The 72,089-nt window shown below is 36.5% G+C and overlaps 3 protein-coding genes across 3 annotated transcripts in view; 2 read left to right on the forward strand and 1 right to left on the reverse strand.

The window, feature by feature from the left end:
- The first annotated feature begins 13,296 nt into the window (after positions 1-13,296).
- Positions 13,297-35,531, forward strand: DHX15 (Pre-mRNA-splicing factor ATP-dependent RNA helicase dhx15). Its single transcript, XM_051215702.1, has 6 exons — positions 13,297-13,429; positions 15,268-15,389; positions 17,373-17,715; positions 17,748-17,949; positions 18,085-32,073; positions 32,464-35,531. The coding sequence occupies exons 1-5, from the start codon at positions 13,377-13,379 to the stop codon at positions 18,622-18,624; spliced, it is 1,260 nt and encodes a 419-aa protein (XP_051066235.1). The 5' UTR covers positions 13,297-13,376; the 3' UTR covers positions 18,625-32,073; positions 32,464-35,531.
- Positions 35,532-41,154: 5,623 nt separating this feature from the next.
- Positions 41,155-55,559, forward strand: NUP54 (Nuclear pore complex protein Nup54). Its single transcript, XM_051215705.1, has 8 exons — positions 41,155-41,746; positions 42,975-43,398; positions 44,353-44,838; positions 46,466-46,650; positions 47,727-47,849; positions 48,723-48,830; positions 50,712-50,999; positions 52,702-55,559. The coding sequence occupies exons 2-8, from the start codon at positions 42,975-42,977 to the stop codon at positions 52,897-52,899; spliced, it is 1,812 nt and encodes a 603-aa protein (XP_051066236.1). The 5' UTR covers positions 41,155-41,746; the 3' UTR covers positions 52,900-55,559.
- Positions 55,560-65,924: 10,365 nt separating this feature from the next.
- The window catches only part of CSRP1_1 (Cysteine and glycine-rich protein 1), a 14,122-nt gene continuing 7,957 nt past the window's right edge, over positions 65,925-72,089 (reverse strand). The window contains exons 3-5 of the mRNA XM_051215706.1: positions 70,466-70,583; positions 68,191-68,293; positions 65,925-66,607 (exon numbers count right to left, since the gene is read on the reverse strand). Of these exons, the coding sequence (XP_051066237.1) occupies positions 66,534-66,607; positions 68,191-68,293; positions 70,466-70,583 (295 nt within the window). The 3' untranslated portion in view covers positions 65,925-66,533. The remainder of the gene's footprint in view (positions 66,608-68,190; positions 68,294-70,465; positions 70,584-72,089) is intronic.

Raw genomic sequence — 72,089 nt, forward strand, 5'->3', positions numbered from 1 at the left:
CTCCTTAATTGTGGAGAATGCTTTTCGTGCGGTGTCGTCCAAATTGATGGATTCCGCATTTCCACGAAGTTGGTCGGTTAGCGGTTTCATAAGTAATGCGCATTTCGGTATGAAACGTCTATAGAAACTTACTAGGCCGTTGAACGTGCGTAATTGCTTGACGGTGGTCGGTTCTGGGTAATCCAGAATGGCCGCCACTTTGGTCCTAAGAGGTCAAATGCCTTGAGCGTCTATAGTGTGTCCTAGGAAGTTTAATGAGTCGGTTCGGAATTGGCATTTCTGAACGTTTACAGTAATGCCATGTTTTGTAGTTGTTCGAAAACAAGATCCAGATGCTTGAGATGTGTTCCTCTGTCCGGACTTGCGATTAGACAGTCGTCAACATACGCGTGTACGAATTTGAGACCTCGAAAAACGTCGTCTATGAATCTTTGGAATGCTTGAGCAGCATTTCTTAGACCGAAAGGCATTCGCAAAAATTCATAGAGTCCGAAAGGAGTTATGATAGCTGTTTTCGGTATGTCGTCAGTAGCCATAGGGATTTGGTTATACGCTTTAACCAAGTTGATTTTCGAAAAGACAGTTGTATCTTTCAAGGTAGCTGTCAAATCGTGAATGTGAGGCAACGAGTAACGATCGGGAATGGTTTTTGCATTCAATCGCCGATAGTCACCAGTTGGACGCCAATCGTTGCTGTCCTTTTTAGAGACCATGTGCAACGGAGATGCATATGCGCTGCTTGACGGTCGTATGATCCCTAAGTCTATCATGTGATCGAATTCGTTTTTCGCTAACCTTAGCTTTTCGGGAGCTAGTCGTCGTGCTTTAGAAAATACAGGTGGTCCTGTAGTCGTGATGTGATGTGTAACATTGCTGGTTACACACGGTAGTTTCGGTTGAGTTTGTTGTATCCCAGGGTACTTATCGAGTAGTGGTTGATAGAGTGGGTCTATCATATGTTTAACTGTGACTGGGGATACTCTACAACCAGTAAAAGAAGTTACGCAAACGGACAAATTAGTGTTTCCGTCTACTAGCCTCCGTTTGCGCGTATCGATGATCAGATTGTGGTGTTGTAGAAGGTCCATACCAATGATTGGTATAGAAACATCTGCAACAACGAAAATCCAGTGTATGGGTTTGCGTAAACCCACGTTAAGGTAAACGTACGTTTTGCCATACGTGGCGATCGGTTTTCCGTTTGCCGCCTGTAAGTTTAGGGTCGATTCGTGAAGTCGGTCGTTAGGATTTGCTGGGAGAACGCTAACTTCTGCGCCAGTGTCGACGAGGTAGCGAACTCTCGTTGTCACATCTGTGACGAATAACAGACGGCTTTGTTCGCCGGCTACGGTTGCCGTTAACGCGTGCCGGCTTGGTAGTTACCCGAGTTGTTTTTCGAATCAGTCGGTTTCGTGTTGGGAAAATTGCAGGGTTTTCTGCAGTTTCTGGAAAACTTTCCATACTGGTTATGATACCAGCACCAGTCGGGGTTATCTGTCTCTCGTGGTCTAGAGACAGATCGCTTACGAGAAATGCTTCTACGTGGTGTGCGTGATCTCTTACGGTCGGTACGAAGACTAAGATAACGCGTGAGTGTGTGACATAAGTCGGTTATATCATTCTGAGTCGTGTGAGGCTTTTCTTTGACTGAAAATACCTCGGTAGTAGGTTTCGTAATTTCTAGAATACGGTCGGCAGATGCAGCTAGCTCGTCTAAGCCGTTGTTCTGGAACGAGACCAGAACTGCTTGCACCTGTTGGGGAAGTTTTGACAAGAAGAGTTGTTTGAATAGATCTTCGTCGAAAGTTCTTAGGCCTATAACCTCTCTCATCCGTTGCAACATGTCTGTCGCAGAACCGTGTTGCAGGTCGATGTTATTGAAGAGTTGATCTAACCTTTGTCGATCGGTTAGATCTCCTCGTTTAAGAATCGAGAGTTTTAAGATTTCATAAGGATCGGAAACATCACTAGTAAACATACTAGGTGTTACGTACCTGTTGAATTCGCGCGGTAGTGCCTTGACTACTGCGAGGAATTGTGCACGTGTGTCGATCACGCCGTGCTCGGAGAAGTCGGCTTCTGCGCAGCAAAACCAGGCTTCGATGTTGTCGGGCCAGAAAGGCATCAGTTGAAACGAAGGTGGGGACAAAGTCTTAAGCTTGAGTACTTTAGGTGTCTGTTCAGTCATGATGAAGTATGAAGTACGATAATGAACGAGGGGAAAATATATATATATCCAAGAAAAAACACGAAAAAAAAATCACAATGTTTAAAAAAAAAATAAAAAATAAGGCAATGATATATAAAAATCCCAAAAAGGAACAGACTCACAGTTGCAATTAGGTGTACCAGATCACGTCGGGTTCACCAATGATGATGTCACAGGTATTCAGTGTTTGACAACGCTTCTACCAGTAACACCTAATATATTTCGTTCCCACCAAGAGAAATCAAAAGACAGAGTCGAGGAGACCGGAAGAGTATATTTGGCGATGACCAATATATCGGAATTCTCTGATCTAATCTGGCTAGCGATTGCGGTTGATGTTGAGCACGGCGTTACCACACGTGATCTGGTGCGGATGCCTGACCGAGCGCCTTCAGCTAGGTGAGTCCACTAAAACATATGGTCAGCATCCAATGTCGAAAACTTAGTGCTATTTATTTTGGGGATTTATTTACCGCTACAAGATCTTGTGCTCATTTAACTAAAAAATTGTTCTCGTACTGTTTCACCTATTTTCCTTAATTAACAAAAACATTGCCAAAAAGTAGCAATCTGAAATATTATGCTACCCACACCTCGGATCTTTTGCTTTCGATGAATGAGCGTTATACTTCTTTTATTTAAATACTGAATACATAATCTAGTCATCTGTGACCAACCGTTGAGTAATATAAATCGAAAACTTTAAAAGAAGTAAGTCACAAAAGAACGAAGAATCTTCTACTAAGGTGAGTGATGTGGGCATGTTCTGACGACAAATTCACAAGATAATCCAGGCGAGTTTCACCTTTTTCCCGTTAATTTGCTATGATTTTAGTATTTCTTAACCCATATATATTTTCACCCTAGATTGGCTGTACGTATTTCATACGAACTACTCCCTAAACGGTTTTTAGTATGAGATATATTTAATAGTTTTATACGACCAATACTAATATTAACAAGTGGTTTTCAGACTAAGCATTATAGATGGTTAAATAATGCTTAATAATGGTTAAATAATTGTTAGTGGTTCTCATTGTCATAATTTTTTTACACTTCTTACAAAGGTTATGCACTAAGTTAACGAATACACCTGCAGAATTATTTTTAATGAAATCATATAACTCAGTTTCATTGGCACCATTCGATTTTTTCTACTGCTTCTTTACTTTCTGGCATTTCCGAATCAAGAACTATGAACGTGTTCTGAACCATCAAAAACCTTGAGCGTGTAAAACAGCACGACCTATTTTATTTCCCATAGCGAATTCCCATATCAAGGCTGTTCATAAATGGTTTCTCGACAGCGCCATGAAGCTTTCTTACGATTTGATAAGCACGTAATATGGTCGGCTTCAGCGATGAAACTAAGAGATAAAGCAGTCAATAACCTGACTAATGACTATTTACACAAATGGTGCTGTTTTCCCACAGTTACCTTTACACAAATACTGACCAAAAGTTCATATCATTTTCATCTCACACCCGCGAGGGTTACGACGATTTTATCCGAGATACCCTCACCCATTTCAACTTAGTAGGCCACTTGCTTAATATATGTCTTATCAACGCTCGATCGATCTGCAACAAAAGACGGATTTAGCCCTGTTTGTATCCATATATCAACCATCACTTATTATGATATCTGAAGCACGGACTAACAGTAATATTTCCGACCAAAGCATATCTCTTGATAACTATTTTCTATATAGAAGCGACAGATTGAATGGACGAGGCGGAGGATGCCTTACTTACGCTCACTCTAGCCTAAACTCACTGCTATGTGATATGCCTGAACTAAACAAACTGAAGGATTCGGTGTGGATTGTATTAAAGCCGTCGAATTCCGTTACCTTACTGCTCGGCTGTGTTTATCGTCAACCTAATGCATCAACAGATGAAATAGCAGTATTATCGGAGGTATTCACACTAGCATCATCCCTCTCATTCACAGGCAAGCTCATTTGTGGTGACTTCAATATGCCCGAAATTTCTTGGCTGCCAGTCAAAGCGCCGAGACGTTATGAATCATTTATTGAATGTCTAGAGCTTGGACAATGGACTCAGTATGTCGATAGCCCTACCAAACATCAAAACATCTTAGACTTAGTCTTTACCAGTGGCCTCATCCCCAATACTTTGCATATTGGAAAAAAGTTCCCAGGTAGTGATCATAACATTGTCATATGCAGCCTTAATGTAAAAACCACAACCGATAGAAGTAAAACCGTAACACTTCGTAGAAACTATCGCAAGGTTGATTGGAATAACTTCCACAATTATCTAAGAAGCACTGATTAGAGAACTTTCTTTACCTCAAACAATACCGACACATTAACCAATATATTTTATCACAACATCAAAAGTATCATCAACAACATCGCACCTTTAGAATACTGTAAACCTACGTTCTCCAAAGATCTCTATATACCGGTCAGTACAAGAAGACGTCTTCAAAGACATTGTACTCGATTCCACAACTTAAATGACTTTTCCTCTTTAGTAACGATGACAGAAATACTTGTCTGAACAGAGGCAATAACTAAACAAAAAGCAGTAGCACAGGAAAAACGTGCAGTCGAACTTAATAATAACTCCTCTGCACTCACCATACTACTCCAACATAAACTTAAACGCTTTAAATCGAGAGGGAGTATATTCATTAAAGGCAAACAAGTATACGAAGATCCCAAACTTATCACAGAATTATTTAGTGAACATTTTTGTTTCTCACTAACGAAAAACCATTTAATGATTCAGAACCAATCCCAGTAACTCCGTGAAATTACTAATGTAGAATTCAGTGTACAAAATATCTCCAAAGCAATCAGTACATTGAAACACTCCTACACTGATGGACCAGATGGTATTCCGTCTTGCATGCTAAAACGTGGAGGTGATGATATGTGTGTTTTGCTTCTCAAACTATTCGCGATATCACTCTCTTCAGCGTGTTACCCTACTGCCTGGAAAACTACACATATCATTCCCAAAATTAAAACAGGACCTGAAGCAAACGTTGAAAATTACCGGCCTATAAACATAACTTCAGTGGTATCCAGAGTGATGGAAAAAGTAGTTAAGGCGGCTGTAGTCCAACATCTACTAACTAATAATCTCATCTCGACCTCCCAGCATGGATTTCTTAGGTCCAGATCATGCGATACATGCCTAGTAGACTACCCGAATGATATAACTCTGAAACGCGACAGCGGACTCCTTGTATCAGTCCTATTCCTAGACTTTAAGAAAGCCTTTGATAAGGTCCCACACAAAGGCTACTCGTAAAACTAAAGTTCTTCGGAATACACAACCCACTGTACTCATGGTTTGCTTCGTTCTTAACAGAACGTAAACAGATGGTAAAGTACAATGACTGTCTCTCGTCCCCTAGACCAATCACCAGTGGAGTCATCCAGGGAAGCGTATTAGGCCCACTTTTGTTTCTTATGTATATAAACGATATATGTAACACCATAGAATTCGGGAAACCATACTTATATGCTGATGATCTCAAAATAGTATACAGCTATAAGCCTGAGACACTAAGCGAAAGTATATCCCAGATCCAAAAGGACCTCAATAACCTAACTATATGGAGTGAAAAATGGCAATTACCATTTAACCTCAACAAGTGCGGGATCATGCACTTTGGAAAGCATCCCTATAAACCGCGACTTCAATTAAATGAAAGTAGAGTCCAAACACTTGAACCAGTACACGATTTAGGAAGTAATTACACAGGAAGCCTGAACTTTAAAGAACATGCCTCCTCTATTATTTCTAAATCTAGACGGCAAATTGGTTTTATAATGAAAAACTTTTTCACAACAGAGGGTAAACTTACTCTCTACAAAATATGTGTACGACCCTCCCTTGAATACTGCTCTTTTGTCTTCTCTAATATGAATATCATAGACAAGATAAGAGTAGATGTTCAAAGACGTTTCACACGTCAACTACTAGGATGTAACCCGAGTCTCGATTACACAGACAGATGTAAGCATCTATCTTTACAACCTTTATGGCACCGTAGGCTAAAAAACAATTTGATATTTCTCTACAAAGCGATATATGGGCTCTCCTTTCTAACCTCCTGCCCGACTATCACCCACAACCCAGCCTGTAGACTTAGAAACAACGCATATACACTACTTACCGTAAAACACCAAAAACAAATGCGTTGTAAGTTTTTACAGTACGGTATAGCTTATTGTGGAACAGGCTGCCAATGCCTATCCGCAACTGTGATACGTTTACCAGATTCAAAAAGCTAATAACTCTATTTCTAGACTCCAAAGAGCTTCAACATTTCCTTGAACTCCCGCCCACCAATGAGGCACTTTATTACGGACCGCCCAGTATCTAGAAAGAACAAGATTATAACAAGTTCGACTGTTACTAATACGAATATAGCCAAACCACTGAATATACGGCTTATCCTTTCCTATTATTCATTGTTTATTAATCATAACCTGATGTTCCTAACCCTAGCTTTCAGTTCCCAAATCTCTACAGGTTAAATGTACATTATTCTTCCTAAAAGTCATGCTTTTTTTTCTACTGCAAGTAGACAGATAGCTCAATCTTATGGATGCTGATCTACTAAGGCCGATCATACAAAGCTCAAAATTTGGCCACAAAGTCTTGTGAGTTTCTCAATGTTTTATTTGTCTTACCCTGAAATCTTTTTCTTTTCTTTTTTCTTTCTACAGTTTTATACCCTCTCATATCTTTTGATTTGTTATTAGTCCTTACTTCTTGAAACCATTAGTTATTTTCATAGCAGTGTGATATACTATATGGACATCTAACCCAAAAAAAAACTTTCCAACTATCTGATTTGCTTGTAACATGGACCTAGTAGAGACAGTGTATTCCAACTATGGGCTTTGATTAAAGCAGTATTCATACTTACCATAAACGTAAGAGAGCCTAACATCACAAAAAGAGGGAGGGTGGCGTTACTGACCAGCAAACATGATGGTGGGGAGAAAAATTCAATCCACCCATGTCTGTAGGGCAGAACATTTTGTTTAATTACGGCTCCTTATGGTTTAGTGGGATGTCACGAACTTGTGGTATTGAAGCTGATTCATCACGCAAAATGCCTCTTTAAATCGTGTTACGAACGTTGAATTGGTTTCACTTCCTACCCGGAAATCCTATTACAAGCAAACTAGACAATTCGCTAATATACGAAGCCTACTCAAGACCCTATTATACCTGAAAAAAAGTAATAATACAAACAAAAAGAAAAGGGCTCCAACTGCTTCGATAAAAAAGATAGCCAACTGTATATCACAATACTGTTTCTAACACCATATTTTATTTTATAACCACACATAATCCCATACTCTCAGCTCCTTTCCGAATCGCCTCCATTTGTCCGTTGTATGTCCACTCACACCTTGTTAACACTTATTTTCTTTAACCTATTAAAATGCTCTTTCTTGACAAATACCTTAATAAAAGAAAATTAGAATGATTAATCATACCTTAAACATTCCTTCATGAATATTGGCTACTCTGCCCCTCGTGTTTTCTTTTACTTGCTCCCTCTTTCAGCCCCCTTGTGATATGGAACGAAAGATTTTATCCTGCACCATCCTCAAAGCCTTAGACATTCCAAAGGGACCTAAGGTTGCGACATTTAGAAGCTCCCACTTCAATGGACCTATCCTTGACCATCAGTTGCACATTCGCAACACAACTTTCGTGAAGCGCGCCAACTGTGATACTGATTAAAACCATCTACATTTATATCTTATAAATTATCAACCCAGCTGTGTAATTTACTACAGTGGATATTGTATCATTTGTATCAATTTGATCTTGCCTGTAAACTGGCATGCCTCATGTAACAAACTGTTATTTGAGAATAAATTATTATTATTATTATTATTATTATTATTATTATTTCCGTTGATATCTCACGTCACACGACAGACAAAAGTGAATGATACTTAGTGAGGAAAGTCCTAGGATAAAGAGGGCTTTCTTTAACATAAATAATATGTGAGTGCCAAGTTATAGTAGTCAGAAATTCGGCCAATGTTGGTTTTGTGATAGTATTTCATATCACTCAGTTCACATGCTTTTGTTATACCTGTGAACCACCAACCTTGGTGATCTGTGCCGATAATCGAGGTTTGCCCAGACTGTAGCCTCCAAGCGTACGCTACGCGGCCAATACTTTATACGAGTTACTCTCCCATAGTAACCGAAATATGTAGCGACTTTGGTGAACATACTAAACAAACATTGTGTTATTGAAATGAAGTATTCATTAGAATAGGTTGAAGAAACACATTGCGAACAATGCCGCATGAGCCAGTTCATGGCATGCAGTTGGCCAATATGATCTGGTTGTCTTTACATTGAATAGGCTCAGTCAACTGTTCGATTCCAGTAACCTGCCTTTTGGATGATTCGGCTATTGCTCAGTTGCCCTTCATTGGCCCTATATATCTATAGGGTGAGAAGTTGATGATCAAGTACTTGTGCTGAAAATAGAATGATTTGTTTATTACCAAGTGATAGCGCCTGCATGACCGAGTCTTATATTCCAAATTAAGTGTTCCCGCATTCACCTTATATGATTTTCGCCAAGTTTTCAACGGCTAACGTAAGTTCAAATTCAAGAATCATGTTGTCAGAGAACAGTGTGATTCTTCTTACGTTATAAATCAGCGCATCTCCAAAGACTTTTTACGGCAGTGATTATGTTAGAACTAGCTTATATTCTTTGAATGCTTATTTAATAGTTAATTGAGAGATAGATTGTATTGGTTTTGTACAAACTCCTTGGCTGTCTGTGTCTGAACAATCGATTTATTCGATCAGGTTGGTTAGTTAAGGGTCAACCTCAAAAAAACCAAGAATATGTCAAACCAGTAGAACTCAAGTATTTATTCACTTCCTTATTTCTTATGGGCATTACGTTTCCTATTATCATATATTGAATGTCGAAAAGCTTTGTGTGTTTGAACAGGTAACACCCTGCTCCACTGTGACTGTCACACGAGCTAACTAAAGACTTATTTACTACTAGTCCGGTTTCTTTTATCAATAGAACGAGGGTTACCTACCTGCATGAAAGATGAACGTCCTGGAAACGCATATCTCCTTTGACAAGCGACCATTTTTGTGTTCATTATCAGTTCGTATACTTCATAAATTCTAGGTTTGATTGCAAAAACCTTGTTGAATAACTCAATGGCTGCATAATCTGGTCAATTAATTGTTCTGCATATTTTTTATAACCACTTGGTATTGTGTCGTTTATAGTTCCAAAATAATGTTTTGGCTCAAGTTTGAAGAACAACGAGCCATTATATGTCATAGTAGGCGTTAAGAACGTCCTGCTGCAACTGTTTAGACGTAGTGGTTGCCATAAGCGGTTAGGGAAAATGATCGATCATTATCTGACTCCACTGATCCTTGAAAGCTCAATGTCTTCAGTGAAACATGGATTGTCAGGTGTAATTCTAATTCTAATACCGCTTCCTTAAACAAACAGATACAATGTAGTATGGTTTTTCTTTGCATTTTAATTAAAGAGTATATTATCAGACAGTACTCGTTCTCAAATCAACGTGACGCACATGATACAGAAGTTAATAACCAAATGGTCAGCAACTTGTGTATAACTGCATTTCTGAAGAAATGCAGAATTGTTTCTTCACAACATGCATGTACCAATAAACCGTTTATGAATAATAAAAATACTAGACATTCTTCTCACAGACTATCTTTATTTACTGTCACCATAGTTACCGTTGTTATAACTGACATTATCATCGTTAGTAAGCATTGGATTATAGTTACTGTACAATTTTTGTACATACATATTCTCTTATATATGTAAAAACTCCAAGAACAACACATTCTTCCAGCAAATCACGTTTCTTGTTCATTGTCAATATATATATGGCATATAAAACATTTATTTTGCGATACCATTTATTTATTTATCGTTCTCTTCGTCATGTGTTGTGTGACTTTTTCCTCTCAAGCACTTGAAGTTTACGTAGGGCATACCTGTGCTGGATTATGCCCTAAGGAGTATCTACATAGTGAAACGTATATGCAATAAATAAAGGCCACATCTTTTCTTTGTGTGTGACACTATGTGTAGCCAAATTGAGACTATATCTGTTGTTTATCTGTGTTCATCTCAAATTAACCAGCTGATTAATATGCACACTACCTTTGGTATTCGAATAACTAATATCTCCGTCATTCATATTTTTGCTTTATTAGCCACGGCCTGTAATTAAAAATTATAATAGTGTTAAAACAGCCTATTAGACCACTTTACATTGCGCCGGATATTTGGACTGTATTCATACTCAATAACGCTATCGGACTTATATTTTGATCCACGCCATTGGTTCCAAACATAAAACGGTACATTTTTCATTCAACTTAACTGTGATTGTGTTTGTTATCCCGAGAGGGATTTACAAGCAACGTTCATTCCATAACAGGTTTTACCGTCTTTGTTGTTTAATAAACCATTCTGTTATAAACGCTATTTTTTACCTTTTTTTATCCACAGACAACTACTTTGGTCTAAAGTATTAACATTTTTTCGTGTATTATTAATGACTTTGCGTATTGTTAAATGTTGAATAAGTTCTTGTACTGGAGGATACTACAACTTTATCTAGGCCATTTAAAATACATATAATCTCACCTGATGCCTATGGCACTTGGTAAAATCAAAAGATGATAATAATGTAGGATTATGGTCTAGGTCAATATTTTTCTCCCCTGTTTTTCTTCTACATCATCTGTAATTCTTAACCATCCAAAGTTTATAATTAAGGACATACTATCACGTATCATGCATACATAAACTGACTTTTTGGAATCATTTTGTCTTTTTCACTCATATATGACCCGCGCAAGTTGATATTTGATGATTATTGTTCACATCTAAGATTTTATATCGCACGATGTTGAACTATCGTTGCATAAACTCTTATTCTACCATCAGAATCTTACTACATTGACGATTTTTCTACTGATTCATTTCGTAATAAATATATTGTGACGGAAAGAGAACGATGAAAATCCCTCCACTGCATTAAGTTGGACATTACTGTCATTTACTTGTTTATTCTCCCTGTTGTGTATTTTAATCTTTGTTCAGATCTCTTTTGATCACACTTTGTGTTTTTCGGTCTTCCTCGTCTAAGCTTTTATTATGTGATTTTGATCAAAGACTTACCTTTTGCTACCTAATTTTCTATTGCATGTTGCCGGACTATTGACAGTAAGGTCGTGTTTGACTAAACGCAAGTTCACAGTGTGGTTCAGTGTCTGACTGTTAAAATAGTGATTTTAAAAGATACTACAAATTTATAAATTCCAGTACAAGGAATATTACTTCCACCTTAAGTATATCGGATAAGTGTAGGTTGGAAAATAAGAACAAGCATTATTAAACAATAAGTCTTACACAGACTTTATAAAGAATGATTTTAGACTCATTCTGAAGAAAATCATGAAGAATGAAGCCAAGCAATTTTCTCATTTTAGATGCTTCAGTTGAGACATGCTCACAGAAGTTGAGACTGTGTGAGTAATGTACGCCTAGGTCAGTTACTTATGTCAATTTGAGCAATGTGTTCTTGCTAAGTGCTAGTTTTATTTTAAGAGACGTGTCTCCTATACATAACCAACCGAATTTTTATGTGTTCAGCCCTAATCCCTAGTGTTCGCGCCAGTTGTCTACCATGTTGAGTTCATGTTGGATCGTTTGCATAGTACTACGTTTATCTTACTAGGTTTATCTTGCACAATAACTCCCCTGCAACAAGAGAGAAATGAATAGAAGTTCTAGATAATGGAAAATCAGTGGATGTTGTCTACACAGACATTTGATAAGGTGCCAAAACGTAGACTGCTCTTGAAGCTAGAAATTCCAGGCATTGCCAGACATCTCCTGAAATCGCTTAATGATTTGCTGGTAGGTCCTAGACAGAAAGTAAGAATAAATTCGATGTGGTCCACCCGGAAACCAGTACTTAGTGGAGTACAGAGAGGTTCTGTCCTAGATCCACTACGTACTGTATGTAAATAAACTACCAATTATAGTGCAGTCTCCAATATTAATATACCCTGGTGACGTAAAACACTGGCAAGCGACAGCAGAAGACACAGATGCTTGTGCACTTTGAGCAGACCTAAATATTCTGATTAGCTGGTCTAAATAAAGTGGCTGGTACCTATCAGCGCGAACAATGTGCCAACATGCACATTGAGGATACGACATTAAATAAGTACAGCATAGGGGAAATGCCAGTACTCGTAATTCGGTCCCACAATGATCTTAGCGTGACAGTGAGTCATGATCTTAAAGCCACGGCTCCCTGCTGAGAGATTGCAGCCAAGAGGTTTATAACCCCATCGGCTTTAAGACGGACATTCACCGAGTTTGATACTACTATATTCACTACAGTTTACTCAACCTTGGTGAGAAACAATCTTGAAAATTGCGTTCAGGCTGCAAGCCCCTGTTTGAAAGATGACTGGGATATCCTGGAGAACGTACAGAGGGCAGCTACCCCTGGATTTCCGGAACTCCCGAGTTTACCATATAAAGAGATGCTGGAAAAGCTAGACCTCTTTACCTTGTCCTGGAGCGAAATTAAGATATGGTCTGATTTCTACGTATTGAATACTAAGAAGTGATTTTGGACCCAATATCCTCTTTTTCTTCCCACTAGATCGGGACATTTCAGAGGACATAACAGGCGAGTAGGAGAGTCAAGAACGGACAAAATTCCTGTGGTATACAGGTTTTCACACAAGTCATCAGTTCATGGAACATGTTACCCGAATCGGAGTTGTCCGCACCTTCAGCTGACTCATTCAACCGAAGAACAAACACTCACGAAACTACCACAAATTGAATAACATAGGCCGTAGTCCTTCCGTCCTTACTACACAAATCTGAACATGAAACAAAACATCGAGAGGAAACTTTAACCTGTTCCAGAACTAGCTGACAAGAAAACTGTTTGTTTGAATATAAGCTCTTTGTTCCTTCTGAAGACGTGATTTCCAGATTATGGGTTTTCTTTTTCAAAAAGAAAATTGATGTTGTTTTATTAAACAGGCTGGGTTTCCCGCGCTTTCGTACTTCCCTAGTGTGATGTCGTCAAGGCATAGGATTGATATCGGTGAATCTAAGCCCAGACGGTCAAGGTAGTTACTAAAAACGTTCAGTATTTTATATCTAATTGAGTTATGCTTTATTCGTTTCATACTACTCTTATGAATTGACCCTCAGATCAGTAGTCATCCACCAGATTTGTCGTAACGTGTGACTACAAATAGATGTAGCCCCATATTTTTCATGCACTTCGTCCCATGTTTCTCGTCCAATCTTATGCACGGTTAATCCTGCGAAGCTGCTAGTCAGGGTCGTTTGGAGTAATTTGGGCCAGTTATTTTGAAGCGATTATTCTGGCTGCGTACACTCACTGGACAGGTTAAACGAGTTATAGGGATATAAGTACGGTGAATGAGTACTTATTAAGTACTTTGTAGCTGTGGTAAGACTTCACTGTCTATTAACATAGTTTCAAAAGTACGGCTGCGAAAGAAAACAGAAAATCCTATGTAAAATAATAGAGTATGATAACTTAGTATCTTGTAGAAAATAGAGGTGACGGCACTGACCAGTTTTTAAGTTCTGTTCCATAACATTTCAAGTTGTAGGCATCAACAGAAATTTAGGTCTCACATTAGTATTTTTCTTTGAGACTTCTGACGACCCAACGCTTGGTAACCCTATTGCAATGATAAACGGACATGAAATCCATCGCCACCATACAGGGATCAGAGTCCTGAAGGTTGGCACTTAATTATCCTCGTCTGGTGTTAAACGTAAAATCACTATTGTCATATGAGAGGGTCACTTTATCTTGGGGTAGGTACACGAGATCCTCCAACTTAACACCATCGAACCCTGTGTTTAGTATTTCTGTATATGATTTTCAACCCTCTGGAAATATAAAATTCTTATTAGGTAATCATGCAAAAATATTTAATTTGTTGGTGGTGGTCGTTCAACGGTTAAAGCATCATGTTCCTAATTAGTAGCTTTTGGGTTCAAATTCGTCCTATCTATTCTGGCTTGTGCAACTGAATGGTATCATTAAGATAAAGATGTATCTCAAAGCTGAGCACATGACGTACGTAGTAAATGATTGATTGATAGTTTAATACTATGGACCATGTCTGGTATCTGCCATCATGTTTGAGGATCAATAAAAAAATTTATAACGCTGCCACGTGTTAGAAACCTAAAGTTTTGCTCATTGTCTGGACTCTAGATGGGCGATAAGTCTGAGGTGTTGAAAATGTAATATGATATGCAATATTAAGTTCTTGTCGTTCATGAGGCTGATTTCGAAAATAAGTTTCATGAACAATGAGTAGATTTAAAACATTTTTTATCAAGCTTTTTTTGTTTAGGGTTACATTTTGCTTGTTTTTTATGTACTTAAACTACACAGCACCATCTACGCTTCAAGCAGTCTGGTAAATCTTTGTCCTTTGCAGCAAGCAAAGCCTTTATTCAAGTGCACTTTTTATTAGATCAGAAAGTAAACTAGTTTCCCCTGTCGTACTTAGTTAAGTAATTTTATAACCCAGTTCATAATTGTATCTTGGTGTCAAATATTCATATTTGGTAGCTTTTTGTAAAGAATGTGATTTAGTTTCTCCGTTTTTAATGCGCTCCACTACATCAATAAGATCTTATTTGTGGTTGGGGTTTTCGTTCATAATGTTAGTAATCATCGTTTACAATGACTACTTAGCCCTTTTGTAGTTTTTCAGCAAATGTATTCACTATAAATTTCTCGCATCCTTGTATTGAAGACGAATAGGCTTCTGTATCTTTTTTGAATTCAGTAAACAGTTTGCACAAGCAATGTAGCGGAGGTATCAAGTTTACGTGTTTCGCTTTTTGTTAGTACCTGTCTCGTCGACATATTCTCATCTTATTTCGCATTATTACTGTATTATTGTCACAGGTTTTCTGATGGACCGGATAATCATGCACGTGATCGCTCACGCTCCCCAGATAATCACGTCAAACTTAAACAGAATGCTTCAAATAAGTCTCCATTCACAGCACAAACAAATCCTTACAACGGTCAGTTTCGTCTTTTTTTGAAATATGTTAATACGATAGTTGACAGCGTTGATCTGATATTGTGATTAGTGGTCATTTTTGTTAATTCAATAGTACTTGTACTTTGTGGAAATCTGGTGATGACACCAAGCTTGGGAATGTAGTTCATGAAGACCACTCACTTCCTGGTTATATTAGGTTGACTCTTTAACTTGATCAGTTCCCCTTTTATTAAATTTTACTGAAATGCCTTCAATTATATATGACGATTATCGTGCAAGTCTCATATAAGAAGTCTTCAATCTTCGAAATATGTCCGACTGAAAGTCGGTGACTTTGCTTTACTGGCCCTAGCTTTTCAAGCCTGGTTCTATCCTAGCCTTCACTGTGCCCCCAAATACCCTGGTACGGCCGAGAGTGAGGAGAGCCAGCTCTCCCTCTCGAAATGCTCTCATATGGCCACGTGCATACAACCACTGCCAGGGAAGTCCTACTCACTGTCTTCTCGTGGAGGGGGTGCTGTTTACGAAATCGAGAGGACGAAAAGCGAATGTCCATTGGTACAAGGAGGCACCGAATACATATGCGCCACACAAATCTCATTTGATATGTGTGAGGGCTGTGATACTGCCCAGGTGTCCAAACCGAAGCAGGTGGTTTTTTTAAGGAGGCACCAAGGGGCTACACTCGAAGCCTTCGACCTGAAGGTCTGATCCACAAGGCAGTGGAGCAACGCCAGGAAATGCAGTCCCATGGTAGTCGGTGACCAACGATTGGTTCATACGCCATTTGTTCCTGCAGGATACTGGGGCCCATGTGCACCATTGGTTTGGAATCAGGGTTTTCCAACTCCCCTAGGTGGAATCTTCATGTCCACCAACCCAGTTAAAGCGCCGGACATTCGCTTTTCGTCCTCTCGATTTCGTAAACAGCACCCCCTCCACGAGAAGACAGTGAGTAGGACTTCCCTGGCAGTGGTTGTATGCACGTGGCCATATGAGAGCATTTCGAGAGGGAGAGCTGGCTCTCCTTACTCTCGGTTGTCCCGGGGCAATCGTTAAACTAGATAAAAAACTGTTCAATGGTTGGTTGGCGATAATACGATGTGGCAGGTCGATTACAAGTCGCGAGACTAAATCGTCGACGTAGATCGTCAAATTAATTGTTATCAAAATACAGTACAACTCAAGTTTTCGAGTAAAATAACATGCTTACAAACAAAATATTTGAGGTATATAATCGATAAGCGATTTGTGTTGTGGGCTTTATAGCATACTCTTTTTGGAATAAAATTTGAACCTGACTCAGGATTTCTTGTGGTTTCTTATAAATTGGGACGATAAGCGATCAAAATCAGTCAAATGGAATTGCGTTTATCTCAGTCTGTTTGTTGATCTTAAACTGTCGTCTTATGTTAATTAGCCAGATTGTAAATCCCTTCTAATAATAGATAAAGGGGCACTAATAGTTCGTTTTTCTAACTTGTTCCTACTTATAACCAGGCACTTCCATTATAAATTACATTTGATCTGCATTTATAAGACTGGCTTTTGTAGGTTATCTTTCTCTTATTGGGACTTAGTGTTTCGAATATGATGGCTACATTGAAAATGTTAGAAATAATTTTAAGTCTGTTTCTTTAGCGGATAAGAATTTAGAAAAATACTTTATGCTTGCAAGTTATGCCAATTGTGCATTTCGAGTTCACAGCGTTTAGAAATACATGTTTCCACAAGATCACTAATGTTACGCCCCTAAAGGCAAATTTGTACTTAGAAGCTAAGGTCCTAATTATCATTTACTCCTGACATCGTTACGGGTACTCAGGGAAAAATGGATTAACGGAAATGTTTATATTGATTTGAATTATATCTTATTTTTTCATGTTGTCTTTGATGTTATGATTCAGTTTATGTATACAGTTGACCAGTATGAATTGTGTACTAATGGCGAAAAATACTAAATACTGTCCATCGAATTGTTCTAATCTGTACCTTGTTTCAGGCAAATCATTTAGTGCCAAATACTTCGAACTTCTGAGGAAGCGTATCAAATTACCTGTTTGGGAATACAAAGAGAATTTTTTTCAGACATTATCGGAGAACCAAGTCACTGTTTTAGTTGGTGAAACAGGTTCTGGAAAAACGACCCAAATTCCTCAGTGGTGCCTGGAATGGGTAACTGGACGGTATCCTACCAAAAAGGCAGTGGCCTGCACTCAACCTAGAAGGGTAGCAGCTATGTCTGTTGCTCAGCGTGTTTCCGAGGAAATGGATGTTGAACTTGGTCAAGAAGTAGGATACAGTATTCGATTCGAGGATTGCACGTCCTCAAGGACTGTGATGAAGTAACTTTTAGACTTTTCCATAATTGCTTTAGATACATGACTGATGGTATGCTTTTACGTGAAGGCATGTCTGATCCTTTGCTCGAGGCATACGGTGTTATTCTCTTGGATGAAGCCCATGAAAGAACTTTGGCTACTGATATTTTAATGGGTCTACTTAAAGAAATCACAAAGCAAAGATTAGATTTAAAAATAGTTGTCATGAGTGCGACTTTGGACGCTGGAAAATTCCAAGTTAGTACATAGTTCTTATCCGTTTGATGAATAGATCTTAAAAGTATTTGTTTAGTTAAATGTATCCTAGTTGTATCACATTTTATTTGGAGTTGGATGAAGCCATCTACTTCTTCCCTTTTCGAAATGACCCAGGATTACTTTCACAAAGCACCTCTTATGACCGTGCCCGGTAGAACTCATCCAGTGGAGATATTTTATACTCCAGAACCAGAACGTGATTATCTCGAAGCGGCTATCCGTACTGTAATCCAGATTCATATGTGCGAAGAGATCGAGGGTGACATATTACTGTTTCTGACGGGACAAGAGGAGATTGAGGAAGCATGCAAACGTATCCAGAGAGAAGTAGATGGGTTGGGCCCGGACGTTGGTGAACTCCGTTGCATTCCTCTCTACTCTACCCTTCCACCAAATCTTCAACAAAGAATTTTTGAATCTCCTCCTCCAAAACGTGCAAATGGGGCTGTTGGTCGAAAGGTTAGAACTGTTTTCGAAATACAATTCGGTTTTGTTTTGTTTCATTATATGGTTTGGTCTATCGAGATTGCACACCTGAATAATCTTTGTTTAACCGTTACCTTGAATGGCATTTTCTTGAGTATCTATCTCGTAAGCCACGCATGCAGTTCATTGTTTCCTGCATTCTTTTCACAAATTAGGTCAGAAAAATAATTAACTTTCAAATTTTTGTACTCCCGTCGTTATTGTCTTCGTATTTTTGACTGCTAAATTCCGTACTAAAATGACTCTGTCCTGTCAAAGATTACCGAGTTTCTGTTCTCTTAACATGAGCTTTGTCATACATCCCAAATTAACACATAGTACTCAAAAAAATTTAAAAATTGTAAGGATAGCAAACGTAAATTGATCAGGTGGAAAGGTAGCAGAAAATAACAACACTTCTAAAAGTATTTTATTTGTTTAAGAATGTTGCTTGAAGTGTAAAGTAAGTACTCTAAACTTTTTTTGAAATAGAAATAACTGATACTTGTTACGTAAATTATAACAGTTTTGAGGCGGCTAATAATGTTATCCGACTACCCAACCAAAAATTCATCCAACAAGTTTCAAGTCACAGATCTGCTTATCGAAAGCCAAATGTTTTAACTAAACCTTGCTTAGATTTTATGAGTTTATCTGATTCGAAACCCCAAATATGCGTTTGCATTGATGGTTGATCCTAATTCGTACTAATTACCCTTCCACGGTGTGGGCAGTCGGGAAGTTATATCACCCCTCATACCCTTAACAGCACACGAGGCCAAGTCGGTCACACTCAAATCCCTCTTACACCTCTAAATAAATCTCTTATCTCCACGACTAACTCTTCTCACGTTCCTTTATCACCTCGCACCGCTAGGGTAAACTATTCGAGTACGCGGAACGTTATTCCTGATCTCCTGAAACCACGCTCTAAACTACACGTAGGAGCTTTCAACGTCCGAACACTGCCAAATAGGACAACAGGCTTCCTCAGCTAGGACTTTAGAATCTCGCGCCATTGGTGTGTGCTGCGTCTCCGAAACGCGCATACAGGAGCCGAGTAGTGTCATTCATTTGACCTCACCATGTCAAAGTAACGAACCAACTCGACTTACGCTTCGTGTATCTGGATGTCCTGATGCTGCTTCCCGTGGCCTAGCTGGTGTAGGTACTAATATCAAGCGACTAGCGATTCAAGTGAAGCTTATCCAAGTGTTTATCAGCCATCGTGACACTTAATCACAATTGGATGGTGAAAAAGACTATTAGAAGACGTCATTATTAGAATTCAAAAATAGTACTCCAAACGAATCAAACTAGGTAAACTTCAGTATTGATTACAGGCTAACTCTGTTTTTCTTTTATTCCTTCTATTTTGAAAAAAAGTAATGTAACTCGCGAACTAAATACAGACCTGTGTACTCTGGTTTAAGATTTTTCCTAACCAGATCCTGTCGGAACCGTTAACCCAAAGTTGGGTGTTAGAAACGAAGTTTAGTGACGACTTGGATCAAGTTAAATGTAATAAGTGCTGTAATGAGGTGGTAGTTCACTACTCTGCAGATAGGATTTTAATATATTTCTTTTATTTTTAGATGATTCCACTTACAGTAGCCATCCTGTTAGAACAATTTTTGGTGGAGTGCATTTTGCATTTTAACCTTATTATTGTGATTTGTGTACCTAAGAATAACTTATTCTCAGTTACGTGACTAACATATTAGGTATATTTTATCTTTTGCCTTCAGCATACACCCCATAAAAAGTGCAACTTTGATTGCTATGAACAATCTGAATGGTATTCCATAAAATACAATCTACGATAAATTTTGCCGTATGAAGTTTGACTTCACCTAGTTACTACAGTTAATAGATAGTTACAAAAAACAATAAATTATTTTGAAAGTGAACCGAAATTGTTGTAGGTAAAGTAAAGCTTTATGCCATTCCATCACATATATCCAATTAGCTTATTTGGACGACTGACATATCCTAATATTATCACCATAATTATTGTTACGATGTGCCATTTCACAGTATTGGATTCCTTAGAAATATGTGTTTCTGCACTCATAGGTGGTATAAAGATACAACATACCTAATATACTACGGAGAAAATGTATTTATTGATGATGTTTACTGTTGTCTTAAATTTGTTTTGATTTTTCACTTAACAGAACCAGATATTTTACACTTCAAACAAAATCCCCTCTTATAATATCTATTGCTTATAAAAAAAGGTTTCTGAGTCGGTATCTATACACTGAACTTAAGGTTTTATATTTTGAGGATTCGACACTGGGTGTTGTAAGAACATGTGTTATATGGGTGGTTTATTTTTAATAATCAGTGTAATACAATCGTTCCTTGGGCTTATCAATTATATTGTTCTGCAGTGTAAATGATTTAAAATTCTGAATCGATGTAAGAGACGACTGTAGACAGTTTTTCATCCAAAAAATAGGTTTATCATAGTTAACCTATCTGATATAACATGGATATACTAGTACTACTTTCCAGTGTTTCTAATATATTCACCTTGTTGATCTTCCTCATAGGTTGTAGTGTCCACAAATATTGCAGAGACATCCCTCACAATTGATGGAGTGGTTTTTGTTATTGACCCAGGTTTCGCAAAGCAGAAAGTCTACAATCCTCGTATTCGTGTTGAATCTCTCTTAGTCACTGCTATCAGCAAAGCTTCTGCACAACAACGTGCCGGGAGGGCCGGGCGTACAAGACCTGGAAAATGTTTTAGATTGTATACAGAAAAGGCATATACAAATGAGATGCAAGAGAACACATATCCAGAAATTCTCCGGTCAAACCTGGGTACTGTTGTCCTCCAGTTGAAAAAACTGGGAATTGATGATTTGGTGCATTTTGACTTTATGGATCCTCCCGGTGGGTATTAAGTGTGAATTCATGTTTTGGAACTGCTGATGCTTTTGAATTTATCTAACTTGTTTCTATTTGCCTAATATTTGTGCCGTTTCTTGTAGAAACAATTCTTTGATTGTGTGGGCTCAATTTACCCATCTTTATGCCATTTTTATATTAATACCGTCCCAACATTCGATACTAAAAAGATAAAACTTTTCATGTTATACACTAAACTAATTATTTTTCTTTAGTACTACGTGCCTACAATTCCCATGCTTAGTTAATCTTTTCTAAGTCCATACCAAACTTTTAAAGTAATTGTTTCCAAGTCATGTTGATGAATTATCCAACAGTCTGATGACGGTCTATATTTTGCGCTTAGGTTAGCTAATATTTTAGCAACAATCTGGGAGTTGGATGTAATCACGTCCGCCTGATTGCAATCACTGACCGTCCCAATATATAAGAAAGGATCAAAATCATCCTGTGATAACTATAGAGGGATTAATTTGACTAATATAGTATTTAAAATACTGGCCTCAATAATTGTCGGACTCTTAATAAGGGCTCTTGAACTTCAAACACGAGAAAATCAGGTTGGTTTCAGACATGGTCGTGGCTGCATCGACTACATATTCATCATTCGTCAGGTTCTGGAACACAGAAGTGTTTATCGCCACCCGACTATGATAGTTTTTATTGACCTAAAAGCAGTATTGTACTCTGTAGACCGAGAGGTTCTGTGGCAGTGTCTGTCATTGAAAGGCGTATCTGAGAAGTACCTAAATCTTGTGAAGGCTCTTTACTCGAACACTACCAGTAGAGTTAGAGCTTATGGCGAACTGTCAACTGCTTTTGCAACGTCAAGTGGTGTCCGTCAAGGCTGTCCACTTTCTCCATTTCTGTTTAATTTCATTATAAACCTACTGTTGGAAATAAAATTCTCTTCGACTGAATTTTAAAGAATTGATCTCCTTCCAGGAGGTCTACCTGTCAACTTAGAATACGCAGATAACATAATCCTGTTTGGTGAAGATGCTGATAAAATGCAATGTTTCGGTAGCACCGAGCAACAATGCCAGGATGCTTGGAATGCGCTTCTCTCCCTCTAAATGCAAGTTGTTGCTTCAGGACTGGTCTGCGTCAACACCTGAACTAAGTATAGGGAGTGAAGTGGTCGAACGCATATAGGATACTCGTAAGTTACTAGTATTTGATCAAAGATATCTTATAAATATTTCTCGCATCTGCTGGGATCACCGGGTAAGTAATAATGGAGTTTGACGCATGGTATTAGGGAATGATGGTAAATCAGTTCATGAGGTTGTAAATCTTCATCGACTGAGATGGTTGTGTCACGTGTTACGTATGACTAAAAACCGATTACCATAATGCTGACTCGTGTTGGCGACGGTTGGAAGAAAGTTAGCGTTACAACTTGTGACCGCCGATTAGAGAGCAGTGACTTATCGATCGGAACAATGACGCGTACGAGCAGCCTAGAGTTCTGATTGGTCCTGCTTTCCGCCTAGCCCAGCCAGTTAAGTCCAGAACATAAGTCTCAGCCTCTGCGATATGAATCATTTATTTCAAACATACCCGGTTTATATTTCAACCAGAGAGACCACAACGTACCATTAAATAGAAAATAACATTTGTACAATATTTGGCCAGCAGGAAAATGACACGTGAAATAAATATTGATCAGTAAGGAAACGACACGTGAAATAAAAATTGACCAATAGGAAAATGATGTAATTTCAAGTCCAAGGATAGCATTGGAATTAACAGGATAATTTTTGGGATATTTTTCTGAATATCCCAACAGTTAGGGGCGACCAAACCAAAACGTGGCATCAGTGCTTTAAGTTACCAACTTCTACTCTTAACCATGTTTTAGATGCAGACTACCTGGTTGGGGTCCGCACGACTCTTGTAACCAATGGTTGGAGACTCTGGGTGACATAGCTCAGAATCGATCACACTGGTGTAGGTGTATTCACACTTTGTCTTCCCTTAAACTATGAGAATAAAATTGCTCTTTACCTTTATTTCTACGAACTAATTCTTTCTTCGTCTATTATATGCTTATACGCAATCTTTTATATATTACTACCATTGAAGTAACTACTTCAATGAATTTGATGTTCATCTTGTGCTAATGAGGTATGGCAACTTGGACTGATGCATATATGTACTTGGTCAGTCAGTCGGTAACAACGTAGAACTTCGTACGTACGTACATCAGTTCGAGTTGCCGCACCACATTAGCACAGAGATGCAGTGGTCGATTCAAATCCCGTAGTGTTACAGGTAGTAAGAGTATAAGCAGTAATCGGAAACATTAGTGTTTGGAGATGTTATTTAGAGAGTATAAAACAGTGAAATAAATCTGGAAAGAAAATAAAGGACATGACGAATTCAGAAGATTAAAATTTGGGAGAACACAAAGAGTGGATGCACCTGCACCATTGCAAACGATTTTGAGCCATGTCATTCAGAGTCTCTAACCATCGGTTGCCATCATCTCGCGGTCCCCAACAAGGTAGTCTACACCTATCAATATGACTCAGTTTACTTGTCAGTGACTTTATGGATTTGTGCCATGTTTTGGTCTGGCCGCCCCTAACTTTCTTCCAACCTACTCCCACATCATAAAACATCGCACGTCGAGGCAGCCGGTGGTTGGGCATACGTAACACGTGTCACAGCCATCTCAAATGATCAAGTTTCACCACGTCATCAATCGATTTGCCATCCTTACCTAGTACCCGTTTCCTAACAACTCCGTTACTTACTCAATCGTCCCACGATATACGAGCAATGTTTCGAAGACACCTATGATCGAATGCTAGTAACCTACGAATATCCTCTACTCTTACCGGCCACGTTTCACTGCCATAAAGTAGGACGGAACGAACTGCTGCGCAGTAAACACATCCTTTGGTTGATAGACGGATATCTCGCCTACGCCATAAATGACGCAAGTTGGCAAAAGCTAGTCGAGCCTTCTGTATCCGTGCTGAGATTTCGTCACACCAGACCACAAAGGCTGATCAGACTTCCAAGATAAGTGAAGCGGTCGACACGCTCAACTACTTCACTCCCTATCATTAGTTCGGGTGTCGATGCAACGCAATCCTGAAGCAACATTTTGCATTCCCAGGGGGAGAATCGCATCCCGAACATACTTGCATTGTTGCTTTAAGTGGTCAGAAGACTCTGCATTTTGTCAGCGTCTTCACCAAATAAAACTACGTCATCGGCATATTCTAGATCAAAAAGTAAATCTCCTGGTAGAAGTTCAACCCCTGGAAATTCAGATGAGGAAATTGTCATCTCTAAAAGCACGTCAATGACAAAGTTGAACAAGAATGGGGAGAGTGGACAGCCCTGACAAACACCACTTGAGGTAATCGATTCTGATGACAGTTCGCCATAAGCTCTCACTCAACCAGTTGTGTTCGAGTAGAGAGCCTTTAGAAGGTTAATGTACTTCTTTGGTACTCCTATCAGTGACAAACACTGCCATAGAACCTTATGATCAACAGAGTTAAATGCTGCCTTAAGGTCGAGAAATACTACGATTGTGGGGCGTCTGAATTTGTGTCTGTTCTAGAACCTGACGTAGTGTGAATATCTGATCTATACAACCACGTCCAGGTCGAAAACCAGCCTGATTTTCTCTAGTCTGTTCTTCACGAGCTTTAGTTAGGCGTCGAAGTATTATTGAAGCTAATATTTTAGACACTATATTAGTCAAACTGACTCCTCTGTGATTGTCACAAGAGGACTTTTGTCCTTTCTTATAGACTGGCACAATCAGTGATTGAGACCAGTCAGATGGGATTACGTCCAGTTCCCAAATTCTACCTAAGACCTCAGTTAATCTCACTGCTAATACTGGGCCACCATCCTTAAAAATCTCAGGAGTAAACATGTCAGGACCTGCTGCTCTCCCTCGCTTCAGATTTTTTATGGCTTTTTCAACTTCGTAAAGAGACGGAGGACCTACATTAACTTGACTGGAGATCGTGGGGAATTGAAGTGTGGATGAAGGCCAGTTGAGCTGACCCCTAAAGTGTTCTGCCCATCGATCCAATCTCCTGGATTGAGAATGAATAATATGTTCATCTTTCTCTGAGATTGTTTCGCTAACAGTCGGGTTACTAATACCGGTTTCCTTAACGAGTCTGAACAATTGTCTGCTATTACCTATTGCCGCTGCCTTTTCCATCTCTCTTGCTTTCGCTACCCACCACTGTTCACGATCATTGCGTAGGCTTCTTGTCAGCTTGGGCTTAAGCTGACTCCGCTCTTCGTCATGCTCAGATCCAGACGGAATGAGTTTCCGAGCATCTATCAGTGCGATAGATGCTGCTGAGATCCAGTGTTGCTCCCTAACCTTGTGGTTTACCTTACTAGCAGATATCACTGCTGTTTCGACAGTTTTTTGGATATCATTTCATGCTGCCTCGGGGTGGGTATCACCTATATGGTTGCCTAACTTTTTCTAGTTTTTCCTCAAACATACTCTTAGTTTGACTATCACTAAACAGGACCCTAAGAAGTTTCCTTGCAGCGTCTTACGTCCAGTAAGACCCAGGCAAATACGCGCTCGTACTAGAGCATGATCTGAATCTAAGCATGTGCTCTAGAATGAGCGACAGTCTTCTATCGAGCCCCTCCAGCGTTGGGACGAATTAGGGGGTCGCCATGTTAAAAGATGTTTTTCCTTATGCTTAAAGTAAGTATTTGCAAGGAACAGACGGTTACCTGAGCATAGTTGTAACAGACGGTCGCCATTATCTGTTCTTTGAGCCACGACACCATAAGATCCACCTACGTGTCTTTCCCTTTCGCTTAGTTTACCTACTTGAGCATTAAAGTCACCAGCCACTATTACTACATCAGAGCGCCTAGCTTTTCTGAGAAGGCCGGAAGGCTTTCTGTAAAACTCATCATTTACATCATCTGAGCTGCAGTCAGTGGGAAAATAGGCAGAGGCGACGACGAGTGTCCCTATCTTTTCGAGTCCTTATTGTTCCGTTTAGTCGGACAGCGTACAAACGACTGTCTACTGGGATCCAGTCTAAGATAGCTAGTTCTGCCCTAGGACTCAATGCTATACCTACACCAGCTAGGCCACGGGAAGCAGCATCAGGACATCCAGATACACGAAGCGTAAGTCGAGTTGGTTCGTTACTTTGACATGGTGAGGTCAAATGAATGACACTACTCGGCTCCTGTATGCGCGTTTCGGAGACGCAGCACACACCAATGGCGCGAGATTCTAAAGTCCTAGCTGAGGAAGCCTGTTGTCCTATTTGGCAGTGTTCGGACGTTGAAAGCTCCTACGTGTAGTTTAGAGCGTGGTTTCAGGAGATCAGGAATAACGTTCCGCGTACTCGAATAGTTTACCCTAGCGGTGCGAGGTGATAAAGGAACGTGAGAAGAGTTAGTCGTGGAGATAAGAGATTTATTTAGAGGTGTAAGAGGGATTTGAGTGTGACCGACTTGGCCTCGTGTGCTGTTAAGGGTATGAGGGGTGATATCACTTCCCGACTGCCCACACCGTGGAAGGGTATTTCTTGAGCAACCTGAAAAGGAATTTGGATTATTGTTGGTCTTAACGAGCTTAGAGCGTGACTGCAGACCTCGAGGGACAACTGATTGAGGCTGGTCATGCACGGTCTTTTCGTGGGAGCTTTTTAGTGTGTTAGCTCCGTTCTTCAAAGGGCCTTACCGCCGGAGACGGAAATCCGTGAGGTAAGGTGAGGTGTGGCATTTTTAGGGTCAACCTTTTCTAACCCCTTCCTCACTTGTGAGAAGGCAGCATCGCTGCAGATTCTGGTTGTCCGGGGGAAACACCTTACTACTGTCACACCCCTCTACAGTCAGCAGTACGACTTCGCCCTCAGACCTTGAGTTGCTGCTTTTAGTCTTACCGTTCTACAATCGACCTGCCTGGCATAGTAGAGCCTACAAGAACATATGTTCTAGCCAATATAGCTCGGTTGGGTCATCACGATATGCAACCCCGACCACCGCGTCAAGGTAGCAGCTATGGTCGGGATGTACTCGGTCATACGTTGTAGATGATTGGCTGACCGAGTCTGACACATACCCGATGTCAATGTAATGGAATGATGTGCCATTTTTCATTTCTATCTTTCAAAACCATGTTATGAATAACTAATATTTTGTTTGGGTCCATATTAGTGGAAATTAGCATGCACTGCTGTTTTTTATGTATAAGCTGCTCAGGACATTCATTCATATTGGCGTTTGAACTACACCTTAATGAATCCGTATGAATTTCATTTTTGAAGTTTCTTAAGTCAAATAGAAATATAGTCGGTAAATATTTTTGGTAAATGTTTTGTCTCAAAATTTCGGTAAAATGAATCAATTTTAGTAATTAGTGAAGGATTGCGAGTGTAATTAAAGTGGGGATAAAAGTTGTGACTTGTACATCATTCGACCATTTAAAATGTCACTTATTAACACTACCCTAAATGAACCTTCGGACTCTGATTTCTGCAAATATTCGTTTCATTAATCTATTTTTAGTAACACTTCTCAGTCTAGTATTGTAATATACGTAGTCTTAAATTCTGCATATTTTACGATACCTAAAAGGTAGATTTTGCAGTACTAAGGTTTACCATTTCAAAATCTTCGGTTTTATCCGCGTTATAGGAGTTCGCTAATGAAATTGCTCTTTTCACTTAGTATTTAGAAGCTTCAGTATGAATAACAGTTGTGAAACAGAAAGACTCAGCTTTTTTCTCTCACTAATTTGATCATCATTTCACCAAAATTTTACGATACCAGTTTTCTTATCATGAGTTTTTGTTGAATGTAATAGCTCCGGAAACTCTGATGCGTGCTCTAGAGTTATTGAATTATTTGGCAGCCCTTGATGATGATGGTAACCTAACCGATCTAGGAAGTATGATGGCTGAGTTCCCACTTGATCCCCAATTAGCCAAAATGGTTATCGCCTCTTGCGATTACAACTGCTCAAATGAAATCCTGAGTATCACTTCAATGTTATCAGGCAAGTTCAATTGTTTCTTTGTTTCATTATTTCTAGCTAATATATGATAGATCTTTTCATTAATTTGACCGATTCCTCGTCTGATAATGTCTATAATATATGGAACTGTTCCTATTTATTTCAGTACCCCAATGCTTCGTACGCCCTGCCGACTCCAAGAAAACTGCAGACGAAGCCAAAATGCGTTTTGCTCACATTGATGGTGACCATTTGACTATGTTAAATGTATATCATGCCTTCAAACAGAGTAAGCCAAAAGACCATTTCTTGAAACTGATTTTCCATTTCATCCAGAAAAACAATTTCCATTTGCCCAAACCCGATTTCCGAGAATTAATATCCCAATTTATATTTGAAAATGTGGCGAGACTATAATTTATGGGCGAACCAATCACGTATAAGATAACAGGTCTCGGATTTCGGCTCGGAATTCATTTGGCTAAATAGAGTTTAGGCATAGCTGATGTTAGTTCGTGATGAAAATCCTAAATCTAGTTCCTAACCTTAATCATCAACTGTATATCATAATTCTAATTCCTCATACATTTTTATAACTCTCATTTGGTATTGGTTATTAGGTGGACACTCACGGTCAGTCTAGCGTCTCTCAAAGGTCGTCCATAAATTATAGTCTCACCAAAAATGTAACTGCAATGTTATTTTATGACCCTTGCTAAGTTGGTGGGCTTCATCGAAGATATTAGGTAATGAGAAAAATAAATTCCGAGCTTATCTGATGTGTAATGACATTATTTCTTATGCATATATATTACCTATGTTTATTTTGATTGATAGTTTCACATCTCCAGTTGATTTACAAACTTATCCAAGTTAACATTATGTATTAGTCATTTTGACACTAATAATTTCATATTACTAATAATCAGTAGATTATATGCTATAAGATATCGATCTCCTCAAACAAACACGCCAAAAGAGGTGCAGACTATCAGACCAAACCAGTCAACAAAAATGGGGACACTGGCCAATATGCTTCCCCGAATCCAACAGTCCTTGTCATGGAATCATTGGCATTCTATGTCTTGCGGGCTAGGAATGAGACAATTTAAGTCCTGGCGAGAGGTCTCATCCTACATTGTGCTGTGATTCCCATCACACAGCGTTCTTACGATCGATCGTCTTAGCGGACGTTTATGGGCCTATGTCGTGACAGTACCAGTACCAAACTAAACATACCGTCTGTCGAATCACTTACTTTCATGAGTCTAACGGTCGAAGTCCCTACTACGTGTTAAGGTCTTGAAACTTCAATAAGTATCTAGTGAAGACACTAGTTCGATCATAGGTGTCTTCTAAGCATGGTTCGTGTATTTTGGGATTACCGAGTAAGCAATGCCGGGATTAGGGATAAAGTACTAGGTAAAGATGGTAAATCTTTGATAATTTAACAAATCTTCATTGACTGAGGTGGTTGGGAACATGTGTTATGTATCCCCAACCACTGTCTTTCTCGACGAGCGATGTTATCTGGTGTTGATTGGAAAATATTGGGGCGGCCAAACGAAAACATGGGATCAGTTATTATGGTCAAAGACTAGGTGACCTGCCTCAAATGGTTTGCTCAACTGCATCCACTCTTTGTCTTCTTTTAGATCCTAATTTTCTAAATTCCTCATAAATTATTTTCAATTACTCCAATTTATATTTTCTCAAATTGCGTCTTGGTTACTTAATCTTTTGTATTACCACATAATCTTACTACCTTTGTTACTCTGGGAATCGCCCTGTTCGGCGTTGCGTATGGCTGATTGACTGTGTAACTAACTACATAGAGGACCTGGGGCGCCGTCCTTAATCGACCACGTCAAGTCTACATAGACTGAAATGTGGAGAAATTTAGAGTGATTATCTGTAGATGTACAGGAATCCACCATCGTCTCTATATACTGCTAAGAAATAGGAATTTGGTTTAACATACAGAAGAGTTGGAAGCAATTAACACTCCCACTATTCCGTTGATGGATGTCCAATACATTAACCGACCAATTTCTGCTCACCAACAGTATGATTATGATAAAGCTAGGGGCCTGGTGCAACCTCTCAATGTGAACGCACCTTCCCGAATTGACTGTCACTACTGTTAACGTTTCGGTAGATTTGCAAAGTCTCGTGGTTATAGTTCAAGTAAATCAGTTTTCCCACGCTTGTCTATTACTTGACTTGATATTCTCCAGCATCAGAAGTCCCCTCAAATAAAGGAAATATTGGGATCACCAAATATGCCAGTGGATACGAGGTCTGTATGGTCCATGGCTCACGTTTCTTGTCTTAATGATAACAAAATCAACAGGCAATCACAAATTTACCTAAACGCTATGATAGTAACAATGTTCCCGTTTCTGCTAACCGGTGTAGTTTAGCGATAGTTGTGACCTATGCATTGCCCGCTGAGCATTTTTTAAACTTTGTTCACCAGGTTCTCTGTTATCCACATGATTGTTGTCATTTCATATGGTTTTCCTCCATAAACTTTTACAGCTATGTGAAGTAAAATATCGAACCACTTATAGGACATCCTTTAAGGCACATCATCCCCACAAATTATCATAACGTAGAGAGTTAAATCAAACACTACCTGTTATGACCTTGATGTCTGGCCTTTCTACCACGCGAATTATCCACCAATCAGAATACGACTTATACAAATCCTCACTCTATACCAACCAATGACGTTCAACCGGTGTGAGCAGTCTAGCGCCTTGTTGGTCCGAGGTCTTTCTAGCCCGTCTGCTTGAGTCCAAAAAAACAATACCAGCTTCCGCAATATCAATTATGTATTTCAAACATACTCTGTTTATATACCAATCAGACAGACCACAACGTACCATAAAATAGAAAATAACATATGTACACAAATAAGCCGAAAAGTGGCTGTGAACGCGAGAGATAATAATTAATAGACTGAACATAGATTAAGAACCGTAAATCGTATAGTAATAAATCATAGGTCAAAATAGAGCTTATAATAAGGGGAATATAAATACACACAATGTAATTTTTGAATAATTATACAATAAGAATATTTATAGAATATTAGTCTATTGACAGTCCTCGGAAGTTACCTGTAACTATACTTCACTGGGTTATAACACTACCCGTTTTGGAATAAGTGCTTTCTAAATGAGAAAAGTAAGACACTGACAGTTTCATGATAAATAGCTGAAAAGTCATAGCTGTTAATCTATTGATGTAGTTACAAGTAATCTGTAGTGTTTTTCGACTACATGTGGTACTGAACTAGGTACCATTGTGAATTTTTCGAGCCGGTGACTGAGTAATTTCAGATCAATGTGATACAAACTCATAGTTTCACTCCAGATAAGATTAAATCTCTTTCCGTAGGTTTTCTATTTAGTTTGTCGCTTGAGAGCACTACATGATACTAGTAATATAGTTCCGAAAATGTGTTTATTGTAAGAATTCATTTTTAGTTTGGATTTATTTTTCTAACACAAATCAACTTGTTTTTTACATTCATAGATCATGAAGATCCACAGTGGTGTTATGATAATTTCATAAATTTCCGCTCATTAAAATCTGCTGACAACGTTCGGGTACAATTATCACGTATTATGGATCGATTTTCTCTTCGTCGTTCAAGTACAGACTTCACTTCTCGAGATTATTACATTAACATTCGAAAAGCTTTGGTATCTGGCTTTTTCATGCAGGTATAACAGAGAAAGTTCTTTGTTTCACTTTAATATATATCTTTTTACAGAATTTACTTTTGTCGATTATAAGATAGAACTTTTTATTCATCCTTTCCGGAATGTTCTACATTAGTATGATTTCCTCACAGGACTAAATAAATACTGTACTTACAATTCAAACGAATGATATTTAACATGCAAAACTTTGTTTTCGATCATTTGTATCATCTGTTCAATTTACAATCCAATTATTCCCTTTTGTTTTTGTATTTTTATTATTAGTCTTCATAGTATCCTGGATTGTAACTAAACATATGCATAGTCGTAGTCACTGCTAAATTTTTTTATTACTCTGGACTTCTGAAGCAAGATTAGTCAACTTAATTATTATTTATTCTCCCTCCCCAGGTTGCGCATCTTGAACGTACTGGACATTATTTAACTGTAAAAGACAACCAAGTGGTCCAGCTTCACCCCTCTACAGTAATGGATCACAAACCGGAATGGGTGTTGTACAATGAGTTCGTCCTTACAACAAAGAATTACATACGTACAGTGACTGAAGTAAAACCAGATTGGTAAGATTTCTATAGTTTTCATATTCAGTTAACTTTTGTAAAACTCAGTGAAATGCAAATAATTCTTAGTCCACAAAGTGTATATTTTAAATATCATACTAACCTGTATGCTCATACACAACTAGTGAAAATTCTTCTGATTACCATCCATGCACACATAGCGCTCAACTTAATACATCATTACTTTGTTAGTTAAAACTGTATTTCAGTTATACTTTTATCGGTTTTTTACGTGCATATATATTTTTTTCAGTAAAATCTGTGAAATGAATAGATGAGAAATTACCTTATTATGGTCAAAGGTGATTTTTTAATGAACTTTATTTTTTGAATGTAAATTCATTCATAAGTATACCATTGCACATTGGTTTTGTTTGTTTCAGCATTTGAATAGAAACATATGAGTTTATTTTAAAATACTTAAATGTGCACTAAGATATTCTACAGAAATGTTGAATCGAATTAGTCACCAAGAATTCTGTCAATATAGAAATAAATTCCATTTTGATTGTTAATTTAAGGCGTAGCTATAAGGAGTGAATAGTATGTAGTTTCAGTTATAATTGCAATTATCCAATTGATTCCAAAAAATCACAACTGATTGATCACTGGGTAGTGATCAATGTCGTGTGTGTTATGTCCTCCTTAGTCCACATGAAATTCTATCGATCAAGTTGCAATGTGGCCACTAATCTAGGTGACTTGACATTGTGTGCACTATATGTCGAGATAAGATGATGACTGGAGGTTGTTAACAGGAAACCCTGAACCTGAATTTCGTGCTATTCGGCACCTGTCAGCCAGGTGTACCTGTAATCTTGAGGGGACTGATGCTCCCTGACGAATTCGGTGTTTGTCACCCAGCTTCACAGTCAGAGGCGTTACCATTGGGATATCCGGCCCGCGACTAACCTCTTGTAGGACTGAGATGTACTCACAATTGGTTGATCGCTGGGTGGTGATTAATATCAATATGTGTCAGGTCCTTCTTATTGCAGATTGAATCCTGTCGACCAAGTTGCAATGTGACCACTAATCTAGTTGGCTCGATAATGCGTGTTGAGTACTTTAAAAAAATAATAAAACTTTCTACTATCTCTTATTCCCTAATATTATCTCACAAACTACTTACTGTATTGCCAGTACTTACCTTATTTCATGTTCTCTCCCCACGTAGGCTTGTGCGTATCGCTCCTCAATATTATGATATGTCTAATTTCCCTGATTGTGATGCTCGACGGATACTCGAACGAATTGTTCACAGGATTCAAAATCGTAAACTTCAACAAGATCAAAAGCAAAGCCAAGAGCCGAAATTACAAGCGCAAACTTGATCCATGTTCACACATTCAGATATCACCACTACTCTTGATTTATAAGATGTGAAGTAGTCTTGATAACCATCTTTGTATTTTTATTGACTTCCTCTGAATTACCCACATTCAATGAAAGAGGTCACTCCGCATTTCAAGTGCTGTTGTGTATATTTTATCAAGGCAACAATAAATAATATCCAGTTCATTTATTTCTTGTAATTTGTTAATGCAAATTGAATGAGGATGGGTGATTTATTGTTTATATTAGTACAACAATTAAGGTCTTAATTTTCCGTCTAATATTGATTGTTTCCCCAATTCAGACGTGTAAATGTATTAGCTAGAACTCACAGTTTAAGTTTTGTAATTAAAAGTTATCATTGACTGATAATTAAGAATACAATCACACAAATTATCTTTTTTTACTTATTTGCAATTACGCGTCACAGAAAGTAAGTCTCGGAATTACCAGATCACCTGCTTCGGTTTGGGCACCCGGCAGTATCATAGCCCTCACACATATCAAATGAGATCTGTGTGGCACATATGTATTTGATGCCCCCTTGTACCAATATCTATGTGTTAAAATAAAATAATTAATTAATTACCAGATCTCAGGCATGAATAAGAAACTCGAAAGTGTGTGTTTTTAGCAATCAAGAATGTAGCAATATTTCAGCATGTGTGCAGTTATCATAAAGTAATCTACACAGCTTTTCAATATTGCTCTACTACCGAATGAAAAGTGAATAGATGAATCAGTAGTTAACGCTTGACATAGACGCCTATTGTCCATTTTATGGGTATATGTAGAAATAATAGTTGTGACATCTATCCAAACGTATTATTATGTTGACATTGTTAAAATCCTAATTTGTTGTTAACGTGTTTTAGTTTGTCGTTGTGTCTTCAGGACTCACGATATTTGTTATTACTTCGTAGATACATTTATTTCTTACGCCTGTTACTCCCAGTGAAACATTGGCCGACGACCGGCATTCTCCAACTCTGTCCTGAGCCTTCATTTCTAGTTCTGTCCAACTGTTGTTCATTCTTCTCATGTCTCCCCTATACTGATTAAATCCAAATAGAATTTCACGATTTCTTTCAATATATTATGAGTCATTTCCCAATTTCCTCTTCATCTGGGAGCTGCTTCGTTCTCTACCAAGTAGTTTGGGTTCCATATGTTAATTTTTGAAATGAGTTGCCAATTTGTTCGTGCATATCTGCAACAAATCTTTCTTGTTCGCTGATGATGCTGTCCGTGTGTGCGAAAGTCTCGATCTCATCCAGAGCTTCTTCAAATGTGATTGAGTTTCTGCTCTCTGTGTTGTATTTGACGATCTTGCTTTATTTTTTGTGCATTTTGAAGCCTACTGCTACAGAGGCTGCTAATGTGCTGGCTGTCTTGCTTCGTATTTGTCGGTGTTGCAGGCATAAAAATGTTACTGAGCCAAAACCAGATCATCCGGTTGTCGGGTCACTGAATACCTAACAGTTCATTGATCATCTCCAAGGCCAAGAATAACTACAGCGAATCACGTGCAATTGAGTTTATTCTCACTTAACTCAGTTAAGCCCTTTTGCTAACTTATTTAGCGGACAAAGTCATCCGCACTATAACAATTTATTGTACCCTTATTATTTTGTGCTTGTATGAAATACGTATGCTTGAATAGTGCTTACTGCCTACGTATTTATTCACTCTGCTAGTCTTACTACTAACCGCTTATTTGATTCGTCTTGCTCTGGCTCTCGCTCGCTTGATTGTGTAACAGCTTAGGTTGGTTGGTTAAGAGTTGACCCCAAACAACCAAGCATATGCCAAAACAGTATTGTTCAAGTATTCATCCACTTCCTTATTTTTTATAAGCGTTATATTCCCTATTATCTTATATTGAATGTTGAGAGCCTTTGTTTGTCTGAACAGATAATCCCACACTCCAATGTGACTGCGCGAAGATCGAAATAAAGACTTATTCACTACTTCCCTGGTTTCTATCAATAGCACGAGGGTTACCTTAAGGCACGAAAGTGGTGAGCCCGACGTGATATTGATAGAAGAAACCAGAGAAGTAGTGAATAGGTCTTTATTTCGATCTTCGCGCAGTCACAGTGGAGTGTGGGATTATCTGTTCACTACTTCTCTGGTTTCTTCTATCAATAGCACGAGGGTTACCTTAAGGCACGAAAATTGTACTCGCTTACTCATATTCGCTCGATCGCTTGTTGCCTTTCGGCACAACTCTTCTATGCTCGTTTAACGCATCTGTACATTTGGATATATGTGTGTGGTCTCGTAATAAACGTAATCAACGCTTCGTATTCGCCTGATTAATATACCGTTGGGGCGTTACATAGAACTGTTATCAAGACAAACTGTATACGAAATTTAAGGATTATATTGAATACCGACCACCACATAACCAACGCACATTAATTAATCGCACGTCATAGTCTGGCCCATGAGATGGTGGTTGCAATCTCTTCCTTGTGTCTACTCATAGTAATATATTTCTTTAATGAAGTCCTTTGTGTTGTACCGTCTTCAGAACAGCCATGGCATGATACGACGGAAGGATAATCCAGGTTAGGTGCTGACTGCGAGGTGTGATTTCGAAGTTAGTTGGCTCGTCACACCACTCCCGTCTAACCCGAGTAGGCCTCCGTTCATTCGACATAGATCATCTACATTAGTGATCCCCAGTGTATATAAGATGGAAGAGCTAGGTTGTCTGCGTAATCCAAATAGTCTGTCTGCATCCAAGCTGTCATGGACGAGGTTGCTGGTACTGTATACAACCCTCCTTGTTTATCTGAGCTCGAGTCTGGCAGTAGCCATAGAAAGGCTGTCATCGTATCAAACTCAAACCTACATTTACTCATCGGTAACACGGCTAATTTATTACAAGATAACTATGAGAAGGTAATTGTCAGTCGATGTACAAAGAGTATACCACATGTGTACTTATGTAAACTAGGTACGTTCGATAATGTCATTGCTTTTGCATATGCCACAATTTTTCACGATTCGGTTTCTCTCTTCAGACCATCCCTTCTACTATATAGTTTAGTAATTATTCTCGTGAATAGCTCATTTGGCATGAGACTTAGGACTATGTTTTCAAATATGCGTAAAATTTATATCTTTCTTTTTTAATATACATTACTGGATTAGAAGAAACAGTAACAATACAGAAATGTAATGAAGGTACGCGATATAAAATGAATGGCTCATGTGGTGGCACCAAGAAAAATGAAGCCTGTGAAAATTGGTTATATGGTCGTGATATTAACAGCTTTCTCTTCATACTACTAGCAGTGTCACTTGTAAAAGTGTAGATATAACATTAGATATAGAAAATAATAAACGGAGTAGCCTGTGACTTTAAACACCTTTGAAAAGCAACAAACATGCTGCTAAGTTGATCCTTAATTTAATGCTTTTTTTAACAACGACAAGTGTGCCAATGATTAAGCGATAATAGAACAAATAATTAACTTGAAAATTTAGCTATTCGGCATCATAGAACCTCTTACTAAGGACGATGGATCAGAGGTTTCCAGTCAGTGATTGTGTGATGTGTGTTACTTGTCGATAAATATAGGTAGTGTATGCCATCAATCAAAAGTGAAATGCTTGGAGGCAGAACGTTAAGGAAATTAAAGAAGTAGAACGAGGACAAAGAACAATTGATGTGTAAACGAAAGAACAATGAAGTCTGAGACGATTGATTGACATTTTGCAAATGAAGTATTTACTGTATGGCTTTCAGATTTTACTAAGATGTTCCGTAATTTCATACTCAAATACATTTGATTGCTCGCACTTGTTTTTTCGTTCACTACACTTGCGACGTCTTAAAACATGTAACACGGTTGGACAATCAGAAACCCATCTGCTGTTCATTATAGTTATCATTCATAAAAGATATAGATCTTGATGGAATTGGTGGTGAAAGCCAACAGTAAAGCACCGGTCCTACTCTCATCAGACTCATAAAAAATAACTAGGTCGTATTGGCACGTAACTAACCCCTCGTAAGGTTACTAAAATAAGGTCAGTCAAGACGAGAATGCTTGGAATAAAATAGTCCATCCAGACAATTTTTTATCCAGAACGAAAATGACAGATCTGTTAAGTCTTAAGAAATTCGACGGATGTCATGTTTGGCAGTGAGGTATTTATCGTCCATTCGTCTAGATTTTGTATTGACTTTATAACATCTGAGCAAATTCACTGTCATCTGAAGTGTTAAAAGCAATTAGAAAACCACTGGACAGATTGTTAGCGGGACACAGACTGGATTAAAGCATGCTCAGTGCACGACTGCTTTGGTGCACGCTGATTGGCTTATTTTTATCCAATCAGGACTAGCCGATAGTTAGAGAATACTCTAGAATCTTCTCATGTAAAAACTATAAATATACTAACGTTTTCCCTATTGTGCTTCTTATTTCCATCTAACCTTGTTATTTGGAATATAATCTCTTTCCTGTTCAACCGTGTTCTGATTTGGGGACTTGTCGAGTGAATCGGTGTCCGAGAATACTAAGCAATAGGAATAGCTTGGGTCATTACCGTAAGAATGAGATTATAACACAGACGAACCACTTAAATCTTCGTCATTTTTTATATACTTACAAAGCTAACTAATAAGCATACTACTTTACCCTCGTTAAGTTAGATTATGTTTCTTCTGTAAAGACAAATGTATTTTATGTGCATTACCGTTATTTGCACTTATAATCTGTTTCTCATGTATAATAAGAATTTTATATGGTTGGAATATGTAGGTCAGTAACACCTATCCTCCTTGCAGAAGCTAGTTAAATTTCTCGATCTATCCGCTCATATGAACGTCCGGAAATCGTGCACATGAAATACTCATAACTGGTAACTTATCTGCTTGCTAGTATAAGCACACCGAGTAGACATAAGACTTGTATTGGCATTGGACCATAACCACACAATCCTCAAAGCTGAACACGAGACTACTCAGAAAATAGATATTCAATATTTAACGCGGAGAATTACCTAACGATGGAAAAGGCGGGAACAATTAGTTGGATTAATTGAAGTTGATCGGATGACATGGCTCGACCATGCAGGCGTGATACCTGCGGAATGTTACCTTATGTCTTTTATTCATTTTAAATATATTGTTCTTTCTCTAGCCTAAGCTTGTTCTCCATTATGTATTGGTAATTGTTACGATACAGTGAGTTGGTGTAGACGACGATGTGACTTCCACGTAAGATCTTATATATTAGGCAGTTATATCATGACAAATGTGCAGTTTTAGGATTAGGTCTTATATTAGAGCAGTACTAATATCATAGTAGACCGTAATTCTACATTGGTAAGCCCGACCAAAGAAACGCAAACTATTATTATTAATCCGTATTTCCACTTTAACTTTCTCGATTGACTATATTTGTGTAAACCCATTATTCTAATAGTCTTCATAGTAGACCATAATTCTACAGACTCACGATATTGGCAGGGGTCTAACGTTCATAATCATCAACACTGCTTTCCAACTAGATATATACATAATTTTTTGTCAGCCCCTTAAATTTTTATTCTTCAAGATATTAAACTTAACCGTCAGTTTTTAATATGGCGTTCAAGTTCGCACTAGTTTACGTTACCTCAATATTTTACGAACTCTGAATTAAGTACAGTCATAGTTGAAAAGCGATTTACATACAGCGTCATCGCTAAATCTGCTAAAGCTATACGTTATTATGTTGACAAATGGATCAGCGGTTGTATATATCCCTGAATTCTGTTTCTTTATACGGTTGTGAATTTCAGTGGTGGTTAAATCAGAAAATCGTACGCCTCAGATTAAAAACCTTATCATTACATTCTGCTTCACACATTTTTCTCTTCCTACATCAGATCTCATTTTTCTTGGGAATTTATGTTGCCTGTTCTCATCCGAACGGTTTGTAGTACATGTAAAAGATTTTAAACCGACAAGCTTTTCCCTTATTTGGGAGGAATAATGTACTCTTTTAACCAGATGAAATGAACTGTTGGTTTTATCTAATTACATTTGGGGAGAGTAGATAGATACTTTTGTATGACATAATGGAGAAATGGAGTTTACTCACACCATAAGTACCAAATTAGTATTATTAATTTTATGTTGTTTCGGAATTACGGTTTACATAATCAGTATGTCCTTCACACTGTCGTAAAGCACATGTTTATTTTATCTTCCACAGTTTGATTTCTAGAGTTTTGGCTGTGAATTCTCTAAAACAACAGGTTTTTTAAATATTCGACACTGACGCTGACCTTTTAGTTTTACTGGAAGCTGACTGCACAAAGGAGATTGGAAAGGCGTTCAAACCAGTTTCGACATAGAACTCTAAGACTGACTGGAAAATAGCTTAGCAGTCAAACGTTAATATCATATATAGCTCCCTTCTATCCATCATTTTATTTATCTATGTTTATCTTCAGGTCAGTTGGTTAAATGATATTTGATTGCCAGTATTTTTCCCCTTTGTCATGTCTTTATCATCGTAACGTTAGTAAAAATCACATTCACTACACCCTTATGATCTCATTAAAAAATTCGTCACCATTTACCTCATATAAGGAAAGATGTTACCTTTTTGAAAGGATGCCACAAGTATCCGAAGTTTGACAACGCCTTAACCAGTAACACTTTTTAAAATGTAAACGTGCCAACCCAGTCAAGAGCGAAGAGGTTCAAAGACATATTTCATAGACTATCGATATATCGAGAAGTGATCAATCTAAGCTGGCTAGCGGTCGTAGGAGATGTGAAGCATGGTGTACTCACTCGCGATATGATGCGAATGCGTGTCCGAGCGCTTTCAGCTAGGTGAGTCCATCAAAACTAATGTTGTCAGTATCAAATGTCGAAGACTTACAGAGATATTGATTTCGGGGAGTTATATATAGCTAAATTTGTAACTCATTCAAAGGGAAATGACCATAAAACTATTTGGCTTAAAAACAATTTTCCATTAGCCCTTATGTAAGTTACGAGTTCGTGATATGTTTCGTACAGAAGGTTTTGTTGTGGGACATGGTAGTCATATGTCAATTTGCTTATTTTCATTTTTATTTAGATGGATCGATAATGCGCTTTGACATTAAAACGTACTTTAGATTACACAGAAATGGCAGTTTGTTATTTCCGCCATGAATATTTCGAAAAATATCGATTTCTATCGTTTAGTTAAAGTTCGAATATATTTAACTGAGGATTGGGCATTAAAAATGAAAAATTTCAAGGCCTCTACAGAAAACTTGCTCAAACCTCAAGGTTAGCGTGTTCGGGTTTTAATAGTTGTTAGGTTTTGTCTGTTGTCGTTTGGATCACTTAACTAAGTTTCTATCCCGAAGGTTCATTAACTTCAAAATTGACAATCTAATTGCGGGTTTTCATAAATTATCAACTATAGAAAGCCGTCAATACACTAACCCAAGCAAACAGTAATAGGGAAATAAAGGTGAACTTGGGGCGAATATAAGCGACATTATTCAGGAGGATTTGTAATTAAGAGCTTCCTTCTTTTGTTCACGATGGGGAGATAATGAGTCATTTTAAGTCCACCTTTATTTCCGTATTCTTGTTTGCTTAGGTAGGTAAGCCTGGTGAAGCCTATAGGCTTTATGACTTTTCTGAGTAACTGACTTTCTGTCAGCATATCTGGGTACTCATTAGTTAATGACGCATGATTTAAATAACACCACTTTCATTCATAAATTCGGACTTACAAATGTGATACTAATGACTGAATGATGTAAGTATTTATTTACTCCTTAAATTTTGTTCTCGGCTTCATGTTTCCATTCTCTTAGTACTATAATGGAAGTCAGAAAACTTGCCGCTCGTTTTTAAGCAATCTTTTGTCCGAGAAGGTACTCAACTGATAGAGCTGTTCGTCAACAATTATGGAAAAATCTAGGCACTAATGAAACAGTGGTTCTCTAAAAAAAGAATTTGAGTAGAGTTCCAAAACAACTTGTAGTTTTCCAGTTTTACTGGTTTTCTCCACAACAGTTCTGTTCAATGAATGGTTAAAAGTAATGTCTACAAGTTATAAATTCAGATGTCCGAACGATTGTTTAATACTGTATGTGTTTTAGATGCTCAGTCTTTTTTCGAATTGCCTAGTATTCGGTAGTATCTTGGCACTTAAAATAGTTTTAAATAAATCTTAGGTTGACTCTATTATCTGTTTTAAAGCAAGGTATACCGTGTTATTGAAAATTGGAGAATCAAACAAAGATATCCTGGCTACCTTCGGATTGGAATTATTCCAACTTTGTTCTTGGCAATATAGACTGAAGAAAAATTTCTCTGGGTTAGGGGTTGATGTTTACCTGAAGTTTGGGTGCTTTGATTATATGTACAAATCGCTTGATGTCAAGAAACTAGAGAAGCTAATCCCAAAAACTTGACTCTTTATGGTGATCCTTAAATCAAAACTAGTCCTTATTTAAAAGTACTAAGGAAACATGGTATGATTACGTAGTGTAGCAAATATTATGGACGCTCAGCTACCACTTAGGCTTTCCTTGTTGTTTAGCATTGGAGTAGTGTTGTTAACATTATAATTGTTTTAATGTGGAGCTTAGTAAATTAGGTTGATGGGCGATTTTTTCTGGCCCTGACTTTCCACCTTCCTATGAGTCTTCGATTGTACTTATCAGCGAACTGTAGCCTAGTAGTTTCGACGCTTGACTTTTCAACGTTGATTTCAAGTCCTGAATTCATTTTAGTTAGTTGGCTTACATGTACAATCCTCACAATAAGTTTATCTAAAGGTCGAGTATTTAAACCTTTATTTCCTCTGTAAACCTGTGTTTAGGTAAACGTTTTATTACCAGTATTTTCCATACACTTCATGCATGTTGGGGATTCAATTTACAGTGGTGAAAGTGGAATTTAAGTGTAACGTGACATAATATAAACTTGTTTTCCATATATAAAAAAATCATAGGACTAGTGTTTTGCTTGATTTCCAGATGAGTTTATTTGGATCTCCTAAGTTATTCGGGTTTTCACAACCGACGACAAGCGCTGTTAGTGCAGCTCCAACTCTTGGTTTCGGATTACAGCCATCACTTGCCAGTACAACGACACCATTTGGAAACTTTGGTTTGGGGTCTACTGTTTCAACTATGAGTTCTGGATTGTTTCAAGCTGCAGCGGCAAAAACAACCAATACAACCTTCCCTGGATTTGGACAAAATTCAACTCCTTTTCAAGGATTTAACCTAAACACTCCGAAAACATCCACTGGGTTGTTTGGTTCTACTTTTTCTGCTCCCACCACTAGTACTCAGATGGGTTTAAATCTATTCGGATCACAGTTTGGTCAACAAGCGTCTCAGAATACTGGATTTAGCTTCACACAACCAACTCAAAGTTTGTTCAACATCCCAAAAAGTGAGTTGCTCTATCGTTATCTTCAGATAAACTTTTGTGATTAATTCTATTTTTTATTTTAATTTTACGTGACTGGTCTAAGTCGTTTTACGATAGATTTTGTTGAGTTTTCGATGTTCAGCATGAGATACGCAATGGTTAAAAGTGCTATTTGTTGTAAGCACTATTGTATTAAGTTTCGCCTTAAAGTTATCTTAATAATTACTTATTATATGTGGTGGTTAATTTTGTATTAGTTCCAGAACTTGAGAAGGTACCTCTGAAGCTTTATGTTACTGTACTCTCAATAAAGGAACCCAATGTACTTATCTTAATGAAGAAAAGCTTTTGCTGTCGGCTTAAATGTCTTAATAAATGTTTATTTAGCCAGCTATAATTTATATCTTGTTAAACAACAGCGCGAAATTTATTTACTTATTTTATGTATATATGTATGGAGTTACCTATTCTTTTCTATACAAGAAGTGTAAGAGAAACTTGTTGATAAATTATATACTAGGAATTCCATATTGTGCTAGCAACATAATACTAAATGAGGCCATAAATTGTTATCGTTATGCTGTTAGTTTTGAACCATAATTTGAATTGGTCACGTCAGTCCTACTTTTTCGTTCTCCAACTGTTGATAAAATTATGAAAAGTATCCTAAGAAATGCTTGTTGGTTTGTTTGTAGGCTCAAAACTCACTCTACTTACTTCTATTTGGGTAACAAATTCATGCCACTAGCATTCCCCTAAGATTAATTCAAAGTGAATTTAAAACAACTGTACTTGGTTACTGAGTTACAGACTTTGTGACATATCGTGAATGTTACTTTAGTAAAGTCTTTCAACTTTAAGTATGTGGGTTATTACCACCTTGCTAATGACATTGCGTTTCTTCATTCCATAATTAAAGTTTGTATTTTGTGTGTTATGCAGCAGCTGACTGTAAACATTTTTCGTTTATTATAGCGCAAGGTTTCGGTTTTGATCAAAGTCTTCCTGTAACTGCTCAGCAGCAACAACAACAGCTACAAGTTGCACAACAGAATACAGTGGATGCTTTTTTTGCTTCTCTATCTCAGCCTATGCTATTTGGTGATGAACGTGATTCAGTTATAGCACGTTGGAATCAACTGCAAGCAATGTGGGGTACTGGTATTGGTTACAGTGCTGTAGGTATGGTGAATTATACGCCAGAGAATACATTTGCTCGATTAAAATCTATTGGATACAATGTTTTGCCTACAAGTACTGATGCTGATGGACTTGTTTGTTTATATATTGGTCGTCCATTCTCTGAAGTTACAAATCAACGTCAAGCTGTACAAGATATTTTATTCAGACTATTAGGTGGTCGTCCTAATTTACAGCTGATGGTGGAAGAAATTCGTCCATGTGCTGAAGCTGAAGATAGTACTGAGGTCATATTGAAAGTTGTGGAACGATTAGCCACTGGTAAGTTAGTTCATTTGGTCTATAAACTGTATCAAATTATTAGTATGCTGTTGTTTTTAGTAAGTGTTTAACGTTTTACACACCTTTTTGGTGTAGTTTTAGCTGTCATTTGTTTCCCAGTTAGATCATATTACTCAGTGTGAATTCGTCAGCATAATATTATCTAACATTTTTGAGGGATATTATGACCCATAATTTTCGTCACAATGCGTTTTTAGTTAACATATGGCTGTAGTATCATTTTGTTGAGCTATCTCATTAATTAATCATAAAAATTTACAACCCTATACTTTCACTATTCCTAGTCCTCCTGAGCGTTATCTAATTAATTTTTTTTCTAAAATCAAGATTTCTTCATTCAGTTGTTCTGGAAAAATACGTTGGGTAAGTGTCAGATGTAGGCTCTTGTGTTAACATTATTCTTCTCGGTTGTTTAAGTAGTTGTATCTTAGAGCAGTATATTTCAATAAATTTATACGAAATATGTTTATTGAACATAGAGAATACCGAATAGCTCTTAAAATTTGTTCGACAGTGTTGTGAAACTATTATCTAATATAATGAGACCATTAGATCAGGGTATCTTATGTCATTCACCCAACGGGACACATCGCATATTTCTACTAGAAATCAATGTATTTAAGCCTTGTTGATCAAAAGCAAAAGCATGATTCTTGCTCAGACAGAAAGCCCTTTATAATTATTCTAATTGACTATATCATGATTGTCCGACTTTTTCGCGGTTCACCATCACTAATATCTGGGAGTTAATATTTTAACTTTTCCTCTATATTTCTAATTTCAATAATAATAATAATAATAATAATAATAATAATTTTAAGAATTCAATCACTCAACTAATATATATATATATATATATATATATATATATATATATATATATATATATATATATATAAGCAAATATCGGAAAATCAAATCAACAGTGAGTCCTCTGAGGATAGTTTGGTAGAATTACTCCTAAGATGTACGCTGAACATTCATTTTGTCTTCCACAATAGTTATTATAGACAAATTGATAAAATAGGGATGGCCTAATTTTATCTGACTTCAATAATTCCTGAGTTATTTGTAAAAATACAAAATGGATTTTATTTACTTCATAACTAATTATTTGTTTCATAAGTAATTGGTGATTTTGTGTACACAGTACTCTACAGTTTTCGTATAAACGTCGGCTTTCTATCCATCGGACATATTTCCACTTACCTGAATTTTTTGTCGGTTCTATAGCTCTACACTCAGTTGTTTCTGAATCTAAAAGAAAGAATCCACTTAACTTTGTACAGATATGGTACCTGCAGACATCAAATAAGAGGTGTGTTTCTGATGATAATATGACAGCCTATATTCTTCTCTTTTTGGTTTTTACTACAGCTAGTATTATTTTTGTCAACATCGTATTAACTGACTTTCAATATGTTGATGTGATGTATGTCAAGTTGAACGGATTCACATTTATCCTAAATCATTTAGTAATGTTTACAAATAGGTATGGTTTAAAGTGTATAGTGTGCAAGTACACATCTTTAGTGATCTAACTCGAATAGTTAGTTTAATTAATATTCTAGCGTTTTGAAATTGTATTTCACTCTTCCTATTGAAGGTACAACATCGACTATATCTGCCACTGAACTTGCAAAGTATTTATCAAGTCCATCAGTTGTGCCGCAACTCCAATCACAATTATGTGTGAACCGTTTAATTCCGGAAATATCTCCATCTGCTGCGCAGATAGTTGCATATAATGAGAATCCACCAGCTGGCTTTGACAGACTAATATGGCAACAGGTAAATCTGTAGCACATTAGGTGCGAAATATTTTCATTTTCCTGAACTTTTTAAGATATTTTTGTGCATTTATTATTTCTTAATTATTTTGCCGGATACAGATTCTTGTACTTGGCTTCGAGCCACATACTAAGTAAATGGACTAGTGATACTACTCAAACCTAATAAAGTGGAGCAAATTCAAACCTACAACACATTGACTGAAAGTGGGAGGCCTCAACCTGATTCATTGCTCCAACTTATACATTCAGCATTTAATTGTCTGACCGACTGGATCTCCTTACGTTGCTCCATTGCCTTGTGGGTCAGACCTTCAGGTCGAAGGCTCCGGGTGTGTGGCTCCCTAAGAAAACCACCTGCTTCGGTTTGTGCACCCGGGCAGTATCACAGCCCTCACACATATCAAATGAGATTTGTGTGGCGCATATGTCTTTGGTGCCTCCTTGTACCAATATTTATGTGTCAAAATAAATAATAAATAAAATAATTATCTGACCACTGTGTAGTGGTTAAACAATAGTCGGTTTTCAATCACTAGGTTGACGGTTTAAAGTCTTTTTCAGTTATTTCACTTTAGGTAGTTAGCTAGTGTTGCTAGCTCTCAAACCTTAAATGTGACTCATCGTCAACTACATAAACCTGTACTTGATAAATGGATCAAATTATTGTTAAAATCGGGTATCGTCACTGTTCCACATTAGTTCCATCTTCAGTTTGTATAAAATTAAGTAATAACTTTAGTACAATCGGTATAATATATAAACTAATACATGTACTTTTAAATATTTAGTGTTCAGTAACCTGTTTGACGTAATGTATAAATTTCAAGTCGTTTGAATTGATGTATTGAGTCATAAAATCAGTAAATAACCACGAAAGCTTATGTTCGCAACAATAGATGGGGTTTTACTCATGTTTTTTAAAAAAATTATTCGTTATTTCCATGTATTCTCAGTAATTCTACTTATTTCTGTATGAGAGATTCACTTCATCACTTTTTATCAACTATATGTATATTATCGAAACGTTGGTCACTCTTTTTGTTTACAAAATTGAAATTTCTGAACTATATCTAGGCCTGTCTCGACAATCCACATCCTGATCGTATGATCCCAATTCCATTTATTGGATTTCCTGACTTGAAGCGACGTAAATGTGATCAACTTGCGTACGGTGAACAGCAGAGCAGTATGATTAAGGTATGATATCTTATTTTTTCCATTGAATTGCTTTATTTGCGTAACTTTTGTAGACTGTTTCACTATCAGTTTATTTTTATCAACAAATAAACATCTTATCTTTTTTTGTTGAAGTATGTTTGTACCCGTTAGTGTTTTCTGCTAGAAGTATGTGAATAGCTGGGACCTTATAGCTGGCTCCATCGCAAAAAAAATAGTTTTTGAGGTACCCGAAAAGAAAACTAGACCGGTAGTGGTTTTGGCGACCCAGAGGACAACTGCCTAAACGCAATCACACGTAGCCTTTATCCGAGTAGTTCTTCATGTATTAGCTCTGTACGTTAAAGGCTTTACTATTGGCAACAGAAATTTGTGGGGCAAGGTGGGGCGTGCTAATTTTAAAGCTTAGCTATTCACAGTGCTATAGATGCCTGGTCATATGAGGAAATACCTCACTGTTACCACATTCCAGTTCAATTAGCAGTACGGCTTTGCCCTCGGACCTTAATTGTGTTTGTTGGTCAGATAATTAACCATCTATCTAGGTACATTGTTGATAATGTACGTATATCCCATGGTTGCTTTAATCACCCGACACTCAATAAAGTTTATTTAAACTCATTGATTATTTTATCAAGCATTCATTATCATACAAGTATCTTCTGATCGATATTAACGTTGCTGAAAATATTACATTATCAGTATATCTATTTACTTATGTTCATATTTCCACAACTGTATTTCACTTTTCTTTGTTCATTCATCTATACTGCGTCCACCCTCCCTCCACCACATTGTCTTAAAATGCCTCTCTAAAATGACTTTCATCAAAGTCTTCTTATTCATATTCATTCACGTGGTAGTTTATATGTGTTTAATATATTACCTTTTTAGTATATCACTGAGTTAGTGTCTAAACTACGCACTGGTCAACTTGTTATGTCACAACGACTTATTCAATTGAAACGTAAACAAATTGAATTAAGTCATAGAGTATTGAAAGTGAGTTAATTATATGTTCTTTTATTGTTAAACACTATTATTTAATATAAATATATGCATAGATATGTTTGAAAATCAGGTATATTTGAGCAAATGTTTTTATTGTTTACCTCATATTGATTTCTCATATATATTGTTTTCAATGTATCAATGTGAAGTATAGATAATTGGTCCAAAGTGCATTTGTTCTAAGTTCAAATTTATGCAAGTGACTTAGTTTCTAAAATGTACTTTGAATCTGTTTATTACTATGGAAACTAGCTATCAAAGCTAATTTCAACAAATACTGGTTAATTGTCAAGGATTTGCTGTACATAACAAATAAATTTACATGTTCAGGACAAGAAATCATTATTTTGGGTACTGTAGACTGACAGCGAATCTGGCGCACTTTTTTTCGGTTCAAATAACCGCGCTTAACATATTGATATTATCAAAAGTAATTAACCACAGGGAAATTGAAAAGAAGAAGTTAGTTAAAACAGAAACAAAGACTAAAATTAATGAATAAATATGTATTATTACAACTAATGTAAGACCTTGTTACTTTAAATTTTCAGTCAACAGTTTCAGTTACTTAAAAAACATTTGACCAGAAAGTATTTACTTCTCTATACAATACTGACCAAATGTCAGACGTCTGATGTGACATTTTATACTGACATTCGTCCAGCTATTTTCATCATTATTATTTTCACTTCAATCAGCATAGTATATATCTGTAAGAAATGACTAGTTTATACATCATACACACCCTAACCACTGTAGTCAATAGAAATCTGTTATCGATCTCTCTCCTCAATAATAAATTCAAAGCCTGCTCTATTATGAAATCAAACATCTAATTTATGCAGTAGTCTCGATTAGTGAATCGCTATTCGTTCAAAGGTATAAAAATGTCTTTTCAACATAAGTTACTTTAGATATCTCACTTCGAATGATCAACAGGCCAGTACATTTGATTTAGTTATAAACATAATAAATAAAATTCAGTCTATAAACTTTAAAGTAACTATGTAATATTTGATCAAAGGAAGTTTTTTTATGGGCGGTTAATTGTTATGGGTTGTGAACAGAGAATTAGATTGCTCACGATAATTTATACAACACCATTAGGGGAGATTACGCAATGAATGCTGCAGAGTTATTTACTGTTCAAAAATCATATATACAAGTCGATGTGATTGTGAAGAATGACTGGCTGTTATAGATTTGTTTGTCACCGAAAATACATTGGAAATTTATCAATAGTTGAGTAAATTTCAACTGTCTACAACTCATTTATCAGTGACTTATCATCCATGCACAATTTATTAATGTCGTTGTAATAAATAACTACCATAACCAATAAATAGACTGGTGATCCGTTTACTAACGAATCCAAAGTGTATCCAGTCGGCAAATACTACTAAACCATTGATTGGTCATTGAGTAACCAATGTCCTGTCTGTTTAGTGGTGATGAAATTCTATCCATCAAGTGGTAATGTGGTCACTAGTCCAAATAACTAAAAGACTTGATAAATATGATATTGGTTACCATTCAGAGACCAATCACTTGTAAATATTTTAATCCTACTGTTGATCAGTCATGACTCGTATAACTCCTATGGTAGTATGTCAGGTTATGGAGCTAAGCTGTGCAATTTCGAACCACACAGGGAGTATCAGTTCGCTAAAGTTCCTAAGTACTTTTTTCTGATAATGAACAGCTAAAACAAAAATTAAGTTCGAGATTTCCTGTTGTCCACGTCTAGATATCTAACACAACTGATCTTCCAAATACTTTCCATTTTTCTTTCTAAATAGCAAATTGAAATAAAATTTAAGTTGTATAGTCTCTAATATTTATCTGTTTCCAAAACACATTTTTAATTCTAAGGTTCTCAAGCACCAAGAAGTGCATAGACGATGTGGATTTGCTATAAGTGTCGAAGAAGAGGGAATGCGTTGTGAGCTTGAAAGAATTTGGTCAGAACTTGTCGCTCCAAGAGGTTTACGTATTCGTTTTCAAGAAGCATTATCTACACTTCGTAATTCTTCTGAGTTTAACAAAAGAGATAAAGAAAATGTTGGATCGGTTTATAAAGGTGCTCATTCATTAGAATCTGGAGATGGTTATCCGTCAACATGGAGTTTAGATCCGGATTCGTTAAATGAACTGAAAGAGGTAAATTGTGTTTATACTTTATTAGTTAAGTGTATATTCAAGTTTTTAAGTATGCACTTTATATTCAGTTTATGTTTTTCTATAATTATTTAAAATTATGTATTTTTAGTAATTAGGATAGGACTCTGTATTAAGGTGTTTTCGTGCTTGTTAACATCTATCAAAGCGGCTAGGTATGTTTAGTGTAAAAAGTATAGCTTTGATCTGCGAGTAATTTTAGTGTTTCTACCCATTCTACTCATAAGTAGCCTAAATTATTTGGTAAACATTTTACAGACACATTTTCTACACTAGACTCTAGGTGTCTTTTTGAAATTTAATATAGATTGTGATTTCTTTTTTAACTTAAGAAACCTAGTAGTTCTATTTCGTGCCTACCTGTAATGTCTCTATCGATCGTTTTAAGAAATTCCTATGTAAAGCTGTACTTTTGATTTTAATACTTCATTTTCGTATTATTCAGTCATTAGTTTGTTCTCTACCCCATCGACTCGGCTAATGATTTTAATCTTCACGCAGCATAATACAGTTTATAGAGCTGTAAACGATTACTGACTTGGGTACAATCTGGAGGCACTCAGTTTGTCATTTCACTTAGGTGTAATGTACTGACGTTGTGTTTTGAATTACTGTTTTGTATATACTGCCCAGGCTCAAGTAATTTTTAATGAAATGTTGGTATGTTTCAATGAGTCGTTTCACTTAAAGTTGAATCTAAGAAACAGAAGCATCGTAGATGAAAATATTTTGATCGTAGATGTTGATTGTGGGACATATTGATGGTTCTCAGTCCTATAACATAGTGACTCCTCCCATATGCCCTGATACGGCCGAGAGTGGGGAGCATCAGCTCTCCCTCTCGAAATGCTCTCAAGTGGCCACGTGCATACATTCACTGCCAGAGAAGTCCTACTCACTGCCTTCTCACTGCATTACTATTGTTTACGAAATTGAGAGGACGAAAAGCGAATGTCCGGCGCTTTAACCAGGTTGGTGGATATGGAGGATCCACCCAGGGGAGTTGAAAAACTCTGATTCCAAACTAATGGTTTACATGGGCTCCAGGATTCTAAGGGAACAAATGACGTATGAACCAATCGTTGGTCACCGACTACCATGGGACTGCATCTCCTAATGTTGCTCCACTGCATTGTGGATTAGACCTTTATGTCAAAGGTTCGTGGTATGGCCCCCTAAGAAAATCACCTGCTTCGGTTTGGGCACACGGGTAGCATCATAGCCCTCACACAAATCTAATGATCTATGTGGTGTATATCTATTTGGTGCCTTCTTGTACCTGTGTTTATGTGTTTAAATAAATAAAATAAACATAGTGACTTACATTTTCACGTTATTATGTAATCAGAAGCAATTATATGAAAGTCTAATTCAGGATAAATCAGTGCTAGAGCCTCTCAATATAATAGCGGATAAAGTGAGCTGGATTCACAGAGGGATCATCAATTCCGTGAGGATTACAGACACCGCTTGCAAATGAGAAACCTTAATCCAGAAACTGGGATACATACATACACATCATCAAAACATAGTGCCCGCTATGCTGAATCATTTGTTTATGTTATTTTATTTCGTTAAAATTCAGTTACCAATCTTAGTCATATAACCAGTGATTATTTTGTTGCTTTTTTTCATTAGTGGATGATTATAATCACCTTTCTGTTTGTATTATTTTTATCCTCAGTATTTAACTCAACGTCATAATGGTATTCGTGAAATGCAACGACTTATCACTGAAATGACAAACAATTTAAAAGTTATGGAAGATAATCCAATAACTAATATCAATCCATCTGTACATAAATCACCATTTGTAAACTCCCCTCCGATTGGTGGGGTGCACAAGGTGTCATTCGCAGTTAATTCTCGTATTGTTCATTGATTGTTTGTCTCTCGATATATGTTGGTGTATGTGTACTTTGTATACGTTTAATTTTGTACATGTTATATGCTTTGAAAACAATGTGAGTGTTTCCCTTCATTGTACAGATCATTAGTGGTATTTTTAATGTTTAATGCTGTTGGTTTTTTTGCTATCTAATCAATCGAATCGTCTATTTATTCCGTGTTTTCTTTTGTATTTTTCCTATTTTTTCTTCAATGTATTGGATTAACTAGTACACTTACACTTAGGTGGATTTGACACTTTTATTATGTAAAAGATTTAGATATTAGCAAAGATAAAATTAGGTGATTCATTTCGTTTCATCTGGGACTTATAACAGTGGTGTTTAATAATCGTTATAGTCACTGAGACACCTATAAAGTTCAGTGAATGGACTCTTGCTAGATATATATAATACAAAAATAATGGATGTTTCTACACAGTCTTTAATGCTTACCGTGAAGAAATACGTAATGTAGCGGAGCCATTGGAAAAAACTTAATTACCATAGTGCAAGGATGTTTGGGATAATTTCTCTTCCTCTAAGTGAAAATTTTCGTCTCAGGACTTATGTACGTCAGCCTCAAATCGGATTCAGGAATATTGTAGTCAAACACGTTGACCACATATCCTATATAATCGGGCATGTACCAAAAGGTCTCTTGACCGACTTGTACCCCCTATAGCGCAAATGTTCTTCCATGTATAAAATGAAGTTCTAACATTTAATAGATATGCGCATTTAAACCTACTCTGACAGATGCATTTTTGTAGTTCATGGTAACTTCATTATTAATGGACCCCAGCTAGTTCTATTCAACTCACAGCCTGGCACAAATGTGAGTTAGTCGAAGTTTCTATGCCATATCAGCACGATAAGACAAAATCAACGTGATAAGTAGCAAAGGAATCGAAGCTGTAGTAATATCACTTGGTTAGGAATACTAAATATCGAGCATATGGTTTTTTAATAACGGAATGATAAGGTATATATATAGAAATACCGGAACTCAAAATCGATAGTGAATGCATTTGGGCCGTTGTGATAAATTTCAAGCGATATCATTTAACGTTTCTAAACGGTAGCCGTGTTTATCATGCGGACTCCACCAGTTGGTGTGTGCTCGTTATTTTCTGTTTATTTTACAATTACATTAGGACGACTCAATCTCTCATAATAACATGCAGTCTTCAGTTTATTCACTCTGATGATTAGATTAAAGTCATCGGATTAAATAAAATGACCATACAATACTACCTGATTGGTGATAATCGGATCGACACCCAGGACAACATTCAACCATATAATATAATAGCCAAGAAGGACTTTAACTAATTGGTATCAATTTTTGACTCATTCGATTTGTATACCCTATGATGTCATATTGGAGCATATACTGGACATTCAGGTTTTATCGTATGTTACCTTCAGACTTTAAAATTCGCCTGAATAACGCATACTGAATCAAATAAATACAAAAGATCATATTGGGTTCGCGAAATATGTGGATGTAAATAAATAGATATTAAGTGGCTTTACAATGGATAGTAGTTAGTTTAAATTAAAAACCACAATCAATGTGTTAAATTCAAAAACAAGTTATTCTCAACTCAGACAATCATAATAGTGGCCAAACTGATAGAAATGTATCGGTTGATAGGAGAACAGCTCTTTTACGTCTAACCAATGAAATAAAAGGAAGGGGATCATATGATTTAAACTAGTTACTCATGAGGAATATAGTTATAATAAGCAAGTTCTACGCAGGCTGTTTGTCGGAACCCGATGATACAAATGTTATGACGAATATTCATTTAAGCATCATAAAAATTAAATCTATCGTCTCGAAGTGTGCTGTATCGAACAATGGTAATCTTAGGAGCTGCCAATTTATGTCTGGCGAATTAATCTTAGTAGTTAGAAACGAGATAGAAGCATCGGACAGTGGCTAACATAAAACTATATATATATAACTACACAATTTTGCGTGTAAGAAAAAGAAAATCATTTGGTCATTTTTCAACCCCACCTTTCAAAGATTGCACAGTCAGTACTGAAGTCTAATAATTTTCGTTACAAATTGTTGTTAGAAAATTTCCATTAGTAATAACAAATTCCTAATATCTGATAAATCTTGCGGATACTCAGTATATATTATTGAAGTGTATGTTTTATAGTGTGCTAGAAGTTAAATGATTTTGATCCATATTTTGAATGACGTATCGTAAGTTTGTAGTTTAGCGATATTTTCAACGTACAAAGTATATTTATATTTCTATCATTTATGAATGGGTTTATGAAGTATAAATACAGCTGATGATGACAGCTTGGGTGCTGTTAGAGGTATGAGGGCGGTTATCACTTCCCGGTTGCCCACACCGTGGAAGGGTTCTTCTGGAGGTACCTGAAAAGGAAATTGGATTAGAGGCGGTCTCAGTGACCTGAGAGCGTGACCGCAGTGCCCAAGGGACGACTGCTTGAGGCCGGTCGCGCACGGCCTTTTCGTGGGAGTTTTTTGACGTGTTAGCTCCGTTCTTCGAAGAGCCTTATCGCCGGAGACGGAAATCCGTGAGGTGTGCATTTTTAGGGTCGACCTTTTCTAACCCCACCCCTCCTTGTGGGAAGGCAGCATCGCTGTCATGCTGGTTGTCTGAAGGAAACACCTTACTGCTGTCACACCTCTGTACAGTCAGCAGTACGGATTCAAAAAGCTCGTTTGGCTTTTGCCAACTTACGTCACCTATGGCGAAGGCGAGATATCCGTCTATCAATAAAAGGACGAGTGTACTGCGCGGCAGTCCGTTATGTTTTAATTTACGGCAGCGAAACATGGCCATTAAGAGCAGAAGACACTCGTAAGCCATTAGTATTTGACCACAGATGCCTTAGAAATATTGCTGGCGTCTGCTGGGATCACGGGGTAAGTAATAGTGAGGTTAGACGCATGGTATTAGGAAATGATGGTAAATCAGTTGATGAGGTTGTGAATCTTCATGGACTGAGATGGTTGGGCCACGTGTTACGCATGCCTGAACACCGACTACCACGACGTGCAATGCTATCCGGTATTGGAGATGGTTGGAAGAAAGTTAGGGGCGGCCAAACCAAAACGTGGCATCAGTGCTTTGAGTCACTAACTTCTAGTCTGAGCCATGTTGGTAGATGCAGACTACTTGGTTGGGGTCCGCGTGACTATCGTAACCAATGGTTGGAGACTCTTGGTGACATGGCTCAGAATCGATCACAATGGCGTCGGTGTATACACTCCCTGTCTTCCCTTAAACTAAGAGATTAAAATCGCTTCATATCTTTCTTTCTACGAACCAATTCTTTCTTCTTGTACTATATTTCTATATGCAATCTTTCTCTTATATATTACCACCTTTGACCTAACCACTGCTATGAATCCGGTGTTCATCTTGTTGTGCTGATGCGGTATGGCAACCTGGACCGATGCACATATGTGCCTGGTCCTACGTTGTAGCTGACTGATGATGACAGCTGTTAACCTTAACACAACATTCGGATTCATGTAAAATTGCTTTGAATAGTTTATGTACGATCAGATTACTCGAAATTTATAGGATAAATAAGTCAATTTTTAGATCAACTCGGTCTTTTTATTATACTATCAAAATTCATACCATGTAATGTAAGATTAATAAAATAGAAAACGGTCCACTGGCACAACAGATTGGCAAGTTTTCATTTTACTGCCGATATATAGACGAAACGTTCATCTTTTATAACGACCATACTAACTTGATAGAAAAACTCGAGCGATTTAATGAAGTTCATCCGTCTTCAAAATTCACATGTGAGGAAAAAATAGACGTAAAATAGCCTTTCTAGATGTTCTGCTTACAACAGGAATAGATGGGTCACTAAGAAGGAACTTAGGCAAGAAAACTAATTAGACTGGCAAATAGACAATTCTTAGTTTTGTTTTTCTACAATATAAAAGGAATACGATTAAGATACTTCACTATAGAACTAAGACCATATGCTCTCTACATGTGGTTGAAGACGAAACAAAGGCATTGTACACAACCCTGAAAGGAAACGGATATCCGGAGGACTTTATGAATAAACATTTAACCAATAGAAGAGATCATAAGGAATGCTTAACCGTGAACAGAGAGTCTCTGTATGTACGCTTAAAGTTCACAGGCGAGGCACCTAGTGAAATGTTAAGTCTAAAGTTTCGCAGATCAAGTCAAAAAGCGTTTGATGCAGGTAAACTACAATTAATATTTTCTACCCATCCGATAGTCATTTCGAGGTTGAAAGATCAATTGACTAGACTAGCCACTTTTTTCTGTATCTATCAATCCAACAGCTCATGTGGAGCGAGTTATATTGGCAGGTGTTCTAGCAATTTATATATTCGGACTGATGAGCACCTCCCAGTGTGGTTAAGTAAAGGTGTAGTTAAAAATGTTAACAATTCCATTCTAGTTTATTTAATTCAAACGAGACATACAACCAACATGCAGTAATCTTTCACAATAATATATCGTGTTAACATCAATCTGCCTAATTCTTTTAGGGTAAGCATCCTGCAGACGGCTGAAACAATTGCTATTCGGATCAAAAAGCCAGAGTTTTGCATCCAAAAGAAATATGGTCAGCCGCTCCTTTTACCCTGGACAGCTTCGGACCCAACTAGTTCATAATCAGTTTTATGGTATGGTGGCGTAATTGGATTAGTGTTCACCTTTATTTCTTAAACTTGTCCATACATCTTAACATTATTATTATTGCACTTGCTAACCTCTTTAAGACATTTATTCAGCATCCACCCCTATCTACTAATTCTTGGCTAATTCATATTATTCTACATATTACGTAATTTCTGGTTTGTAACTGCACTATTATCTCTCTCAACAGATGTCAATCATATTTATTCTGATTATTTATCTAACGATTTCATTTATTGGATAAACTTATTCAGGTTAACACTTCATATTAGTCAGCCCGCCATTGACGACTTAATTTTATTGTATATGACAAACAATCCTTGATTCACATGTTGCAATTTCCAAATGATGTACTCTGTCTTAAATCTGGCCAATGTTATGGATTATTAATTTAGATATGAGATAACTGTAGAACCTGATGAGAAATTATTGAAAAGAATATTCATCGTTCATATAATTCACCAGGTATAAATGTGATAGTTTTAATTTCATGTTTCATCTATAGTAAATATAGACCTATATGCTTACGAATCACTGAGTAATAATCAGTTTCGTGTTTGTCTACTTTGTAGTACTAGTGATGTCATGATAAATGTTAGTTGTCCTCGCCATGTAGTCACTTTTAGAGGCTTCTCTAATCAATGGGAAAAATATATTTTAAATAAAGCCATATTGTTTTTAACTTGGGCGTATGAAGATCGAACATCATTTCGTGAGGGAGGATAATGTCGGAGATTCAAAGGTACCTATATTTTTTAATCAGGATCTAAGCTTCGAATCTTCTCCTATTATAAGCATTCATTCGACCTATTGGCTATTAGTATTTGAATTATTATTCTGAGGTCATTCCCAGTCTATTAGTTACAGTCTCTCACAGATACTTTGGGATTGATCTTGTATAATTGTTATTTTCTACTGTATGATATGATGCAGTCTGGTTTGCTTGTATATAAACTGCGTATGTCTGGAATCCATAATTCATCCAGTAGAAGCTGAGATTCTATTCTGGACCTGACGGGCAGGGCAAGGCAAGGAAAACCAATAAGGACTATGTTGTGTCTTGTGACTGTAGATTAGATGCGCAGCGAATTATCGATTGGACCAAAGACGCGTAAACACGTGAGAACAACCTAGAGCCTCGATTGGCTCTGCTTCGCTGCCTAGCCCAGCCAGTTGAGTCCAGAACACAAGTCCCAGCCTCTGAGATATGAATCATTATATTTCAGACATACTCTGTTTATATACCAACCAAACAGACCACATCGTACCATAAAATAGAAAACAACATTTGTACAATATTTAAAAAGTGAAATAAATATTTACCAATAGGGAATGTCCATTTAAATTCCAAGGACACCATTAGACTTAACATGATAACTATTGGTACATTTTTCAGAATATCCTAACAGACTCAGATTTGACTCTAGACTTCTCGTACTGGTTAAGGCGTCATTGGTTTGGTACAGTACCAAGGTCATATAAGTCGTCCCTGTAATTGGTGATCTTGTTACATGTTGGTTTACTGGCTCAAGGACATAACAATACCGAGAGATCCGAGAATCAGATATCTCGCGATTGTAGCTATGCTATGCTGACGAGTGCCTATTGCCTCAAAGCATGGTCATAGGGGCTCTTGTCGATGACTTCCAATCAACAGTCATCCAGTGACAGATCTTCTCTACAATATATTTCAAATGTAAAGGGAAACTATAAAAGATGACGTATTAACTGAGTTCACAAGTCACTTAAACGTTAGACCAAATAAGCATATCTATAAAGAATACTATTTAATGTTGTCAGCTCAATGAATTCAAGAAACAGACATGATTCGAGTACAACTGATCTGAATAAATAGTTGCAAATACACGGTAATCTCTAGCCCGAATAAAATGATTGTGATCACCATACGAATGTATCATACCAGTGTATTTAATATGATTGAACTTGAGTTTTTACACCATTAGAATATAATATCTCCCATTTTAGTAAGCTAAAGATAATTCGATTTATTTCTTTTTTATCAAAACGGACAATGCCCCAAACCTTTGGCTCGTAGTTAGACGTGAGTCACTTGCCTTTGTTTGTGTTAAGTGCAACAAAATAAGGTCATATATTGTTTACAGCTTGCATTTCTCACAGTGTAGTTCATTTTTAAATAATAGTCTAGTTTAACGTTCACCATCCTAAACATTCAGTTTAGATCTGATATATTTACATGCACCAAGTAAAATCTGACCTTTCCGTGCTTTAATAATAATTTACTAACAAAATATCTTTTTTTCACATAATGTTAGATTCCATTTTTAGAATGATAGTTGACTTAATGTATAATGCCGTCTTAATAAAGGGAACAGTTTTGTCTAAATCCTTCTTGTACCCATGCATATATATATATATATATATATATATATATATATATATATATATATATATATATATATTGATGGAGTTTTGTTCTCTGAGCTGGATGGTTTGGTCGTGGAGCTTTCATCGTTCTTCTGAACGACATCATCAGCACAAACTTCAGATAGAAGTGAAGTGTTCGAATTTCTCCATATGTGTTTCACAGCTTGTTCTGTGCACCTCGATGTTGATTGGTTCTTGTTGACCTTAAATTTATCATTGTTTACTTCTTTGTTTTGGTTGTGTCTCCCATTGGTTTGATTTTTGTTCCCATATTTATGCATGGTTTTCCTGATTGGTTGATAAATTGGATTGATTTCAATATGTTTGTTGATTGCTGATTGACCTGAGTGCCAGGCTTCTAGAAATTCTCTGGTGTTTTTGGAGTTTCCTCTGTCTAAGATTTCTACATTTTCCCAATCGAATGAGTGTCCGTAGTTATCCACGTGTATTGAAATAAGTGAAGAAATATCATGGCGTTTGACTGCTAATTGATGTTCATGTAGGCGTAGGTGGAGGGGATGTCCGCTTTGTCCGATGTAGTGTTTGTCGCAGTTGTTACAGTTTATTTTGTAGATAATGTTTGATTTGTTCTCCTTTGTTATTTCATCTTTTGGTTTGCATAAGATTGATTGTAGTGATTTTGTTGGTTTGTGTGCCACACCTATCCCGAAGGTTTTCAGCAGTCTCGTTGCAGTTTCTGATATTCCTTGTATGTACGGTAGGGTGATCCTTTTACTGATTTTTGTGCCTGACTTGGGTTGTGATGCTGTGTGCCGTTGGTGCTTTTTGATAAAGTTGATTGGGTAGCCGTTCTTTTGAAATATGTCCTTCAGGTATTTCTCTTCATTTCTTCGTGCTGCCAGTGTGCTGCAGTGTGTCCTCGCCCTCTTGAACAATGTGTGTACGCAGTTGATTTTGTGAGCCCTTGGGTTGTTGCTGTTGTAGTTGAGAATTTGATCTGTATGGGTTGGTTTCCTATATACTTGAGTTTCCAGTTTTCCTGTATCAGTTCTAGTGATCAATATATCCAAAAATGCTAGTTGGTTGTTTGACTCCTGCGTGATCAATCTGTCAAAACAAACACTAACAAATACGGAAGAACACCTGCTCCAAAATGGATTAAACTACAATACAAGCGACGCCTCAAAGCTGGAGTTCTTCGCAGCACTAGAGTCATCACTCAAAACTTCCGGAATCAGTGAAGAAACACAACAGGAAATAAGGCAAACTATAGTACCGATAACTCAACAGGTGAAAGAAAACAACCAACTAACTCCACAAGAACAAAAGGCCTTGAAAGAACTCAGAAATAGAAAGGATATTGTCATAATACCAGCGGACAAAGGACGCACCACAGTAATCATGGACAAAGAAGAATACATCAACAAAGCCGAAGAACTACTCGAAGATAAGAGCACATACAAACTGATGGACACAAATCCCGTCAAAAAATTAGACAACCAAATCTCAAAGACTTTAAACAAGCTAGTCAAAGCAGGAGAAATAACAAAACAAGACCAATGGAGAATGAAATCCAGTGGACCAGTACTCCCTCGATTCTACGGCAGGCCCAAAATACACAAACCGAACATTCCACTACGTCCAATAGTAGCACTCCCCGGAACGCCAACGTACAATTTGTCAAAAGAAATTTCACGAATACTGAGACATCTAGTAGATTCAGCCAAACACTCCATCAAATCCCCAACACAATTCTTGGACCAAATTAGGGACATTCAAATCAACAACGACGAACTCATGATATCCTTCGACGTAACTGCACTGTTCACCTCAAATGAACCACAGTTAGCAAAAGAAACTATATCCCTACTACTCAACAACGACACAAATCTCACCAAATACACGACGCTTCAAATTCAAAGTCTACTGGAGCTCATCGATGTATGCCTAACAACATATTTTCAATTCAACAACAAAATCTACAAACAAACAAAAGGGACACCAATGGGATCACCAATATCAGGACTGATCGCAGAAGCAGTGATGCAAAGACTAGAAGCCACGATATTACCAGTGATCAAGCCAAAAATTTGGATTCGCTACGTAGACGACACCTTCGTCATCGTCAAAAAGGATGAACTGGAAAACACATACAAACTGATCAACAACGTTTTCAATGACATCAAGTTCCCAATGGAACAGGAGTCAAACAACCAACTAGCATTTTTGGATATATTGATCACTAGAACTGATACAGGAAAACTGGAAACTCAAGTATATAGGAAACCAACCCATACAGATCAAATTCTCAACTACAACAGCAACAACCCAAGAGCTCACAAAATCAACTGCGTACACACATTGTTCAAGAGGGCGAGGACACACTGCAGCACACTGGCAGCACGAAGAAATGAAGAGAAATACCTGAAGGACATATTTCAAAAGAACGGCTACCCAATCAACTTTATCAAAAAGCACCAACGGCACACAGCATCACAACCCAAGTCAGGCACAAAAATCAGTAAAAGGATCACCCTACCGTACATACAAGGAATATCAGAAACTGCAACGAGACTGCTGAAAACCTTCGGGATAGGTGTGGCACACAAACCAACAAAATCACTACAATCAATCTTATGCAAACCAAAAGATGAAATAACAAAGGAGAACAAATCAAACATTATCTACAAAATAAACTGTACCAACTGCGACAAACACTACATCGGACAAAGCGGACATCCCCTCCACCTACGCCTACATGAACATCAATTAGCAGTCAAACGCCATGATATTTCTTCACTTATTTCAATACACGTGGATAACTACGGACACTCATTCGATTGGGAAAATGTAGAAATCTTAGACAGAGGAAACTCCAAAAACACCAGAGAATTTCTAGAAGCCTGGCACTCAGGTCAATCAGCAATCAACAAACATATTGAAATCAATCCAATTTATCAACCAATCAGGAAAACCATGCATAAATATGGGAACAAAAATCAAACCAATGGGAGACACAACCAAAACAAAGAAGTAAACAATGATAAATTTAAGGTCAACAAGAACCAATCAACATCGAGGTGCACAGAACAAGCTGTGAAACACATATGGAGAAATTCGAACACTTCACTTCTATCTGAAGTTTGTGCTGATGATGTCGTTCAGAAGAACGATGAAAGCTCCACGACCAAACCATCCAGCTCAGAGAACAAAACTCCATCAAAATCATCCACCTGAGCTATAAATCTTCTCCACCATCTCAATATATATATATATTGTCAAATTCATCGTAATCGCACATTTACTTGTTTTTCCCTTTAAAAAAGATTATTGATTATACAACATTGAAATTTGATTCGTCACTGATACTGAACAAATAGTTGGAATTCATAACAGAAATAGTCATCAGACATTCTTTTTAGTTTTAGATTTAGCATTTAATTTCACTTTTCAAAACCTAGAATAATAGTTTGGCTCCATTTTTTGATAATGTTTTTATTTGACTATATGACGTTTCATGAATATATGAATTTACGAAACTTACCAATATCTCCTTCCAGAGACTAACTTCTGAGACTTCTGGTACCCACTGACCTAAATTCATCGTACTGACTGACTCTTCCCGAAATGACCAAACATGTCCTTTAGCTATATTCTTACCCTAATGTTGTTTCGCTGCCTTTAGTTATGTTCTCTTGAGCACTTCGAACCAACTATTAGAGATCTCTTGTCAAATACGTATCTTAAAAACGCTTATCTTTTTATTCAACTGATGTGTTATTCAATTAACTGATTCAGTCTTTGTTTCATTACCTATATTTTTTACTGTCGTTAATTTAAAAGAAATCGGTAGAAAGATAATAAATTACGTCTAATCTTCCTGTTATTGAAAATAATTTTAGGAAAAGGGATAAATATTTTATTGACTCTATTCATTATTTAGTGGCTGATGAGTATTATTGCCGAATTTTTATAGAGATTTGCCTAGAGTGAGTCAACAGTGCTCATGAGAATCTCAAAACTGTAATATTTTTCCTTCAATGTTCAAAACACCCCGCTAATGAACGATTTAAATAAAAAAGGAAACTTAGATCAAGAGATGTTTTGCTCACTAAATTTTACCATGCGAAGTTCAACAAATTATTCTAAAGTGTTTAGCTGTATAACTTGATGAAGTCTGTCTACGATGTGGTAAAATAATGCTTGTCAACACGGTGAAATGAATAATATGTAATGTTAGTTGACTGTCTTCAGCTTAGTTATATTTTAGCATAGTGGGCCTGTGGAGACTGCTGAAGTTCTATAGTCTATATGACAGACTGGTCTTAGACAACACTTAAGAACTTAAAAATCTGTTGATAGCTGTTTTGTTCTGGAATGAGACTCCTCACCAGTATGTCACCACGAAACCACTGAAGACCACATACACGAATTTTGGCTTACCAGAGAGCGCTTAACTTCTAGACTACTAAACTGGGAGCTAGTACTAATCAACATTAACAATGTTTAAAGTAGGTAATTACGTTGGTTTGTAAGAGATATATGGTGTGAAACGAAAAGTGTTAAGATAACAAATTGTGTGTATACGTAAGTGAGAAGAAGAAATTTCATTCACTCTATATTGTCTTCGATCTGTGAATATTAGGAAAACACCACATGTCTCTTACACACTAATGTAATTACCTACTTTAAACATTGTTAACACTGATTAAATGACTTATTCAGTATACAATGAACCGGAGAACCATGTACCTATTTATTTTCGATAATTTTGATGTTTAACTATATTTCCTTGAAAAAGCTTGGGTCAGATTGCCAGTCGAAACGTTGGATTTACTTTCAATTCATTCGCTGAGATTTTACAAATACATTCTTCCTCTTTGAACTGTAGAGTTACATAGTTCTACCTTATAAATAATAATATTGGTTTAATATCAATAATTTTTAAAAGTAATTACAGTGTGATGTGTGCTACTTATATCGACATAAGTAGTAGATGATGTTAGTTGTGAACAGAAGGTCTGGCAGTAGAGAAACTAAAGGATCGAACAGTAAAGAATGGAAACAGAATGCAACTTGTATGAAAATGCAAGAACAATGAAGTCTGAGTCATTTTGAGACAATTGATGGATATTTTGCAAATTAAGCATTTACATTATGATTGTTAGATTTTATTAACATGTCCTGTAATTTTGTGTTAAATACATTCGATTGTCCCCACTCGTGTGCTGCTCACTACAACAGCAATTTTCAAATATTTTTTGTGTTATGTACAATCATATGAATGTGTCATAATTTTTGTGAAATTACAATTGCTGTATACTCTGTTTACTTAATTATCTATATTTTATGACGTTAAAAATGGCCCCTAACGTCAACAATGATATAATGCAGAAATTAGCTAATGATCCATCATGATTATGCCAATTTTTCTACATTTGCTGTATAGAATAAATGCATTGTTTATGGTGCTTTGTTTCAGATAAACAGTATATCTAATCGACAGTTCCTGGGTTCGAATCTCGCGGGCCTGATTGTGGATGCGCACTTTTGAGTAGTCTCATACTTAGACGAAACGACTGTCCATTGCTTCCAGGTTTTCCATGGTAGTCTAGCTTTAATTGATTTATGAATTAAACTATTGAATTAATGAAATCTCCACAAAATACCTTTCTGATAATGTGTAACTACATTAAAAATAAGTATTTTGCTAATCAACTCTTTAACTCCATCTATCAATACGAATATCTTAACATAGGTTCAGTAACTTTAATAACAAACTTTCAGTAGTATTGTCAAATTTCTTTTAAATTTTCAATAAAATAAAATGATCAACGTAACCACATCGTGTTATCTAACTCTCATTTAACCGGTTAATTTCATGAATCTCTATTTTATTTGATAAACTATCAAAGAAAATTTGTCTAGTTACCTTGACAACTATAATAATAAAATAACAATTGAATTGATATGTATTAATAAATATATAATTAAATAAATATTTTATTCATTAACAAGATGAATAAACATGATAATTTATTGGATTCAATAAATGTTGTTTACTTTAAACCAGTGAAGAAGAAGAAGAAGAAAAAGAAGAAGAAGATTGAGAAAATATTCAGTTGATAAATGAAAATTGATTCAAAATGTTTATCGAGAGATAGAGTTTGCTAATTTCTTAAGAATAAAAAATTGCAACTCTACAAAACTTGAAACAATCAATAATAAATATCATTGTTTATTTATTTCTTTTCTTTTCGAAAAAAACAGTGTTGATTTGTTTATTTTAAAAATGTTTTAGTAGAGAGATAAGTAAACACTTTGAGTGTGTGTGTGTGTGTGTGTGTTTGTGATTTCTCATGGTTACAATCATGTTTAACTATTGACTAAAATGAAAATTATAAATTAAAAGGCGAAAAATTTATTTTATTTTAAGTAGAAAAAAAAGGCTATCGAGCAAGATGAATTATCGATTTGTATTTGGCTCGTTTCATTTTTTTTGTGTTTTGCCGAAACTAATGTCAGAAATCATATTGATTGTGAATAATTTTATAATGTAATAATCAACCCATATTTAATGCACCAGCACCTTGTCCAAAACCAAAACCTTTTGGTCCGAAATTTTTTCCATAACAAGCTGACAAATAAAAAAGAATAAAAAATTCATTTATTATTATTACTATTTAGAAAGTAGTAAGTTTATACATAGTAGCTTGACTACTAGAGCTAAAACTTAAGTGGAATAACGAACTACACTTAAAATAGAATGAGTGTCTATTCTCCTGTTCAATTTGTCTAACAACTGAACGATTAAAATAATAATAATACTAACAATAATTTTAATTACGCACCATAACGGCCATAACATAATGTTATCAGAAGGGGTTTTGAGGAGAGTTTAGAAAGTTCACTGATTGAAATCATGAGTCAGTTGTAGCTAGACCACTATGTAAAACTTGAAAGCACTGGATGGCCGTTTCTTCCTATTGTGGGACTCCTCAGTAGTGCGCATCCACGATCCCACCCCCGCGAGAATCGAACCCAGGACCTATCACTTCTGAGGAGTCCCATTGAAATTAATATAACAACAATCCTCTGCAGGTTCTACAATTATATATCCAAATTAATAATCCGAAAAATGGCCAGGTTAAGGGCAAAGTATCTGAATTTAGGATTGTTAAACAAAATATTATAAAATTGTTAACGTTGATATTACTCAGATAGAATGTTAACTTGGATCTGCGTATATGTTAGGTGGAATTAAAGATTCATGGTCAGAATAGATATGGGTCAGATAGGGTGAGAGTAATAATAGTGCAATTACAATTCAGTCAAATGTTTAGTGGAAGGATATATTGTGCGAAAAATTAGTAAGACGTAATAAGGAGGGATAAATGTGAAGTGAAAGAATCATGTATAGGGGAGATTAATAATGATGTTTAATCAATAATAATAATAATAATAATACAAAGATTTGTGAATAAAGATAACAGAGATAATTACAATTGACCACGAAAGGTCGTAACCATTACCCTGGTCATTTTTCGGATTATTAATTTGGATATATAATTGTAGAACCTGCAGAGGATTGTTGTTATAGTAATTTCAATGGTTAAGATCATGAGTCAATTGAATCTAGACCACCATGGAAAACCTGGAGGCACTAGACGGCCGTTTCGTTCCATTGTGGGACTCCTTGGCAGTGCGCATCCATGACCTCGCGCCCTGAGAGATTCGAACCCAGGACCTACTGGTTTCACGCGCGAGCACTTAACCACTAGCCCACTGAGCTGGCCGGTATCCGACGGTGTTAATGTCTAACTTCAACTAATCCACGAAACTGAGCGACACATCCACCATTGTCTTCAGTGAGTTCCTATCTCACAACAGACCTGGTTGAACTCCATTGGTCACCACTTCTCACTAGAACTGTTATGTTATTATGTTAAGGAGTAAGTCATTCCACTGTTCATTTATGTAACAAAACTTTCAGTAAATTATTCTTAATCATTTAACAAGAAATATTTTAAAGTTCGAAAGTTTTCAGAGATGAAGTCATTGTTATTAAAAGTTATTAAGATTGTAGCTAGATTTTTAGTAAATAATTTACCTATAATTCGATCAAATTAATGAGTGTTATTCATTCAATAAACCGTATATTTATAGGTATTCAGATAGATTAAATAAAGAAACAGTTACGATCAATATTTAATACAGTACCTTTACAATAAATTTCTTTTTCTTCCTTTTGAGTACACAAGGTGGTTGAATCAAGTGATTTCCCGCATACTTTACATCGGAAACATGCTTTATGAAAGTTGAGCTAATTATAGAATTATAGCAAAAATAATGATAAATAAGTGGTGTATAAGCAGCATTAAAATATTTTAAGTAATGAAAATAATTTTTCTGTAAGGATTTTGTGGAGATTACTTTAAGTTCTAGGTGGTATTCGTAGGGGGTTAAACTGAGTTTGGATTTTACGGAAATCGATAAACACTTACCAGCTGTATTCTCTCAGTATGAGCCGCCTCAGAATTAGTCTATTATTTCATAAAGAATCGAAACCAGAACATTTGGGTCTTGATAAGAGCGCTTAACAATCAGAGCTAGTCTTGCGGTATCCAATGGTACACATTGCCAGCTGGAGTTACTTTGTTATGTACCCAAAGAATCCGTTAGTGTCATTAGTAATGACTGCTTCACCGCTAACATACTTGAGCCAAGACAAATAAGTTGTCTAATGAATCTTGGTTCTAATTGGGACTATGTCTAAGATCCGAACCTGATAATACTACCTAGAAAATAAGTAACTGTTAGTTGGCACGGTAATTGCTCTATTGTTAAAATTAAACCGTTAGAGAGAAAAATTACAATTCACTTGTTGCTGATACTATTGTAACAATTTTTCCAACAAACTGGGATAGCTGAGTCAAAAATATCAATGGTAGGAGTAAATTTTTATACAGTGAGATTTGATGCGTTTAATTTGATAATTTCAAGTTTCTGTATGAAATGCAATGATTTCAACTTGTATTCATCTTTGACTTACTCTATAGTAAGTTATTTTCTAGCATAGTTTACGAGAAAATGTTATCTAAAACACCACTGATTTGTACTTCATCTGTTTTCTAACAATTTCTGCTGGTTTATATTGCGGAGATAGGTACGACAAACTTATTTTGTAAATAGTTTTTGATACTATTTACATTTATTTTGTTATTTTCACAGTTTGTACATTTACCATAAAATGATTGTAAATGTTGTTTAAGTGCATGAATTTGAACTCACTCTTTTCCGTTTTAAATTGCTCGTAGTATGACATACGCCGTTAACTGTTCGTAAATACATTACTACACACATGTTTCTCGTTCTCTATTGCATGTGGTTATGATAAATGAACTTTGAAATATCTATCATCTACATTTATAGACTGCAGCCATATTTCCATTATATTCTACATCTGGCTATATTACTGGAGTCATAACAACCTCATTAGAATTATTAATTATCTATAATTGTGGATTCTGTTACCATACGCAACTCGAATACTCACAAGCCTGCCGATTTAAGTAACATCCCTTAACTTTTATTTGTGTTTATAACTTATAATTGAGATATTATAACATTAACATTCTGACGTAATAACTTTATTGCCATTTTTGAGTTAATATAATTTTTGGTCCACCACAATATGATCGCTTCTCTCACTAATTTAAGAAGTATAAGATAATCAAGAATTTCAACAATATGTCAAGTTTATTTGCTAATTTATACTTCAAAATAGTACCAGTAAATACAGAAAAATTAGTTCACAAGCACGTACCTTGAATAGTGAATGAAACAGTCTTTATCGTTAACTAATTACTGACTTTTAAATAAACCAATTACATTCTACTATCATAAAGTTTCAGGCTTATCTGTTTCAAGACTTGGAGATTCCGTAAGTTGTGACAGTCTCATAAGACGCAGAAATTGTAAATTGTTGACAAATGTTTCTGATTTTATAACGAGTTCAAACAAATATAAAGTAAATTATTACAGCCTAAATGGATCATCGAAAGTAATAGTTATTTAATGAATGATCAACAAAACCAGTTTATACTATTGGGCGTCTATGGCTCTAACATTTCATGCGAAAAATATAATAGTAATTCATATCGTAGTGCCACTACTACTACTACTGTGAAACATAGCATTAGGCATGATGAAGGTAAATTTATTGTGAGGAGTTATAAAGTATCTACATAATACATGTACATGGCTTTCAATCTCCCATTCGCATCATTTGGTGTGTTCTGCAGTATGACCCGTCTTCTTATCTGGTCTCCATGTGTTATGCCAACGCTGTGCTTTCAATGCACTGAAACTCTTCACTTCGTCTGATAAATGTAACAACTTCGACGTCACGTTCTGCTACACACTACTTACATACAACATTGTAAGTAACATCCACTACACTACTATTAGTACTGAAATATTTGAATAAACTTACTCCACTTGGACATCCAATAGCTTTTTCGGCATCATATACTCGTTTACCACAACGTGGGCAACCACCTTCTTCCGGAGGTATAACTTTACCACCCATTGCGCCAGCTGTTGGTTTATTTCTAGGTTAACGGTTTTTGGGAAAAATAGTTAGATTTACAATAACTTATTGAAATAGGATTTTTACAAAATCTGGACAATATATATAAACGTATGGCCAGATACTATAGATAAATTATTGGATAAAGAATAAAATCTATTTTTATCTATCAGCTACCAGCAGTTGCTTTTTATGTAGTAATAAATCTTTCTGAGATTTAGTGTTAGATCACTAATAAGTAAATATAAAGTGAATAGAGGAAGAATGTATTTGTAAAATCTCAACCAAAAAATTTGAAGTCCAACGTTTCGCCTGGCAATGTGGTCCGAGCTTTTTCAAATTCTTTGACTGAGATTATACAAATACATTCTTCTTCTTTAATGTCTTACATTAACTCGGTGCCCAAATACTGTGAAACTATTCAATCAAATTTAGATGAAAGTTCTAATTTGTTATAAAGTGATTAGGCTGTTTAAGATTAATGATATCCAACTGTTTAATTATATTTTATAGATACATAGAAATAAAGAGGGTGTTATAAATCAAACTTAAGTTTGAAGTAACAACTTTTTACTTTGAAAATCATGTAACTCTTAACAGGTAAACTTTATGAGTAAGTAAACGAATAGGTGTTTTATTAAACTGAAATTAACTTTTTAGTCATAAAAGGGCTTCAAAGAAGTAGGTGAATCAGTTCTTATATATATATATATATATCATCATGAAAGTTTCCAAATTAAAGTCAGAACATCTGAGTTTAGTGATGGTAATGTTATTCTTAAGTTAATGAATGATATTTAGATAGTTGAACTTCATCATTTTTAGCTACCAGTGCTCTCTTAATCTATCACACACACATATACTCTTGAGATTTATGACTAAATTTGACTGATCGTTTGAAGATTTCACATATCATGTGATCTCTTTGCTATTTTATCAAGTATATTTTCCTTTTGTAAAAAGATAAACTCAATTTATCTCCTGGTATCAACACATTTCTGAAAATATTTCTAATATTTTGTTTCAGTGATTAGTTAGCTCAGTAAAGATCAACTGAAGAACATATTTTGTGTCTGCTTGATAATTGAAGTTAAAATTATTGGTTCAATGAATAAAGTATAAGCTCAAAATTTTGGAAAATTTCCACTAACAAATATCAATTTAAATTCACTTGATGTTGTTTTACTTGTATCTTTCTATTGTTATTTAGGACTGAAATTGATCAGTCTCTTGTTGGTATATGTGCGGATTGACTTGATTTTGCCTTAATCACAAGCTTTTTAAGCAAACATAGGACGAAATGTGCGTCCTGGATTCCACTGCTAGCCACTATCCATCTTTGCTTAAATATCACTTCAGCTTATCGGCGAAAATGAAATTGAATATGAAGACCGACAAATGTATCATCCTACCATACATAAAGGACATATCAAAAACCACAATAAGATTGTGCATATAAATAAGCAAAATGACCAATCAGTCTTATGCAAAGTGAAGGATAAAATAACAGAAGAATAAAAACAGGACA

The sequence above is a fragment of the Schistosoma haematobium genome, chromosome 4 (assembly GCF_000699445.3).
Source record: "Schistosoma haematobium chromosome 4, whole genome shotgun sequence".
In the NCBI taxonomy this organism is placed as follows: Eukaryota; Metazoa; Platyhelminthes; class Trematoda; order Strigeidida; family Schistosomatidae; genus Schistosoma; species Schistosoma haematobium.

Bases quoted from the DNA above. Each gene is read 5' to 3' on its own strand.
- DHX15 (XM_051215702.1), top strand. From the start codon at position 13,377: ATGTCGTCAAGGCATAGGATTGATATCGGTGAATCTAAGCCCAGACGG. The intron at 13,430-15,267 runs GTAGTTACTAAA...TTATTGTCACAG, and splicing joins TCTAAGCCCAGACGGTCAAG to GTTTTCTGATGGACCGGATA. The intron at 15,390-17,372 runs GTCAGTTTCGTC...ACCTTGTTTCAG, and splicing joins ACAAACAAATCCTTACAACG to GCAAATCATTTAGTGCCAAA.
- NUP54 (XM_051215705.1), top strand. From the start codon at position 42,975: ATGAGTTTATTTGGATCTCCTAAGTTATTCGGGTTTTCACAACCGACG. The intron at 43,399-44,352 runs GTGAGTTGCTCT...CGTTTATTATAG, and splicing joins TTTGTTCAACATCCCAAAAA to CGCAAGGTTTCGGTTTTGAT. The intron at 48,831-50,711 runs GTGAGTTAATTA...TTTAATTCTAAG, and splicing joins TAAGTCATAGAGTATTGAAA to GTTCTCAAGCACCAAGAAGT.